This window comes from Euphorbia lathyris, chromosome 6 (assembly GCF_963576675.1).
Source record: "Euphorbia lathyris chromosome 6, ddEupLath1.1, whole genome shotgun sequence".
In the NCBI taxonomy this organism is placed as follows: domain Eukaryota; kingdom Viridiplantae; phylum Streptophyta; class Magnoliopsida; order Malpighiales; family Euphorbiaceae; genus Euphorbia; species Euphorbia lathyris.
In genome coordinates this window covers 47265182-47337270 of record NC_088915.1, presented here as the reverse complement: position 1 = coordinate 47337270, position 72089 = coordinate 47265182, and the positions used below count along the sequence as shown (strand labels likewise).

Sequence of the window (72089 nt, the reverse complement as noted above, 5' to 3'; positions counted from 1 at the left end):
TTTTGAACGATGATGCTTTTGGGAAGAAGCTGTTCACTCATAGTAATGGGTGAGTAGTTCTTCAGCAGGCCTAGCCAGCTATTTAAACGGCGACTGTAAGTATCCTTATCTAAATGAATGAAGTGTTTTATCCATGATTGAGTGTTATTAACTTGCTTTAAGAATAGATTATGATCGAGTCTATTTGATAGTTATTGAGGATGACACGAGAGTGCTCCGATATGATGGAAACAGTTAATCGGCATATGTTGTGGTGGACGGATACGAAAACCACCACATATTGGGGTTTCTTTACGAATGTTCCCCTAGGCCTAATGCTTGTTTATGAATTAGCACAAGGATACTTGGTTAATATCATTAACTTAGGAACTTTGGAAATGGGATACCTGACCTTAGTGACCAATGAGGGAAAGACCCAACTCAGGAATATTGATTCACTTCTTCATATAAAAAGGATAGGCACAGTTGTTCGTTAGGCGCATGGTTAGGCCTGTGTTTGTTTATTTTGATTGCACACTTTACTTGCCTGTTTGACATTTGTTTATGTTAAAGTCACTATCATTAACACTCTTCAGAATTTGCATCTAACACTTAAGGTAACTTATTCTTCCTATTTAAGTTCAATCCCTGTGGAATACGACACTTGGTCTTGCCACACTACACACGACCTAGTACACTTGCTAGCGTCCCTATATTAAACACCATGAAGTGATTGAGCTTTTTATTCATATATTTTTGTTCTGAGACGTTCTAATTTTAAGAACTGGGAGATAGAGTTCTCCTTCTTTTGTTCGTCTCTTTTCTTTTCCTTTTCTGTTTTTCTTTCTCTTTTTTTTCTTTTGGGTAGTAACGGTCATTCACTTCTTAGCCTTTTGGCTTGCTACTATGATGCCATAAACAAAGATAAAGCGCTAGAAGAAAACAAAGGCTCAATGTGAGCTTTGCAAAAACTCGGGTTAAGTAACAAACCAAGTGATGCTTTGCAAAAATTGGGTTAGAACGAAAGAAAAATCTACAAGATACAAAATACAGCCTCAAAGGGGCTTCCTAAAGTGGATGAAAAAAGAGAAAATAAGGTAAAGAAAAGGTTTAATTCTAGTGAGGCTGATTCATCGTTTAACATCTCAAATCAGTGCATGTAGGTTCAACTCAGTATTAGGTGCAAAATCTATAATCTTTCCACAAGTCAAAGCATTCACACAAAAATGTCAAGAAAAAGAGCTTTTTGATGTTCGCTTTTGGGCTCAAATTCAACTCACAATTCTTGGGTTTCAATTTTGTGCTTACTAGTTCTCCCGAAACTCAAGTTTAATATCACATGCCTTCGATTCCAAAAACTTGTTGTCCTCGGATTATACTCTAGCAAGTGCACTAGATACAAGTAATAAAATGATAAGTCCAGTATCGTATCCACAGGGATTGAGGACCAAAGCTTACAAGAAATACCTTGTAGAACAGGGTGTGTGGTGTGTGTCAATTCTTTAATTTGAGAGGTGTTGTTAAAACATAAGCAAGATCGAATATTTAGTTGATTTCAAATGTACTTAATGATGGTAAAAGGGCAGAACAGGTTAAGCATAGCGGAACAGGTTACTTTCAGTCTCTAAACATCCTATTTATTCATGAATGACGTAAAGTGATGCCAAGGTCTCTGTTTTAATGCTCACTTAAGTCAACTCTCGTGTGTTCTTAAGATTCTAAGACGTACTGCAACCTTAAGCGTCCCTAAAGTTGGTTCTTTCTTGCATTATGAACGAAACAACATTTCAAAGAAGAAAACCCTTGGTGCAACCTCCTAACATCTCTGCTTCGGGGTTGAATGCATGACAAATAGCTCCGTGAAGATGAAAGCAGTGTCCTATCATGCATCTAACACTAACATACATGCATTTAGCAATAGAGTTAAGGATTTGTCAAGCACATCATAATGTATCAACATTCATTCATAAATAAGATAAAAGAGGACTTACATAACCGGCCCTAACTGGCCAAACCCATTCAAAATGACTACTCACTCATAGTGTAGAGTGAATAGCCAAACTTAATTCCACAGACCTCCATTGTTGGAGTCATCGTCCTAAGAGAGCTTCGTCTCTCTCCCCAAAAGTTCTAACTAAAACTGATTGTCTAAAAATAAAGGTTCTCCTTTTCCTTCCTCTGCTACATCTATAAATAGGAAGAAAAACGAACCATACCACCAAATATTACAAAATAAGATTGTTTTTCCTACCGCTACCTAATACTAGGGAATGATTAACATTAAGTTGACCCTCGAACACTCAAGGGGTGATCTGTCTTATCATCATGTTGGTTTCCTGCCTTTCCTGCAACAGCTGCCACGCCGCTCCTGTCACTTGTCTAATCGTTATCCGTCATCAGGTACACAGCGGAAATCCACTGGATCAAAGAGTGCTCAACTCCTTACGGTTTGTTGCAAAACAGGCTATGGTATAACCCATTTCAACTTAATCAATACACATCTGCATAAAACACTTATAAGCCCATATGTTTCGGAATATTTTTGCCTGAAATGCACATAAATTGTTATTAAAATGCTGTTTAATTATAGTCATATTCATGCCTAACAAATACCCCCAAATAAAATCCTTACTTGTCCTCAAGTAAGCAAAAAATGATAACACATCACAAAGGATTAGGTATGAATAATGGAAGAATATTGATAGAGCAAAGAATATGAAAAATGATTTAGATAGAAAGAATTTACGACAGAAAACTTTTTGAGCAAATCATGATTGCGAATGAGGTTTGTTCGCTAAAGTTTAAAATTTTTATCCCTTTCTTATGAAGTTCCTCAAAGCTTCAAATTGAACCTCAATCATCATTTAAACCACCTGCAATGCTCCAAGCCTCACTACGTTCAGGATGTTCACACACTCTCAAATGGCCTTTGTTGCCATAGGGGAAAGTATTATCACCCCTCAGCTTAGTACTACAATTGTTAAGCTATGACATTGCTTGTTGGCCCTATCTTGATGGATCAAAATTTTCTGATCATAGTCAAAAGGTCTTAAACATAGGTTGTAAAGTTAGGTTAGGGCAAAGGTATAGAAGTGAATGGCTATTTAAGTGTAAGTATTTTTGTCTACACGCCATGCAATTCAACACACTCAACACTCAACACTGATCTCTTCTGTCTCAACCTACTCACTTTACACAGCTTGTTTCACAACATAAGCCAAACTATTCTTCAAACACACAAAATACAATTTAACCAAGCATTTTATTTCAGGCTCAAGATATGAACATGCGTCCTGAAATTGAACAGACTTTATTCGGATATTTTTCTGTTATCTTCTACCATTCCTATTTGAGATTTTTATTTTTCTTTCAACCTTATTCGAAAAGTGGCCCTCACTCCATCATCATCCCTCAAATGTCATTATTTTAACAATTTGATCATTATACACTCAGATTTTCTCAAGAATTTGCATTTTCTTTAACTAGAGCAGGCACGAGACAAATTCAAGGTATTTTGGGATTTCAGTGAAGGGAATTGGTTCCTTTAAGTAGTGTTTAAGAAGAAACAGGTTAAGGCTCAAGTTGGATAATCCTAAAAATGTGAGTGCAAAGCACAGGTAGTCCTTTTGTGGAGTGAATTTGGGATCTAAATGCCTTTTTCCTCCTATGTTCGTCCAAAATTTAACCATACTGACTAGGCAACCAAAGCAATGCCTACCTAAAGACAATATGCACCAGCCCTCTCATGAAGTATAGGTGCATTTTCATGCTAATGCAGGCTCAAGTTCTCACATTTTAGGGCTTTTGCATTGGAGCAGGAGATTCTTTAAGTGAAGATTGAGTTAAAACTTAAAAATTTTCAGAACTTCTCGATTTGGGAGTTCAAATATTTACACAAAGCTATTACCTCAAATTGCAATCATAAAATCACAATCAGTTAGGAATTAGATCAGAGATTGAGATATTTATAAGAAAACTGCTACAGGACGCGATTTTGCTTAAAGAGGACGCCTAGATTTATTAGAAGGGATTTGTTAAACATATCATTCTATAACAATCAGCATGTTTCAACTTTTTATCATGTTATGCTCACATAGTTTGCAGTTTAAAGCATGCATCCCACCCCCAAATAAAAATTAACATTGTCCTCAATCTTACTCTAACAACAGGATAAAAGAATAATAACATGATAATATGGGAGTGTAACAATAAAACAAGGAAGGGTTATAAGTGTTAACGGATGCTTGGATAGCGACAAGTTTGAAGTTTAGAAAAGTGGGGAAGGAGAGGAATCAACCTCTCGTTCCATAGTAGGAGCAGCACCATCCCCTTTCGAGGAGGCAGCGGCATGTGTTTCAGGGGCAGCAGATTTCGCTCTTACCGGACTTTTGATGGAGACACCCAAAGGGCTTTCCCTCCCATGCTCTTCTACACAAAGTCGCTTCAGCATATCTACTTCTCCTTGAAGAACATCATTTTTATGCTCAAGGGCATGGATCATGTCTCGGTTAGCCACATTTTGCGCAAACAGTGCATTGAACTTGCAAACAATATCATCATTGGTGAGCTTTGCACATTTCTTGTAAAAGGCAAGGTCTTTTTCGTGCTCAATTTACTCGGACTCGGAGGAGACACAGACAGCAGGTTCACTCTTCCTCTTTTGGCTTTCGACTCTCTTGGCTTCGTTGAAGTCTGCCATCCAGACCCACTTCCCATTCACCAGTTTCCCAAACAACATGCTCTGTAGGCTCCTTAAATCAATCTGGTCAGGGTGGTTCACAACAGTGAGCCGGGTGCGGTCCTCAGGCTTAAAAACTCCAATTTCTGCTGCAATCCGAGCCACGATGCTCCCACAGTAAATGACCGAGGAATTCTTCTTTCCAAAGTTGGCAATGTACTCCCCAAACCAATAGCCTAAATTCATTCTGGGCCCGGTTGTCATACTCCACAGAGCCGTGAGATCGGCATGGGGAATAGTGGCCTGGTTTTCGCGGGCAAAGATTGTTCCCAAAACCAGTTTATGTAGGTAACGAATGGCATAGTCATCAATACTCGAAGCTTTGGAGGCGCTACCGTCATACTTCGGCTGGTCCGAAATGGTTTGCTAGAAAGCCTGTGGGTCAAACACATCAGGGGTTTGAGTGAACGCCTCCTTGTAACTCTCCGACTCCACGTCATCGTCATCCGTGGCTCCCAATAAACTGTTGAACATATTCAGTGAAGGCCTCTGGGTGTGATTCATGAGCCTGAAGCTAAACTTTCCCTTTTCCTCTGGGTCAGTGATCTCGGCATGGTGCTTAAACGTAGCCAGAAATTCCAATGTGAGTTCTTTTAGGTCGGCTCCGTTATTTCAAAGAAACAGCCGAAATGGCCTGCCTCTATGAGTTTTTGCACCCGCTCGGCAAGTTTGAGCTTCTTCAAGGTCTCCCAGCAACTGTTCTTATAGGCCCGAACTCTAGTTGAGAAAGTTCTTCATAGTATGTCTGCACGGCCGCATCTTTGAACTGAGACAGCTTTTTCACTAATTTCTCGTCAGGAATGAACGCGACGGTGCTCGTTCCCGTCATTTTGCCTTTAGCTTTTTCTTTCTTCGTTGAACCTTCGATTTTTACCTGCTTGCCTGATCCTCGAGTTCTCATGTTGTGCTCAAGTCTAAATAGGGTTTCCCAATGATAAAGAGCACAGAGCATGTGGTGAATAGTGAAGCAAAAGTGTGAAAACAATAATAAAAGTCGAATCGATGGGTCGTTTCTTTGGTCAGTCTCCTTAAGTAGGGAGAGGAGAGAAACGTCATGTTGCCAACCCATCTTTATGAGAGCGGCCCAAAGGACGCCACCTGGACAAGTAGTTGGCAAAAGGCGCGTTTCTCCGAAGAGACCCTGGGGCGACGAACGGTCACGCTTCAAAATTTTCAATTATGACTCCCCTATCCGTTGGATGTTATCGAGGAAAAGAGAGTATGTGAAATAAGTACTTAGTGACATATGATGAGACACTTCACTTTTTCAGACGTTTGTTCGTCTTCCGGTTCCCAAGGATATCTTTTTTTTTTACAGAAAAGTAAATCAACTCCCTATTTGAACAGGTAAAAACGTAAAACTTAAACTTTGTGGAAAGGTGTAAGTTTTACATCTTTGCTTGCTTCGGAAAAACCCAAAACGACCCATTTCTCGACACAAAATTTATCTAAACTACTTTTAACTTAATTGAACAAAATTTGAAATGCAAACTAATTTAAATGCGATGTTACTTGTGCTACAATTGGTGTTTGTAGCGAACACCCTGTTTGTGCTTCTAGTGGCTTGGGGGATCTTGGAAATGCACTGTATCGATCTTCCTTGTGTGATCATTTTCTAGATAAGGTTTCAGTCTTTGCCCATTAACCTTAAAAGGTTCCTGACCCTCCTTGCCAATTTCAACTGCACCATTTGTTCACCAGATAGGGTCCCGTCCATCGTGATTTCAGCTTTCCAGGAAACAACCTGAGTCTCGAATTGTACAAGAGAACTCTTTGTCCTTCGTGAAACGTCTTTAGCTGGATTTTTCTATCGTGCCGCATCTTGGTCTTGTCCTTGTAATTTACTGCATTCTCATATGAAAACAGCCTGAACTCCTCCATGTCACAAAGTTGAAGTCTGCGTTGGTCTCCCACAGCCTGTTGCTCAAAATTCAAGAAAGTTAACGCTCAAAAAGCCCTATGTTCCATTTCAACCAGCAAGTGACAAGGCTTGCCATACAGTAGTCTAAACGGAGACATCCCAATGGGTGTTTTTATAAGCTGTTCTATACGCCCAAAGAGCATCGTCAAGCTTGTTTGCCCAGTCCTTCCTAGAATTGCCAACAATTTTCTCTAAAATCCTTTTGATTTCTCGATTCGAAATCTCAACCTGTCCACTTGTTTGTGGATGGTAAGGTGTGACAATTCTATGAGAGACTCCAAGCTTGCCCATCAGCTTTTCAAATTTTGCGTTGCAAAAATGGGTTCCTTGATCACTAATGATCGCTCGTGGGACTCCGAATCTGGCAAACAGCCTTTTCAGGAATTTTACAACCACACGAGCATCATTGATGGGACTGGCCATTGCTTCAACCCACTTACTAACGTAACCTACAGCTACTAAGATAAATTTATTCCCAAACGATGTGGGGAATGGTCCCATAAAATCTATTCCCCATATGTCAAAAATTTCACAAACAACTATGTTATTTAGGGGCATGACATTTCTTGCTGAGATATTTCCTGTTCGTTGGCACTCATTACAAGTACGAACGAACAGATTTGCATCTTTAAAAAGTGTCGGCCAGAAAAAACCTGATTAGAGTACTTTGGCTGCAGTTCTGCTAGCGCTATGGTGTCCTCCAGCTTCTCTATCGTGACAATGGCTTAGAACAACTTGTCCCTCTTCTTGAGATATACATCTTCGAATAATTTGATCGGCGCACAACCTGAAAAGATAGGGTTCTTCCCAAAAATAATATTTGATTTCAGCATAGAACTTCCTTCTTTGATTTGTGGACAGGTTGCGAGGTTTAAGAGAACTGGCTAGGTAATTGGCAATGTCAGCAAACCAGGGCGCAGGTTGTACGGTGTATAAACGCTCGTCTGGAAAACTCTCCAAAATCTCTAGTCGTTCCTGGCTGCTTTGGTGAGGAATTCTTGATAAATGATCAGCTGCCACATTTTCCGTTCCCTTCTTATCCTTAATCTCGAGATCGAACTCTTGAAGCAATAATAACCAACGGATCAACCTAGGCTTAGCATCCTTTTTTGCGAACAAGTAGCGTAGTGCGGCATGGTCTGTGTGAACAATGGCCTTTAACAACACCAAGTATGGGCGAAATTTTTCGAAAGCATACACAATTGCCAGAAGCTCCTTCTCTGTCGTGGTGTAGTTCTGCTGGGCCTCGTTTAATGTTTTGCTTGCATAATAAATAGGCCTAAACTTCTTCTCGATTCTTTGTCCCAAAACAGCTCCCACACATGTATCACTTACGTCACACATCATCTCAAAAGGTTGTTCCCAGTCGGGTCCTGCCAGTATAGGTGAGTTGATCAGCTTGCCTTTCAACAGTTCGAAAGCCTTTAGACAACTTGCGTCAAAAGAAAATTCCACATCCTTATGAAGTAATGCAGATAAGGGCAGCGCAATCTTCGAAAAATCTTTGATAAACCGGCGGTAGAACCCTGCGTGCCCCAGAAAACTTCTCACATCTTTTACATTAGTTGGAACAACCAGCTTCTCTATTACTTCCACCTTAGCCTTGTCTACTTCCATCCTTTTTCTGAAATCTTGTGCCCGAGAACAATTCCACCTGTAACCATGAAGTGGCATTTCTCCTAATTCAAGACCAAGTGGGTCTCCTTGCATCGTACAAGCACGGCCTCGAGGTTGTTTAGACAGCTTTCAAAAGAGTTTCCATAAACAGAGAAGTCGTCCATGAATATTTCTACAGTTCGCTCCACCATATCATGAAATATAGACATCATGCATCTTTGAAATGTGGCTGGCGCGTTGCACAGTCTGAATGGCATACGCCTGTAGGCATATGTCCCATATGGACATGTGAATGTTGTCTTTTCCTGATCTTCACAGTGAATTGCAATCTGATTGTACCCCGAGTAACCGTCAAGGAAACAGTAGAAAGCATACCCAGCTAACCGTTCTAACATCTGGTCAATGAAGGGCAAAGGGAAATGATCCTTCCTTGTGGCTTCATTGAGCTTCTGGTAATCCACACAAACTTGCCATCCTGTTATGGTTCTTGTGGGAACCAACTCGTCTTTCTCATTCAGTACTACTATTGTTCCCCCCTTCTTTGGTACAATGTGAACAGGGCTGGTCCATATGCTATCAGAAATTGGGTAAATAATTCCAGCATCCAGCAGCTTGATCACTTCTTTTCGCACAACCTCCTTCATGTGGGGGTTCAATCTGCGATGTGGCTGGACAGACGGCTTGTGATCCTTCTCCATCAAAATTCTGTGGACATAGACTGTTGGACTGATCCCTTTAATGTCATCAATTTTCCATGCGATGGCCTCCTTGTTCCTTCGTAGTACCTCCATGAGTTGAGCTTTCTGATCAGGAGTTAACTTTGAAGATATAATAACTGGACTGCCGCTGGGTGGTTCCAGGAAAGCATACTCGAGGTGTGCAGGTAACGGTTTCAAGTCTGGTTTAGATAATGGCACAGTTGGTATCTCTGGTGGCTCTTGATGAGTAGGAACAGTAGGGTCGAAAGGAGGTGTTGGTAAGTTGGATTCAATTGAACAGCTTGTTCCTTCACACAAGTTCACCTCTTCTCCCAACAGAGTTTCCAGAGTGTCCTGTTCCTACAAAGTAGAAAGACTTTGAAACTCATCCAAGAAACATCATGTATCATCATTATTGTTAGCTCGTCTCATCGCCTCATTCATTTTGAAAATGACTTCCTCCCCATTAATCCTCAAGAAAAGTTGTCCCTCTCCCACATCTATCAATGCATTACCTGTAGCTAAAAACGGTCTTCCTAGGATAATGGGAACATGCAGGTCTTCATCTATGTCCATTATGATAAAATCAACAGGCAATATGAATTTTCCTACTTTGACCAACACATCTTCCACAACTCCCCTAGGATAACATACTGAGCGATCAGCCAATTGAATAGACATTCTAGTTGGTTGTGGCTCTCCTAGGCCTAGCTTAGCATATACAGAATATGGCATTAGGTTTATGCTAGCTCCTAGGTCACATAGCGCATTTTCAATATTTAACCTTCCAATTGAACAAGGAATAGAAAAACTCCCTGGATCTTTTAGCTTTTTCGGTAGCTGTTGCTTGTTTTGGAGTATTGAGGAACAATCCCGGTTGAGTTGGATCATTGATATGTTCTCCAACTTTTTCTTGTTTGACAGGATATCTTTCAAGAATTTTTCATATGACGACATCTGTGCAAGTGCTTCTACGAACGGAATGTTGATGTGCAACTTCCTTAAGGTGTCTAACACCTTAGAATTCTGTTCTTCTAGCTTTTTATTTATCAACCGCGTTGGGTATGGCACATGCGGGACATACGGTGGTGGTGGCTTGTACATCTTTCCGCACTCCTCTTGATCCTGCTCATTGGTAGACTTTGTCTGCTTGGTTTCTTCTCGACTAGGAACAGTTTGTTCCTCCTCTCCTTTAGCTCCTTCGGATGTTTCTGCGCATTCAGCATTTTCATCAGTAGATACAATGGGTTGAGTTTGCTTACCAGATCTCAGGGTTATTGCCATGACATCGCCTTTTGGGTTTGGCTCTGTATTGCTTGGCATGATTCCCTTCCCTTTTGATGTAGATGCAACTAACTAATAGACTTGTGTTTCCAGATTTTTAATCGAAGCTTGTGTCTGTTTCATGAGCTGCATCATCATTGTCTTCATATCTGGCTCTACGTCCTCCTTGGGTGGAACAGGTTGTTTATAATGCTGTTGAGGTTGTCTCTGGTAATGTCCTCCTTGTTGTTGTTGATATCGCGGTTGTTCCTGATACCTGGGTTGTTCCTGCTGGTTCGGCTGGCCTGCCCATCCAAAGTTCGGATGGTTTCTTGTGGCAGGGTTGTATGTGTTAGAATATGGGTTCGGTGGATTCCTCTGATTATACCCTGCATAGTCACATTCTGCATGTGCCCCCTTTCCCTGCTTAACTCCGGGACAGTTGATGTTGAAATGAAGCCCTCCACAAAAATCACAAATGTCATTGAATGGTGGTTCGTTGTGGATCGAGGACACATTTATCTTGCCGAGCTGTCTGGCAAGTTGTTCTACCTGGCTGGTCAATTTTGACACAAATCTTCATTTCCCGCTCTTTTTCCTTCACTTCTGGCGGAGTGCCAGTTATAACTTGTGCTCACTACTTTCTCAATAAGGTCGTACAAGGCTTGAGGTTCTAGATCTTCGGGGTTTCCATTGGAAATGGATTCGATCTGTATCTTATAAATGTTGGTCACCCCATTGTAAAAGTTTTGCATCTGCATCCACATAGGGATGCCATGATTGGGTACTCTCCTTGGCAGTTCCGTGTACCTTTCCCATGCCTCGGCTAATGATTCATCTTCTTCTTGCACGAAATGGGAAACCTCGTTTCTGAGCTTAATGGCTTGTCGTGGTGGAAAATATTTCATTAAGAATGCACTGGCCATTTCTTCCCAAGTGGTGATCGTTCCTGGTTGCAAGTTTTTCAACCAATTCTTCGCTTTATCTCTTAGGGTAAAAGGAAACAGCTTTAGTCTGATTATGTCGTCAGAAACGCCCCTGTTTGATCTGAAAGTGTTGCACAGCGTGATAAATTCGAGGATATGGCCATTTGGATCTTCCGACTGATATCCATAACTGTACTGCTGCCTGCAACATTTAGATCATAGATGCTTTCACCTCGAACATGTTGTTTCCTTCGTTGGGCAACACGATGCATGATGAATGACCTTCTGTGGTTGGCCTTGAATAGTCTCTAATTCGCATGACAGGAGGGTTGTTATTCTCTCTCTCTTCTTCTTGGTTTGGTTGAACTGGTTGTTCGGGTGGTACCCTTCCAGCCATTCTTCTCTCTCTTTGTCGTTCTCTTTGTCGTGCACGTCGAGCTCCCGCTCTGTTTCGTCTACACGTTCTCTCTAATTCGAGATCGATAGGGAAAACAGGAGGTCCAGCTCTGCGCATAAACCAATAACTATTCTTTCTGACTGCACTAATGAACAAACGGATTAAAAACACCTTGTTTCACAGAAAAGTTCGAATAAACTTTGTTGCTTTCAATCCCCGGCAACGGTGCTAAAAACTTGTTGTCCTCAGATTAGACTCTAGCAAGTGCACTAGATACAAGTAATAAAATGATAAGTCCAGTATCGTATCCACGAGGATTGAGAACCAAAGCTTACAAGAAATACCTTGTAGAACAGGGTGTGTGGTGTGTGTCAATTCTTTAATTTGAGAGGTGTTGTTCAAACATAAGCAAGATCGAATATTTAGTTGATTTCAAATGTACTTAATGATGGTAAAAGGGCAGAACAGGTTAAGCACAGCGGAACAGGTTACTTTCAGTCTCTAAACATCCTATTTATTCATGAATGACGTAAAGTGATGCCAAGGTCTCTGTTTTAATGCTCACTTAAGTCAACTCTCGTGTGTTCTTAAGATTCTAAGACGTACTACAACCTTAAGCGTCCCTAAAGTTGGTTCTTTCTTGCATTATGAATGAAACATCATTTCAAAGAAGAAAACCCTTGGTGCAACCTCCTAACATCTCTGCTTCGGGGTTGAATGCGTGACAAATAGCTCCGTGAAGATGAAAGCAGTGTCCTATCATGCATCTAACACTAACATACATGCATTTAGCAATAGAGTTAAGGATTTGTCAAGCACATCATAATGTATCAACATTCATTCATAAATAAGATAAAAGAGGACTTACATAACCGGCCCTAACTGGCCAAACCCATTCAAAACGACTACTCACTCATAGTGTAGAGTGAATAGCCAAACTTAATTCCACAGACCTCCATTGTTGGAGTCATCGTCCTAAGAGAGCTTCGTCTCTCTCCCCAAAAGTTCTAACTAAAACTGATTGTCTAAAAATAAAGGTTCTCCTTTTCCTTCCTCTGCTACATCTATAAATAGGAAGAAAAACGAACCATACCACAAAATATTACAAAATAAGATTGTTTTTCCTACCGCTACCTAACACTAGGGAATGATTAACATTAAGTTGACCCTCGAACACTCAAGGGGTGATCTGTCTTATCATCATGTTGCTTTCCTGCCTTTCCTGCAACAGCTGCCACGCCGCTCCTGTCACTTGTCTAATCGCTATCCGTCATCAGGTACACAGCGGAAATCCGCTGGATCGAAGGGTGCTCAACTCCTTACGGTTTGTTGCAAAACAGGCTGTGGTATAGCCTATTTCGACTTAATCAATACACATCTGCATAAAACACTTATAAGCCCATATGTTTCAGAATATTTTTGCCTGAAATGCACATAAATTGTTATTAAAATGCTGTTTAATTATAGTCATATTCATGCCTAACAGTTATCTACCTAAGTAATGATTTTAGCATTTCTTCAAAAGTAGGGTCTAAATGCAAACTTTAGCTCATGCTTTTATAGATACAAGGATTGTGTCCTACACCTAAACTAGTTGTCATGCAATCTTAGATTCGGTTTTCAGCCCTCAAAAACAAATAACGAAGTTTAGATTCGAAGGAGGTTCAGGGTTTTAGGTCCTAAACATGCAAAAACATAAACAAAGCATAAATAAAACCCGAAAACAATAACCTAAACTAGACACGACGCAACAAAAATTTAAAAATTATACAAATTTTTGTAAGTTTGTCTACCCCTCCTCCTCACACTTAAATCGTGCAATAAGTTCCAATATTGCATATAAAACCATAAAACACATGTGCAAGAAGTTAGGGTAGAGAAGACAACTTACTGATTTCATTGCAATCGCCAAAAACTTGATGATTGGCACTGCCATATTTTTTTTTAAACATGAACACTGAAAGGAAAGAAAAAGAAAAAACGGAAAAGAAAACTAATGAACTAAACTAAAAACATAAATTTATAATCTAAATTAAATACCTGAATTTTTTTATTAAAACTTGGGTTGCCTCCCAAGAAGCGCTACGTTATAGTCGGTGAGCTCGACATAGAATTCACTCTTAGGTGTATGCTGACATTCGCGTTAGGAATTCAAATTCCTGAATAAATAATCCGTACCTGCAAAACCGATTATCTGTTTCAAAGAATTTTAATAAAAACAAAGGACAAAATTTAAATAAGTTATGAAAAAGTTTGGTTTTCTCCCTTTTGATTCCCTTGGTAAATCAAAGAGAATGAAAATTTATGGACTTGGAGCAAAACTGAACTCTTCTATCGTTGGATTCTTCTCTAGAGGCTCAATTTCAACTGATTCCTCAATTAATATTGAAACTTTTGGTTTCTCATAATTAGGGATCAGTTCTTCATTGTTAATGGGAAAAGATATTACCTTATCAACCTGACCTACCAAATTGGGTTCTTTAATTGATTCGTCCACGGTTGAATCAACTAGGATCCCTTTTATATGCATAAATTTTTAATTGAGGCATACAAATCGTCAGTTTGACTTCGTGAGTAGATAGGAAGTTAAGCAAATGCGTAACAGACTCCTTATTTCCATTGTTTCTAGCCATTTTCTCAAAAAAGAAGAATGATTAGAAATAACAATAAAAATTAAAAGCAAATATTCACACAAAAATAGGCTTAAAGTATTTTTTGGCCCATGGCCTATCCAAAATTTGTGCATTTGGCCCCTGACCTATTATTTGGTCATATTTGGCCCCTGACCTATCAAATTAGATAAAATTCAACCCATATTGAATGGAAAATTAACTTTGTTGGAAAATTAACAGCAGTCACCAATACAAAAACGACACATGATACATAAATAAAATTAATTTTCAACTAGAGATGGCAACAATAGCTATTTTACATAGTAAAAAAATCCTAAAAACTTTTTCTAGTGTTCCGATAGAGTGAAAATTAATTTTATTTATGTGTCATGTATCATTTTTGTATTGGTTACTGCCGTTAATTTTCCAACAGAGTTAACTTTCAATATGGGTTGGATTTTATCTAATTTGATAGGTTAGGGGCCAAATATGACCAAATAATAGGTCAGGGGCCAAATGCACAAATTTTGGATAGGTCAGGGGCCAAAAAGTGGTTTAAGCCCACAAAAATATTCACAAAAAGAAAAGTATAAAGGATTATATATAAACAAGTATAAACAATTATAAACAAGTATAGATAAACAAGTATAGATGATATTAACAAAGATATTCACAAAAGAATGCCTAAACTAACAAATCGACCTTGGGTTCGATATTGCAGAAGAAATAAATCCCCGGCAACGACACCAAAAACTTGATTATTGGCGGTTGTCGGGTATTTATAGAATTGTTAAGCCCAAAATATACCTAAAATATCATATATAAATACGTTAAATTTACATTAAAATCATGCTAATTATATTCATTTGGAATACTTTTACGTCTTTATTTACTTCTTTGATGCAAGGTACCTACATATTTGGTAAAATCCAAATATGAGCAAAAACGGAGCTAAAACGGAGCTAAAATGGAGGAAAAACCTTAAAAACGTAACGAGAATGCATATCAGTCAGAAGAACGCTCGAGGAGGACGAAAAGCAGTCGAACGCCATGGAGGAAAACTATCTGTCGCGACTGAGATTCTCAAAATCTCAGTCGCGACTTACGGAGGCCAGACCGGGGGAAAACAACGTATTCAAGCTCGCCCCTATACCCCCTATCGCGACTGAGATTTTCAGAATCTCAGTCACGACAGCAAGTCTTCCTGCACACAAAACACATGTTTAATTCAGAAAAACGCGTCTGTTCGTTCGGATAAAAGCAACCCTTCACCAGCAGACACGACCCGTCATTTACAACCCTTCACCAACTATAAATAAGTGATCCATTTCAGAAATCAAGGTTGGGTAAAGTTGGAAAAGTTAGAGAAATTAGAGAAGAAAGTTGTTATGTTGAGTTTCTGATTCAGAAAAGAATCAGAAAGTTAGATTTCATTTCTGTAAGCAATCGTGTTGTACACGAATTGTATTTAGATTAGTTATAAACACAGTATTAGTTTAGTTTTCATTCTGATAGTGGACGGGACCAATCTCTATTCCAAAGATCCAGCGAGAAGAATTGACGGCTGAAGCGCATATGGTTTGACGAGCCTACGAAGTTTGAGAGAAAGATTGACGACCCGGATCTCAAAGTCTTCGTTATAATGCTATCCAAGTTTCTACTTCTCTGTTAACTTGTGAAAATTCACATTTCAATTAATGATATACTTATTTATTCAATATATTCTTACTGTTGTTATTTTGATATTGTTCTGACAAAATGATTTTCAAAATGATATATTGGTGTTTTTATTAAAACGTTCCATTCCATCTTATTCTTATAAGAACTTTGTTGAACACTTAACAAATTTAGTTTTTATGGATGACATGATCGCTGATCGCGGCTTATCAGAAGTAAAACACTAGTTTGATTAAGGTAGGAATCGTCTCTACGCTAGAGGGATTTCTATGGTTCGAATCCATTTAATTGAGTAAATTATTATATTGTTACATGTCCATAATCTCACAAAGTTAAAGTTGTTTACTTTGCTTTATGAAAATAAGATCTATTTCATTCCGATTACGGAAGTATCTGTTTTGTAATCAAAATTCCAAACGGAATTGTACTCTAAACTCGATATAATCTTTCTATCTAATCCTAATTTACCAAAACCTATTCCATCAACTAAACGTATTTCTTTTATTAAACCTAAACACGTGATTAAGCCGAATTAAATAAAGTTTTAGTTAAAAAGCGTTCCCTGTGGGTTCGATATCTTTTATTACTACAAGCGTATACCGTGCACTTGCGGAAATCGCTCAATAAGTTTTTGGCGTCGTTGCCGGGGAACGCCAAAATTTTTGACAAAATTTTAAATTTTTCGAGTTTTATTTCGAATCTAGGTTTAAACATATTTATTCTAACTTTTATAATTTAAAAAGTTTTCCTATACTAATTTATTTATTTTTCAAAATTCTGTTTTGTAGGTAGTTTCGGTTCGTGCAAGATTTCAGGTTCATGCGCAGTTCTCGAAATTCAGGCATTGCACCAGACCCTATAGACCTAGAAATTGAGAAAACCATTAGGAAGAACAAGAAAAATAAGAAAAACAAAAATAAGACCCCAGTAAAAACACATACCGAGCCAGAAAAAATGGCAGACCCACCAACACTTATGGAATACGCTAGGCCAGGTGTGGCCGGTGTAACCAATAGTATCGTTAGACCCAGAATCACCGCAAACCAATTTGAAATTAAGCCAGCTTTGCTTAATATGTTGCAAAATAATGTAACATTTTATGGGTTACCTAACGAAAATCCTAACACCCATTTAACAAATTTCCTAGAAATTTGTGACACGTTTAAAATTCCAGATGTGACTGCAGAAGCAATCAAACTTCGCCTCTTTCCTTTCACTTTGAAGGATAGAGCCAAAGAATGGTTAACTTCTATGCCAGCCGCAACTTTTTCCACTTGGGAACAATTAGCCCAAGCGTTTTTATCTAAATATTTTCCTTTAGCAAAAACCGCAAGAGTCATAAAGGAGTTAACATCTTTTTCTCAAAATGATAATGAGACCCTTTATGAAACTTGGGAACGTTTTAAAGAACTTCAACGTTTATGCCCACACCACCAATTACCCGCTGAACTTTTAATGCAAACATTTTACGATGGACTGAATCCTACAACTAGGGGTTCATTAGATGCTATGTCGGGAGGGCTATTTATGAAGAAAACATCAGCCCAAGCGAGAGAACTTTTGGAGGAAATGGCAATCAACAGCAGTATGTGGCCCACGGAACGTGGACATATGCCGGTGGAAAAACCATCATCCTCAACCTCATCGTCAGTTAAAGGTATAGTTGAACTTGATCCAGTCGCGATGCTACAAGCCCAATTTTCTGCTTTATCGCATAAAATTGACAAATTTATGGCACCACGCGATACCAATGGTAATCCAATCCAAACGGATGTGGATTACGAAAATATGAGTGAGATTGAACAGGTAAATTTTGTCCAAGGGCAAAACCAAACTAATAATCCTTATTCTAATACTTATAATTCTGGATGGAGGAATCATCCTAACTTTAATTGGAAAGATAACAGTAACAATAATATTAGTGCTAATCAAAATCGTACCACTAATTATCAAAATCAGTCAAGAGATACGATTAGCACTTTATCTTCTAAAATCGACAAGTTTATAGATGCTATCAGTGGAAAAATAAGTAATCACGACGATGGTTTTAAACGGATCGAAAATAAATTCGATCAGCTTATTAAAAACCACTCATCTAGCATCCATAATTTGGAGGTTCAAATTGGTCAACTTGCTAAATCAATTCCATCCCGAAAAGAGGGAAGTCTTCCCAGCCATACGGAAGAAAATCCGAAAGAGCAGGTGAAGGCTATTACTCTTCATTCAGGAAAAAATTATCAAGGGCCTGAAATGCCCAAAGATGCAACATTATCAGGAAATGATTTACCGAAGTCCAAAGAAGATATCTTAAACACAAATAGTTCACCATTTGACGTAGGTACCAAAACTTTTGTACCCAAACCACCTTTTCCACACAAAGTCCGAAATAAGGACTATGATAAACAACTTCTAACGTTTTTGGATAAACTCAAAAATTTGCACATCAATTTGACATTTATGGATGCAATCACACAAATTCCTAACTATGGTAAGTTTTTAAAGGATTTGATTTCAAAGAAAATCAGTTGGGAAGGAATTTCATCCATTTCGTTAACTGAAGACTGTAGTTCAATAGTATCAAGTAATTTGCCCACTAAACTCAAGGATCCCGGATGTTTTACTATTCCGTGTAAGTTGGGAGATATTAAATTCCCAAGTTGTCTTTGTGATTTAGGAGCAAGTATAAACTTAATGCCATTGTCTATTTTTAACAAGTTAGGTTTAGAAGAAGATATCAAACGTACCAATATGGTTTTGCAATTAGCGGATCAAACCACTAAAAGGCCGTATGGTATAATTGAAGATGTTTTAGTCAAAGTCGATAAATTTATTTTTCCTACCGATTTTGTTATCTTAGACTTTGCATATGATGTAAATTGTCCTTTAATTTTTGGCAGACCGTTTATGAACACGGGACGCGCTCTAGTAGATGTGTCGGAAGGGAAGGTAGTTTTAAGGATAGGAGAAGATAAGGTCGAGTTTAACATGAACAAAGCGATGAAATACCCTATGGAGGAATTCACTTGTATGAAACTTGATTTAGTCGAGGAATGTGTCAATGATGTAATTCAAAGTGAAGAAATAATTGAACCTATATTAGACGAGGAATTAGATGATAAGGACCCAGAGCCTTTGATTCGAGAAGATGGACCAGTTCCGCCTTCAATTGTAACACCCCCTAAATTAGAACTTAAAGAGTTACCCAGTCATTTGAGGTACGCTTTCTTAGGCGAAGGCGATTCTCTACCTATAATTATTTCTAACAAATTAACAAGCGATCAAGAAGAAAAATTGAAAGATGTTGTTAGAAATAGGATAGGAAGTATGGGATGGCAAATTTCAGACTTAAAAGGAATTAATCCTAGTATAGTAATGCATAGAATTCACTTAGAAGAGGATAAGCCACCTAAAGCGGATAGGCAAAGACGCTTAAATCCGAACATGAAGGAAGTAGTCAAAAATGAGATTACTAAACTTTTAGACAATGGAATCATTTATCCGATCTCGGATAGTGAATGGGTTAGTCCAATCCATTGTGTACCTAAAAAGGGAGGCATAACTGTTGTAAGAAATGATGAAGGTGAACTTATACCTACACGAACCACCACCGGTTGGAGGGTTTGTATAGACTATAGGAACCTAAACAAAGCAACCAGGAAAGATCATTTTCCTCTACCTTTCATTGATCAAATGATCGAAAGGATAGCCGGTCATGCATTTTACTGTTTTTTAGACGGTTATTCCGGATTCTTTCAAATTTACATTTACCCGGATGACCAAGATAAAACAACCTTCACGTGTCCTTACGGAACATTTGCATATAGGAGAATGCCTTTTGGTCTATGTAATGCACCAGCAACTTTTCAACGATGTATGACAGCAATATTTAATGACTTCATTGAAGACATAATGGAAGTTTTCATGGATGATTTTTCAGTTTATGGAGATTCTTTCAATGCATGTTTACAGAACTTAGATAAAGTATTGTCTAGATGTGAGGAAACGAATTTAGTTTTAAATTGGGAAAAATGTCATTTCATGGTAGATGAAGGAATTGTTTTAGGTCATAAAATTTCTGAAAAAGGTTTAGAAGTGGACAGAGCGAAGACTTCAGTTATAGAAAAATTACCCCCACCAACCACTGTTAAGGGAGTAAGATCATTTTTAGGTCATGCAGGTTTTTACAGACGGTTTATAAAGAACTTTTCTGTAATTTCCAAACCACTTACTAATTTGCTTATGAAGGATTCAACTTTTGATTTTAATAAATATTGTTTACAAGCTTTCAATACTTTGAAAACGGCTTTAGTCAGTACACCAATAATATCAAAACCCGATTGGAATCTACCTTTTCGAAATTATGTGTGATGCGAGTGACTTAGCTGTAGGATGTGTATTAGGTCAAAGGAAGGATAAGAAACTTCATGTTATATATTATGCGAGTCACACATTGTCCGGTGCACAACTAAATTACACCACAACTGAAAAAGAAATGTTAGCAGTAGTTTTTGCATGCGATAAGTTCCGATCTTATTTGTTAGGATCTAAAGTTATTATTTATACTGATCATGCAGCTTTACGATATTTATTTGCTAAGAAAGATGCAAAACCACGTCTTATTAGATGGGTTTTACTATTGCAAGAATTTGACATTGAGATTAAAGACAAAAAAGGGAGTTGAAAACCTGGTCGCCGATCATCTGTCAAGACTTGAGGATGAAAACGGTCCCATCGGTGAAACATCAGATATTCGAGATGATTTCCCCGATGAACATCTCATGCAATTACAAAGTGTCATAACTCCATGGTATGCGGATATAGCCAATTACTTAGCTGCACATGTTGTGCCAGATCGATTGACTTACCAGCAAAAGAAGAAATTCTTTTCAGAAGTTAAGAAATATTTTTGGGAAGATCCATTCTTGTTCAAAACATGCGGCGATGGAATATTTAGGAGATGTGTTAGTGAGTTTGAACATGAATCTATAATGATAGAATGTCATGCTAGCGCTTACGGAGGTCATAATAGCGTAAGCAAAACAGCAGCTAGAATACTTGAATGCGGATTCTTTTGGCCTACTCTGTTTAAAGATGTCCGTTCATTTATTCTCCGCTGTGATAAATGTCAAAGAACGGGGAATATAGGAAGGAGAGATGAGATGCCTCTTACGAACATATTGGAAGTTGAAATCTTTGACGTATGGGGAATTGATTTCATGGGTCCTTTTCCTCTTTCTTTTGGCAAAAATTATATATTAGTATCCGTAGGTTATGTTTCAAAGTGGGTTGAAGCAATTGCAACCCCGACAAATGATTCTAAAGTAGTTGTTAAGTTTTTAAATTCAATATTCTGTCAATTTGGAGTTCCTAGGGTTATGGTAAGCGACGGTGGTACCCATTTCGTAAATAGAGCTTTTGAGTCACTTATGAAAAAATATAGAGTACACCATCGTATCTCTACACCGTACCATCCTCAAACGAATGGTCAAGCAGAAATTTCAAATAGAGAACTCAAATGGATACTTGAGAAAACAGTTTCGTCTTCTAGAAGAGACTGGGCACATAAACTTGACGATGCACTATGGGCATACCGTACTGCATTTAAAACACCTATCGGGATGACACCTTATAGATTAGTCTATGGTAAAGCTTGTCATTTGCCGGTTGAATTAGAACATAAAGCATATTAGGCTATAAAAACCCTTAATTATGATTTGCAAAGCGCAGGGAAAAAGCGTTTGTTTGACTTAAACGAGTTGGATGAATTACGCTATTTGTCCTACGAAAATGCAAGAATTTATAAGGAGAAAATTAAAAAGTGGCATGATGCCAAAATCAAAATTAAAAACTTTAATGTTGGAGATAAGGTCTTACTTTTTAATTCTAGATTAAAATTATTTCCAGGTAAGCTAAAATCTAGATGGGCTGGACCATTTTTTGTTGTTCGAATATTTGATTACGGAACATTGGAGCTAGAAAAATCTAATGGCGACCGATTTAAGGTCAATGGTAATCGTTGCAAAATTTATTTCGACGGAGCTCCTATTCAAGCAATTGAATCCGTGGATAAATTTTATAAAAATTAATTTCTTTGATTTTTATGTTTTTAATTTATAGCTTTTCTTATTTTTCATTCTTTTTCTTTTTAATTTATTGTTTTCTTTTTAATTTATTTACTTTAATTTTTTTTTATATATATTTATCATTAAGTACAAATGAGTTTTGTTCACATTAAAATTTTAATTTAGTCATGTTATGAAATTTTCATTAAGTGTTAAGTGTTATTTAGAAATTATATATGCAGAAATCTCAGTTGAGATTTTCTATGTTCCAGGATTTGAAAATCTCAGTTGAGATTCCGAAAATCTCAGTTGAGAAATTTTCTGTCTTTTTACATTTGAAATAACTGTAAGTGATTACAGTCTTCTTTCTTTAAAATTTTCTGTCAGTTAAATCGAAGAGGTATCACTTTGACACCTATTTCTTTCTAACAGACATAACCTTTCACTTATAGTTCTTATATATTCCTGTAGGATCAAACTTCTTCCATTTCACTTCATCTTTCTAAATTTCTTTCTCAAATTCTCAAATCCTACAGACTTCATTTTTCTTTTCTATCACAAACATGACTAAGTCTTTGAAGAACATTCAAAAACAAAATTCTTCTCGAAAGGAGAAAGTTGATATCTCCGATAGATATGGAGCATGGTTTCCCATTTATAACCATGACGAAGGGAAACGTTTTATGCAATTCAGATATGCTCAGTTCTTTGGCATGATGTATCTGGACGAGTTTCTGAACGAGGAACTCGGGATAAGCGAAGACATTGATCGCTATCTGACTAATTTGAGTTGGTCAAAATTTGTTCATATGAAATTTCCTATTATTGGAAATTGGGTTCTGGAATTTTTCTCCACAGTTAGGTTCGTCAACAAGAGACGTGTTCGTCTCAGTTTTTGTTGTGAGGGTAAGGCATTTACTTTTGGCTATCCAGAACTTCACAATTGGTTTGGATTTCCACCCCGAGACACAACTCAACACCATCCTGGAAGGGATATGACTTATACAGATATATGGAGGATGCTAGCAGGATTTTGGCGATTCAATCCACGTCTTGCCTTCAACAAATCCATTAATTCTAATTCCATGTTGTATCTGCACAAATTCCTCTGTCATAGCCTTTTTGGTCGAGTCAGTAGCAATATTGTGAAAGATACTGATCTTTATGTGTTGGGCAACATTTTCCAAGACAACTCAGTTAACTCCTCAAAGATTTTGATGGAGGGGTTAGTTGCTGCTTCCCGTTCGAAGAAACGGAAGATTGGGTTCGCCAACATCATATGTGGAATAATTTTAGGAGCCAAGGGAACCATTTCTGTTCCTTGGACTGATACAGAACCATACCCGATTTTAGACTACAAGTTCTTGGAGAACGAGGGACTTGTCAAACGAGTTTTCTGTTCTGGTCCAACATTCCTTTCTGCACTAGAGAGGCAAGTCTTCGTTCAAACGAAGATTAAAAGGGCCAATTCACGTCGTCTGTCATTTAGTTAGGGATATATATATTTTATGTGTTTCTGTTTGTTGTTTTTAATATATATATGAGTGCTTGATTGTAACTTATGTTTTTATAATGTTTCTATGTAGATGTATATTATGGTATTGTTTACAAATGATAAATAAAAGTGCATTAATTCTTTAGTTTATTTCTTTTATTTTAAGGAACAACCTTTGGGTTTCCTTTAATTTAATGTTTTAGTTTTGTTTATCTCAGTTTCAGGGATTAATATTTACATTAATGTCACTTACTTCACGGAAGAATTGGTTTTGAAGTATTAAAATCATCAAAAACAGTCCCACTTTTACCCAGATTTTTCAAAATCTCAGTTGAGACATCAGAGGAAAAATTTTTCAGCAAAAATTCGCCCCTTCCCTACTTGCTGTCGCGACTGAGATTTTGAAAATCTCAGTCGCGACCTGCGACATGTAGGTGCGGGATTGGGCGAAATTTTCACCATCTTTTCCTATTCCTACTCTATTTACTACCCTATTCAACTATCCTAATCAATACCTATTACTTACACCTATATATATCACCTATTTTTACACCAATCAATCATCTTTTCTCTTCCCAATAACAAGATTCACTCATCTTCCCCATAAATTTTTACCCTATTCATCTTCTTCCCCAATTCACCACCATTCTCTTTCATTCTAACTTTCATCCTTTCATATTATTTTCACCTATTTCACCCAAATTTCATCTATTTTCACCCCAAATTTCACAAACCAAAACAATATGCCTAGATAAAAGACCGTTGCAAATAAAGCCAAGGCCACCGAGATCAATAGATTACGGGTTCAATATGACGTACCGTTCGATATCACGTCGGAAGCCGAAGGACGCAAATATCGCCGATTCTCTAATGTCCTAGTAGAGTTCGTGGATATGCCTTTTCTTGACACCGATACGGTACATACACTTTCTTTTACCGAGCGTATTGATGAATTTCTTACCGTTCTTGGTTGGAAACGATTTGCTAGTATGCGTTTTCCTAGTCTTAAAACGCATATTATTGAGTTTTTGGTTACTCTAACCTATGACAAGAAGAAAGGAGTTATCTCTTTTCGGAGTGATGGAGTTCGTTATGATGTTAATTATGCGGCCATGAACCGTTGGTTTGGTTTTCCTACTCGGAATTTTTATTCAAAGCCAAAGCCTTTTGATTCACACACGGTTTGGAATTCTTTAACCGGTTTAGATGTTTTTAGTCCAAAGAATACATCTAGTAAGCTAATTAAGGATGATTGTGTATTCTTCTTTCACAAGTTTTTATCATTCTCCTTATTTGGTCGGGTTGAAAGTTCAAAAGTGCAAGTTCGTGATTTGGTTGTGTTTGATGCTATTTTTAAGGGTTTGACAATTGATAGTATTGCGATGATATTTACTAATTTAGTTCGAGCTTCCAAGTCCCGCAATAAACAAGTGCCTATGGGTAGTTTAATTACCGGCATTGTTTTGGGCGCTCGAGGTGAATTAGCGGATTATCAAAATATGCCTCATGTTGGTTTACCTTCATTGGATCTCACGGCACTTCAAAGGGCCAATTTATTGAAGAAGTTGGGACCACCCGCTTTTATATCTTATGCGGATCGCACGAGACGTGTTTTTGCTACCATGAGTAGTGAAGCCTCGGGTTCTCAAGGTTTAGGTGCCCAAGATGATAATGAGGAGGATGAAGAGGAATTTGATGAAGAAGAAGAAGAGGAGAATGTTGATGTTAATGCCACCGAGCAAGCAAATATGGAACCAAATGAAGAAGAACAAGTTGGATGGCAACGTGTTTTGACACAAATGAACGAGCATAACCGTCACATGAATTTGCGGTTAGATGAAGTCGTTGCCAATAATGCCGAAATGAGTTCAAGGATCACTACGTTGAGTCGTGAGCACAAGTCTACTCGTCGCCGGATGCTCTCTTTCTTCCGACGCCAAGGAGTTGAGACTACGCCTTCTCCACCACCATCACCTTGATAGGTTTTATCGTTTCTCTCTTTAACTCATTTTCGTTATTTTTATTATGTTTTATTCGGTTTGGTACAATATTTTTACTTATGTTTGGTACAATTATCTTTATTATTAATGTTTGAATGTTATGGTATTCTATTTTTCATTTCTAATTCGTATGATTTATTTCGTACTATTTTTCGTGTTTTATCGCTTTTTGCACCAATGAGGACATGGTCCAAATTAAGTGTGGGAGGAGGTATTTCATATCCATTTTATTTATTTTTAAGTACGAATGAATGCAACGAATGAGAATGAATGCTATTTATTTTTAAATGCATGTTGTTATTCAATTTTAAGTAAAGTATAATATGCAACAATTTTTCAAAAACAAATGCAACATTTTTTGCAACACTTTTTCTCTTGCAACACTTTTTCACAAATAATAGCAATTTTTCATAAAGGATAAATTTATATGTTTTCAAACACTTTAACTTTCAAAATAATGTTAAGCATATTTTAAGGTTATCATTATTGATAGAAATAATATTTCTATACGGGCTATATTTTACAAATATTTTTACAAATCTCCGATACGATTTTATCAAAAACGTCTCGAGTAAATGTATATAAGTAAAATTTCTTTAGTTTCAAATCTCTACTTTATATTATGAATTCATGATAAATATAAATCTTATTTTCAATTTTCAATTAGGTTTATAGGCATAAATCGAACTAACAACTTTAGCTTTTTAGCTCGATATTATTTTTCGTCTTACATTAAAAACCAATTGAAGTTTTTAAGGAAACTTTAGCCATAATACATGTTGAATTTCAAGTCAATATAGGATGAATGTGCTATTTTTCTTTCCCAATTTTATTTTCATATTAAATCAAGTAGTCGTATTCTTAACTTTTGGCCACGATTGAGACCAACCTTATCACAATCGAGGTATGAAAGGGAAGGAAATTAAGTATCGTTTACTTTTGGCCACGATTGCGACCACCCTTATCACGGTCGAGGTATGAAAGGAACGTTAGAAATTAAATCAAAATTAAACGTGTTTAAAGTTTGAAGTAACGATTGCGTCCACCCATGGCATGGTCGGTACCTCTTAAACGAACACGAAAGCAAATAAAATGCGTATAAAGTTACGATCGAGACCACCCTTATCTTGGGCGTAACTAAGCAAATATATTAAACCTAAGTCCTTAAATCCATATTTGTAATAGTTTAGGTTTGGGAAAGGAAATTTTGTGCTTAGAAATGCCTTGAGACGAAAGATTCAAAAACATGCGTGCTTACACCGTCCCGAATACTTCAATATAAAAATTGAAATACAAGACGAGTAATATATCTCTTTTATTAGCTAGTTTGATACCTTGCGTATAAATATACCATGAAAAGTTTATCTTTCGGTTTAACTAATTCAAAAAGGAATATATGGGTATATATTCTATTTATAAAGAGATTGATTAAAGAATAAATTCAGTAAAATTTTGCTTGGGACTAGCAAAAGCTTAAGTGTGGGAGTTTGTTAAGCCCAAAATATACCTAAAATATCATATATAAATACGTTAAATTTACATTAAAATCATGCTAATTATATTCATTAGGAATACTTTTACGTCTTTATTTACTTCTTTGATGCAAGGTACCTAAATATTTGGTAAAATCCAAATAGGAGCAAAAACGGAGCTAAAACGGAGCTAAAATGGAGGAAAAACCTTAAAAACGTACCGAGAATGCATATCAGTCAGAAGAACGCTCGAGGAGGACGAAAAGCAGTCGAACGCCAGGGAGGAAAACTCTCTGTCGCGACTGAGATTCTCAAAATCTCAGTCGCGACTTACGGAGGCCAGACCGGGGGAAAACAACGTATTCAAGCTCGCCCCTGTACCCCCTTTCGCGACTGAGATTTTCAGAATCTCAGTCGCGACAGCAAGTCTTCCTGCACACAAAACACATGTTTAATTCAGAAAAACGCGTCTGTTCGTTCGGATAAAAGCAACCCTTCACCAGAAGACACGACCCGTCATTTACAACCCTTCACCAACTATAAATAAGTGATCCATTTCAGAAATCAAGGTTGGGTAAAGTTGGAAAAGTTAGAGAAATTAGAGAAGAAAGTTGTTATGTTGAGTTTCTGATTCAGAAAAGAATCAGAAAGTTAGATTTCATTTCTGTAAGCAATCGTGTTGTACACGAATTGTATTTAGATTAGTTATAAACACAGTATTAGTTTAGTTTTCATTCTGATAGTGGACGGGACCAGTCTCTATTCCAAAGATCCAGCGAGAAGAATTGACGGCTGAAGCGCATATGGTTTGACGAGCCTACGAAGTTTGAGAGAAAGATTGACGACCCGGATCTCAAAGTCTTCGTTACAATGCTATCCAAGTTTCTACTTCTCTGTTAACTTGTGAAAATTCACATTTCAATTAATGATATACTTATTTATTCAATATATTCTTACTGTTGTTATTTTGATATTGTTCTAACAAAATGATTTTCAAAATGATATATTGGTGTTTTTATTAAAACGTTCCATTCCATCTTATTCTTATAAGAACTTTGTTGAACACTTAACAAATTTAGTTTTTATGGATGACATGATCGCTGATCGCGGCTTATCAGAAGTAAAACACTAGTTTGATTAAGGTAGGAATCGTCTCTACGCTAGAGGGATTTCTATGGTTCGAAGCCATTTAATTGAGTAAATTATTATATTGTTACATGTCCATAATCTCACAAAGTTAAAGTTGTTTACTTTGCTTTATGAAAATAAGATCTATTTCATTCCGATTACGGAAGTATCTGTTTTGTAATCAAAATTCCAAACGGAATTGTTCTCTAAACTCGATATAATCTTTCTATCTAATCCTAATTTACCAAAACCTATTCCATCAACTAAACGTATTTCTTTTATTAAACCTAAACACGTGATTAAACCGAATTAAATAAAGTTTTAGTTAAAAAGCGTTCCCTGTGGGTTCGATATCTTTTATTACTACAAGCGTATATCGTGCACTTGCGGAAATCGCTCAACAAGAATTAATCTATTTTCCCCGGCAACGGCGCCAAAAACTTGATGCGCCTCCCGTAAGAAGGCTCACTAAGGGATAAGTGTACCCCGTCGTTATCAAGTAATAAAATCTGGACAAGTCCAGGTACCGAATCCACAAGATTTACCAATGTAATTACCCGAAGGGTCATGAGGTGATACGATAACAATGAAAATAGATTGTTTAGACAACGGAATTAAAACCTAATCTAAGTCACTTGTGTCCGAGGTGATTAACCCTACCTATCCTCTTGAGGTCCCTAGTTCGTGATTCCCTTGTAAGACCGAAACTAGCTCTAAGGCTCAACAATTTGGGCTTAATCTTCTATAGGGTCGTCAATCCTATAGGCACTGACTAGGTCAGATTCAGCTTGCAATATGTGCCAACTTAATTTTGGGATTATCGAATGAGTTAAACCAATCAAACAAAGCGTAAGACAAAAATTTAAGCAATAAAACAATTGAATAAACAAAACTATAACATATATTAAAGATGAAAAGTATTGTCACGAAGATACAATGAGCCTAGGATTCATAACATGGATCAGAGGCTAGACAGAATATAAAAGAAGAAAAATCCCTTTCAGGGAACATGTCTACCAATGCAGGCGTCTTCCTAGGACTTAAGGATGGAACTTGAGCAATCCTCGGTGAACGGAGCTTCGGAGGTTTCTTCAATGGAGGTTGAAGGAGATGGAGGAGGTGGAGATGGAGGAGGTGCAGAGGATTTCTCAAGGTGGAAGCTTAGGTTTTTACAAAAGATAAAAGATATCTAATTTACAATTAGAAATTCCTATTTATAGACGCGGTTCGGGCCTTCTTTCTGACCTAATTCATATCCTTTTGCAGGTGGGAAGTCGTGGTGTCAATCGTGTCTTCGTAGGATCGGGAATCAGTCTTTTGACTAATTCGCGCAGGGTAGCTCATCGAGCTGGGCGAGCCAGCTCGTCGCGAGCTGGCCTCCAGCTCGCCCGAGATGGCACCTTAAAGGCCCGCTCGACGGGCTGGCGGTGCCAGCTCGCCGATTCGGCCCCAAAAAGGCCATTTCGACGAGCGGGATTGTCCAAAACGCCTTGCGCGACTGCTGGATGTCCCAAAACGCAACTTTCACCCAAACTCGTTCCTGTTTTAGCCTGCACATGCATAAAAACTCCAAATAACATTAGCTCTGAGGCTAAATTGACCCGCCAATCGCTCATTTTGAGTAAACACTCCGTTTGGTGCGACTTTTGGCGGATCAATTAGCTATAAAAGATAATTGAAATTTAACGTACATGCCAATTTGGCCATATTTGCCTAAAATAACCAGAAAACGAGCCTAAACAACGAAAAGTAGATAGAACATATCCAATTTCTAACTAGCTCTGCGACAAAGGTATGAAGATTATCTTTGACTCCTTTGGATGTCAAATTATAGGTAGTAAGATAAATACTTTAATCCTTACTGCTCCTAGGATAGATAATTTTTTTGCTCAATTTGGAAAACAAGCCTTCAAAAGAAATATGTTCAGGCTCAAAGGAAGAAAATTCCTAGCTATGGCACAGAAGACCTGGCCATGTAAGCATGGACCTTCTTGCCAAATTAGCAAGAAAGCAACTTGTTGAAGGGCTGCCAATATTAAAATTTGAAAAGGGTCATTTATGCAATGCTTAGGAAAACAAACTAGAAAATCTTTGAAAAGAAAAAATCTTATTTCAATGAAACGTCCATTAAAGCTGCCATATCTAGATCTCCTTGGCCCCGTTCACCCTCTGAGTCTGGACGGAAGAATACTTTCATTAGTTGTAGTAGATGATTATTCTTGATACACATGGGTCATCTTGCTCAGTAGCAAGGATTAAACATTCGAGACATTTTCAGCAGTTTGCAAGAGGCTTGAGAATGAGAAGGGCTTGAAAATAGCTTATATTAGAAGCGATAATGGTGGAGAATTAAAAAAACAATTGTTTGATGAATTTTGTGAAACAAGAGGCATTGGCCATAATTTTTCTGCTCCTAGAACTCCTCAATAAAATGGGGTAGTTGAAAGGAAGAACAAAACTCTAGTTGAAATTACAAGGACAATGTTGAATGAAAATGAAGTATTTTTTATGGAGAAGGTGTTAACACATCATGTTATATTCTCAATAGGGCTCTAGTCAGACCTATTCTAAAGAAAACTCCCTATGAACCATGGAAAGGGCGAAAGCCTAAGATAGGATACTTCCGAGCTTTTGGTTGTAAATGCTTTATATTGAATATTAAAGACGATCTTTCTAAATTTGATTCTAAGGCTGATGAAGCCATTTTTCTTTGTTATACTCAACAAACAACAAAGCTTATAGGATTTATAATAAACGAACTCTTATACTTGAAGAGTCAGTACATGTTGAGTTCGATGAGACTAACCCTGCAGAGAAGGCTAACAAAGATTCAGAAGAAGAACAAGCCTCGGTACCTACTGAAGGAAAATAGGCAAACGTTTGGCAACGGAAATATAAAATTTTTAACCTATTTCCTTTTCCTAAGATCTGTTAATCGTTATTTCATACAAAGAAGGATAGAAGGAAATACCTTTTAGAAGAACTATCTACTGTTGCTAGCGAAGTGCCCTCAACTCTAGTTCCGAGTTCACGAGCACAAACCAAAAGATAAGATCAAACAAGTTAGAATCTCAACCGATGAATAGCAACCAAAATAGATTGCCTCTAATAACTCAACACACGATCAAGGATAAAGAGAAAGAGATAAAGTTAATTGAATAGAAGCAAGCGGTGGAAAATCGATCCTCTACGGTAGGGGTCGAATTTCTCTCTCCTCGGGATTAAGTTGGCTTGGTTTAAATATGCAAGGGGAAGGAGTATTTATAACCTCTTGTATCTAAACCCTAGTTAGATAGAATTAGGTTTTAATTAAGAGTTGTATGCGGAATGAAACTCTTATTTATTATTATCTATAATTATATCCAAATATTAATTATAAGATAATATTAACTTATTTAATATGATAATATTTAGAAGTAATATAATCACAATAAACCTTCTAATTAAATTATCCTATAATTAATTTAATCCACAATTACAATCTAATTCAAATTGTCAAAATTAAATTAATCCCACATGTGTCTAATACATATGTATTCCCCCCCTATATTTGGGCCTTAGTGGACTTAGTTGGGCTTCCATCAATTAATTAATATCCATTCCTCTTTTTGGTTCCAAGTCTTATGTGTGACCCATTAGGTTCTTATTACTACTAGCCGTATACAACCATTAAATTAATTTCCCAAAATTACATTTAATCTTTGTATAACGGAATGAGTGTGAGGACTGTGATAGGCAAAACTGTAAACATTCCCCTAGAGTTATAAGAAGATAGTTGATTCCGTCGTTGACCTTTCCATATTAGTTACAGTATAATTGGATCTTTTATCAACTACATCCTTGAACTGAATCTTATGACTATGGATAATGTCAAGTCACATATAGCAAGACGTTCGTTTTACTTGTACATGCCGAGTTAACTCCAAATAGATAGGTTAAATGAAATCTCTATTTCAAGTCTTAAGCTATCACCTTGCAAGGATTTAGAGTCAAGTCTTCCACAAGCGATCCTTGGACGTATCTCCCATTTATCAGGAGTGACAAATGCTCAATCCAATGTTAACTATCTTGCTATTACTTCCTGATACCCAATGCCTGCCCACACACACCCCAGAATCATCTCTGTTATGGATCGTGTTTGAACAAAGTCAAAGCATCACATTTCATAATCCAGAATCACTAATTGACATTCCTTTGAGTCTGAGGATTACTTATACCTATTAATACCAATGTGATGAATAGGTGACAAGGATAAATCCATCCATCCTGTTATCTCAAGCCGGGTCCCCGATCCTAATGAACTCTTTCACTAGATCCATGTAACTGGCCAGATATCTGCATATCCGAAACTTGTGAGATCAGCTCTGTCTTGACAGAAAAAATTGTTACATGCAAGTCTCTACAGTATTATGTCAATCCCTATTCAAAACATATTACTTGACTTGGGGTGGTTTTAAGTTTATTAGTTTATTATAATGTTTTGTCTCACTTCATGCTTGTATGAACACTTTATAACCACTTTAAATAAACTTGGGGATTTCCTTTTATTAGACTTATTTAGTTCTTAAAAGTAATTGTCTTTATACAGTTTGAAAACCATATCTTATTAAAACAAATGACATAAAGAACAATTCATTTACAGCTGGTTTATATCCTAGAACAATTGACTATAGGACACTAAACCCCAACATACTCCCATTTGTACTAAATCCAATTGTTTTTACAACTTATCCCAGTAGACCATGCTCTTTTGAACATCCATTAGAAATACACTCACGCTCTTGCCGATACTTCCGTCTGAAATGCCAAATCATTTCAGCTAATTCTAAGCGAAATGAGTCACAATGGATATTTCTCTTTTGAAGGCATAAATATGAGTAGGGAAATCTATGATGGCTTAAATAAAAGCATTGAGCGTCTAAGGAACTATAATGAATAGCTAAATGCCAGAGCTGTTTCTGGATACACCAACAAACCTTCTTCCTCAGTTGACAAAAAAGGGGAGAAAGAATAAGAGAAGAACACACACCAAGAAGCCTCCCTTCTAACCAAACCTAGGAACCCAAATCCTCTTAGACTTAACATTAAAAAGTAGGTCCTATGTCTGTGTAATAGGAAGGCTGATAGGTTGTTTAGCTTTATATTTTTTGTTTGCTTCTATTGTACACCTTCCTTACTTAATATAATGTTTTGTTCAAATTACATGCTTCCAATTCTGAACTATTATTACTTACTCGTGTCCAATGTTTTATTCTTTCTGAAATGTCTTACATTAACGTTGACATGCTCTAATAAATTAACTAAGGACTTTTAAAAAACATTTAAACACTAACTTACATCAAACTCTGATAATAACTTTCATATCTGATGTATGTTTGCCTTTGATAGTAATTCACTTTTTTAAACTCTGAACTAATTTTTGCTATTGAACGTTTTAACCCTTTTGAGTGTTTTTAAGTTAGCAAAATTCAGTAGCGCAACCCTTATGGGGGAGTATCTAGAAGCAAGAGTAAGTTCATCAATTCTGGGGGAGTAAGTGAAATCTATTCCTTCTCTGAAATTTTTGTCACCTTCAAAAAGGGGGAGATTGTTGAAACACAATTTTCGTGAGTTTTTTATTATGACAAAAATAACTACTAAGGAAATTAGATCCCCAAAATATTTAATATTCAGAATTGAATTAAGTTGTTTTATGCTAATGTGTTTGTTAAGTGTTGATTTAAATTAAAGCGTAAATTCAAAGATAACTTAAAAGGCCTTGAGAGCATTAAAGACCTAAAGCTTAAGTCTGGCCCAGACCCCAGAAGATAGATCCGGAACCAAAAGCCCATTGATAGACAAGTCAACTCAAGCATTTCAAAAGAAGCAAAATGACAGAAGACAGAAGACCCTATCATATAAATGTCTCCATCCATCACCCATTTAAGGAAAAACTCGGACTAGAAGTGTGCAACACCAAAAGTCAGAAGACAATCATTGACACGCTGCTCACTGATTGATGGAAGACTAACTTTGACAATGACAACTTTCCTCTTATGGATAAAATGGCATAGTGGTTAGAAGCACATCAAAAGATAGAAGACAAAAGAGAATTTTCCTTCCAACATTTAGTTTGAATTTCAAATGGTCTTCTCCAAAGTGCTCCACTGTAAATACCAAGCCAAGAGTTCATTTTCACATAAGAGAATCTTCACGCGAAAAAAGAGATAAAATTTTCAAGTGAAAAACTAGCGCAATATTGAAATACACATCCATTTTCATATTGGTGTAAATCTAATAAAGAGAGAGTACTTCAACTGTTATATCAGAACCAATTTTCTATTATAAATCAGAAGCTCTGTTATTTATTTCGGTTATAAGCGGATAACTGGAGAGATATATAGCCCAATGTGAGTGTAAAGAAATGTACTTTACAGATGCTCTATCTATTGTATAAAAGTTTGTGTTATACACGTTAAAAAGTGCTTTACTGGATTAAAACTCAAAAGAAGATATTTCGAGGACTGGATGTAGGCGAGAGGCCGAACCAGAAGAAAGTTGTCGAGTAACATATTTCTTAACTCCGCCTTTATTACCTCTGATTATATTGCTTGCTCTAACTTATTTATCTCACACATAAGCTCTGAGGACTGTGCGCCAATTAATCTATTAATGTTGAAATGAGTCAAAAGCTCTACTAAACGAGTTCTCCTCTGAGCGCATTCATCAGAAGAGGAATCAAGCTCAATAGGCTTATTAACTCAGTAAACTGAACTTGTCTCTGACTCTGAAGCTTGCCTCTGTGCTAGAGCCATTGAACGTTAAATGAGAAATTTATAAAAGGTTAAAATTAACCAATAGTTCCATTCACCCCTTTAGAACTAATCTAACCTCACAAGGGACTAATACTCTTTTCTTCTCCTTCATTCTCTTATAGGGGTTCGAAAATTATTTTGAACCAAATTATGATGGTTAAACGAAACTCCATCCCCTTTAGTTTTTCCAATGATATGGGCTGGAAATACCCCTCTTTATCATATTATGATACATGATGCAAAAAGAATGGACACTCAAATAGAAAAGAGACACTTGTATTGAAATCCATGACTATAGTAAAGAATATTGGCTTAATGCTTCTCCAGCCCCCTTAACTTGTCCAAATTGGTCATTTTACCCCTCCAACTCATCGAATGTCCTATTTACCCCTTTAACTCTATAAAAATGGTATTTCTCACCCCCTTCTTAACTTGTCCAAATTTGTCATTTTACCCCTTCTTAACTCATCGAATATCCTATTTACCCCCTTAACTCCATAAAAGTGTTATTTCTCACCACTTATGATCCTATTTACCCTCTTAATTCTATAAAAAATGGTATTTCTTATCCCTTTATAGTAGTAAAAAAAGTTGAAAGAGAAAGAACGAATAAAAAATACAAATAACAAGAAAATTAATATAAACAAGTTAAATACATTATATGTAGGGATAATGTACCAAAATAGGCCTATGAATTTTCGGGAAGTATCAATTTAGGTTCCACTTACAAAATAGCATAAATATAGGTTTAACGTTTAAAAAAAGTTATCAATTTAGGCTTCGATAACGGATTGTAAGGGGTGAAAAATACCAATTTTATGGAGTTAAGGGGGGTAAATAGAACATTCTATGAGTTGGGGGGATAAATGGACAAGTTGAGGGGTGAGAAATACCACTTTTATAGAGTTAAGAGGGTAAATAGGACATTCGATGAGTTGATGGGGTAAAATGACTAATTTGGACAAGTTAAGGAGGCTGGGGAAGCATTAGGCCAAAGAATATTTCTTCAAAGTTATGATAAAAGAAAACCTTTTCAATAGACATGAATCGCTAAATGAGCGTCCCTCGTTTATGTGAGTCTAAACTTTGAAAAAATAAATAAAAAGATAGTGAAAACAAAAATATTTATTCATTCTTTTCTTTTGAAAATGTTTAGTTAAAGTTGGAAAAGGAAAAGAGGAGTTATAATTCATTTTTTATTATTATTATTTTTAAATCTATGCAGAAAAGGCAAGGAATATAATAGATAACAACTCTCCTAATTGGTGGAGTATTATAAAAAGCAAGAACAGAAGAGAGGGATACCAATTTGTTTAGAGCAAAAGCATACCATGGATACAATATTGGTTATGGTTATTGGTTTGCTGCCCATTATCTCAACTGTTATTATTTTTGCAAGTAATTCTTCAAAAACAAAAAACAATATTAATCTACCGAATGGAAATATGGGTTGGCCTATTATTGGTCAAACTCTTTCGTTTCTGAAGGCTCATAGATCAACCTCCATGGCCAACTTCTTGGAAGATCAGTGCTCTAGGTATGATAAAGTATTCAAGTGCCATCTATTTGGTTCAGCTACTATTGTTTCTTGTGATTATGAGTTGAACCTGTTTATCCTTCAAAATGAAGAAAAGGTATTCCCAGCCAGTTACCCAAAAGCCATGGAAGGCATTCTTGGAACCTCATCCTTACTCATAACCTCCGGTGAGCTTCAGAGGAAGCTAAGCCGTATAGTTGTCAGCTTCAGTGCAATGTCTAAATCCAATCCAAGCTTCCTTCACTCTCTCTAAAACATTGCTCTTTCAATGATGGACTCATGGAAAAATTACAAGGAAATTGCATTTCATAAACAAGTTAAAAAGGTATGTACATATATATATATATATATATATATATATATATATATATATATATTGTCATTCTATTAAAATATAATTTGAATTTAATTATTATAAGTTGAATAATTTAAAACAGTTCGCACTTGATCTGATGCTGAAAACGCTTTTGAGCATTGAGCCTGAAGAGCCATTAGCGTTGAAGATATTACAAGATTTTCTAACATACATGAAATGATTTGTGTCTTTGCCAGTAGAATTCCCTCGATCTCACTATTCAAAAGCAGTCAAGGTATGCATATATGTAGTTTGATTATAATATGTAGGGATAAAAGGTATTAAATAATACAAAACAAACAACATGCAAGAGCAAGACTTTCAATCATAGTTGGAGAGATAATAAAAGGAAGAGAAGAAGAGAAAAGGAGAAAAGGAGATTTCTTAGAAGTGATATTATCAAAAGGAGGAGTAAGTGATGAAGAGAAAGTAAGCATTGTGTTAGACATATTGCTTACTGGTTATGAGACATCATCCACTCTCATTTCTTTGATTGTCTACTTTCTTGGACATTCACCTCTTGCTTTTCAATCATTCAAGAAAGAACATCAATCCATAAGAAAAAGCAAAGCCCAACAACACAAATATTTGGACTTCCAGGATTATCAAAAGATGGAGTTCACCCAAAATGTAAGTAATTATATTACTTTGATTTCATTTCATTTCATATCATATATTAAACTTATTACAAATCCTTGAAAGTTAAATATAGGTTATAAATGAAGCAATGAGATGTGGGAATATCGTGAAGTTTGTCCATTGTAAAGCTACTCAAGATGTCAAATACAAAGGTAATTATATAGATGTCAGATGATATGGTTATCGGGGGTGATATGGTATGGGCCTAATAAGTGCATTGCATTGCAGAGTATGTGATTCCTTCATGATGGAAAGTTCTGCCGATTTTGGCAGCTGCACATTTTGATACATCCCTTCATCAAAACCCTTTCGACTTTGATCCCTGGAGATGGACTGTAAGTTAATCATTTCCACTCCCTACTTACTGGAGTATTATGTATAAATTTATGGGAAAAGGTACCAAAATAGGCTTAAGGTTTTTGGGGAAGTACGAATTCAGGCTCAACGTTCAAAATAGCACCAATATAGGCTTAACGTTTACAACATAATATCAATTTAGGCTTAACGTTTACAATATAGCATCAATTTAGGCTTCACGTACAAAATAGCACCAATATAGGCTTAACATTTACAAAATAATACAAATTTAAGCTTAACGTTTACAAAATATATCAAATTTAAGCTAAACGTCACAATTAAATTAACCATATTATATTCTTTTCCTATTAACTTTATACGTTATTTTTTTATTTAGTTCTATTAAATTAACCATATTATATTCTTTTTCATATTATATCATGAACCTGTGCTGAATGACCTTGATAAAATTAACCGTGGGGGGAGTCTGAGGAGGGAAAAAAATTCACCTAGTTCCTTGGGATGAAGTCTGTCAACCTAAAGTTAAAGGGGCTCTGGGGATTAGGAAAGCTAGAGAGAACAATAAGGTGTTATTGACGAAACTTTTGTGGAGGTGTTGGCAGCTTCCTTCAGCTCTTTGGGTTCAGCTGTTATGTGGAAAGTATAGAAAAGATAGGATCTTTGGGGGTCCTAAGGAGAGAGTTAGTAACTGCTCTGGGATCGGATGGGATGTGGGCAATGGAAAGTCCATTAGCTTTTGGAATGATATTTGGGTTGGTGAGAAACCTTTATTAGAGGTTTGTGATTCCATTCCACCTATAAATATTCGTAATTGGAGGATTGCGGAGGTTTGAGTCTTTTCTCAATCTGGAATCACTCCTGAAAATTAGAGGGATCAAAGTGAGTAGTGAGGAGGGGGATAAAGATGGGCACAGTTGGTCTTTGACTAACAATGGGGCTTACTCCTACAAATCCGCATTTGAAGCCTTTAATCAAAGCTTGGAGACTCCAAACCCAGAGCTGTGGAAAATTATTTGGGACCTGAAAGTTCCTTACCGTATTAGGAGCTTCTTGTGGCTGGGGTGAAGAATAGGCTGCTTACTAATACGGATAGGAGAATGAGGCATTTGGTGGATTCAGGAGATTGTAGTAGTTGCATTGGGTTTGAAGAAACCATTTGCCATGCTCTTAGAGACTGTGCTAAGAGCAAAGAGGTGTGGAGAAAAGTTATCCCTTGTTGCCTGCTTTCTTATCCCATTCGGATCTCGACTGGTTTGTGGATGGTATTAGTGGGAACCATTTTTGCAGTAGTTTGTCACCAGATATGGAAGTGGAGAAATGAAGAGATTTTTAGAGGAGGATCTGTTGTCACTCCCAATCGATTTAATTTTTTCTCCAGAAAGATTTGGACTATTGTGGAGAGCTTCAAAGAGGACACTGTAGCTGGGTCTATTCAGAGGAGGGAGGTTCATCTCTTTGGCTGGAGTAGGTCTAGTGAAGATTTGGTGAAATTGAATACTTACGGCTCATGCCTAAGAGATGGTAAGATTTCTACTGGTGGGGTGTTAAGAAATGCAGGAGGCGGCTGGATGTATGGGTTTACTCAAAATTTAGGTAAAGGGTCTTCCTTTTCGGTGGAGCTCTGGGGGATTTATTCTGGTCTCAGATTAGCTATTAATCTGGGTTTAAAAAAGCTGATCGTTGAATCTGACAATATAGAACCTATCAGAATGATCTCTGATTTGAATTCTACTTGTCTAAGTAGCAAGAACTTAATCAAAGGGATAAGAAGGTTTTGTTCTTCTTTCGAGTCCATCAATTTCTGTAGAGCAAAACAGGGTGGTGGACCGTCTTGCAGAAGAAGGCCACATCAGGAGTCTGGGAGTTTCTACCTTCTCTTTTCCTCCTAACTTCCTTTCTTCTCTTCTGATGGATGATATGGTTGGGGTCGGGTTTCCTAGACTGATCCCAGACTAAGTCTTTGTTTTTATGCTGTTTTGTTTTTCCTTTCCTATCCTACCAAAAAAAAAAACAACCTTATATTTGTTCTCTACCAAAAAAAACCTTATATTTATTTTTCATTAACCATTCCACGACTCTTAAATTCCATGGCTCATGTAATATATGCAACCTAAAAGTAATTGAATATCCACAATATTTTCAAACACTAGTTAAAATAATATTGATATATGTCAGTCTTCGAAATATTGTGGATATTCAATTACTTTTAGTTTGCACATATTACATGAGCAATGAAATTCAGTAGTCATGGAATGGTTAATGAAAAACAAATATAAGATCTTATTTGGGCAAGAATACTAATTAATTGTATTATAATAAATAAGAATATAAAACTAAATAAAAAGATAACATATAAAGTTAATATGGAAAAGAATATAATATGGTTAATTTAATTATGATGTTTAGCTTAAATTGTATGTATTTTGTAAACGTTAAGCTTAAATTCGTATTATTTTGTAAACGTTAAGCCTATATTGGTGCTATTTTGTACGTGAGGCCTAAATTGATATTGTATTGTAAACGTTAAGCCTAAATTGATATTATGTTGTAAACGTTAAGCCTATATTGGTGTTATTTTGAACGTTGAGCATAAATTAGTACTTCCCCAAAAACCTAAGACCTATTTTGATACCTTATCTTTAAATTTATTTGATTAAATTAAATTAAATTGACAGAATAGCAAAAAGGTGATAATGTCATTTGGTGGAGGACCACGACTGTGTCCGGGGGCCGAGCTAGCTAAAGTTGAAACTGCATTTTTTCTTCATCATCTTGTCCTTAATTATAGGTAATGTTTTATTAGCAATTAACATTATATATGTCTCTCTAAGTCACATCAATTGCTGCAATCACACTCTTGGCTATTAGATTTTTAATTTTTTTTAAATTACAGGTGGAAAATAAAACCAGATGATTTTTCAATGGCTTATCCATACGTGTAATTCCAGCGAGGCTTACTGCTGGAAATTGAAGCGGAACATCTTCTCTAAAAGACGAGTTCGAGTTCATGAACAAGAAAATGAAGACACATTAATTCTCATTTTATTTTACAGTATGAAATATATCATTTCTATATCCTTTTAATGAATTAAAAAAACTATGTTTGTTATCTTTTGTTTTAATTGATAATATTCTGGTTTAGGGGTGGCGTTTTTCATTAAGAATGTAAACCTATCCTCTATTTCACCTCTTTCATATTAAAAATAAATAAATAGCAATATTATAATATGTGTGGTAAATAATTTCATAGTCCATGAAACGGATTCATCCTGCCACTGGTTTTCTCAAATGTTGGAATAACTTTTCTCATCTTCAGAGCACCTCTAACACAACTATTAAACCTTTGTTTTTGGCCAACCTACCTAAAAGTATAAACATAAATAACACCTCAATATAATCCTTTACTATTTTTATATTTTGTAGCATTCATTTATCATAAAACATTACATATTTACTCCATTAATATTTTGAACACTAGTTAAAATAATATTGATACATGTCGGTGTTCGAAATTTTGTGGATATTCAATTACTTTTAGTTTGCATATATTACACGAGCAATGAAATTTAGTAGTCATGGAATGGTTGATGAAAAACGAATATAAGATTTTAATGGACAATAATACTAATTAATTGTATTATAATAAATAAGAATATAGAACTAAATAAAAAGATAACATATAAAGTTAATAGGGAAAGAATATAATATGATTAATTTAATTCTGACGTTTAGCTTAAATTGTATATATTTTGTAAAACCTTAAGTTTAAATTCGTATTATTTTGTAAACGTTAAGCCTATATTGGTGCTATTTTGTACGTGAGGCCTAAATTGATGCTATATTGTAAACGTTAAGCCTAAATTGATATTATGTTGTAAACGTTAAGCTTATATTGGCTCTATTTTGAACGTTGAGCCTAAATTGGTAATTTTCAAAAACCTTAGGCCTATTTTGGTACCTTATCCCTAAATAAAAAGACAGTGAAAACAAAAATATTTGTTTATTCCTTTCTTTTGAGAATATTTAGTTAAAGTTGGAAAAGGAAAAGAGGAGTTATAATTCATTTTTTATTATTATTTTTAAATCTAGGCAGAAAAGGCAATGAATATAATAGATAACAACTCTCCTAATTGGTGGAGTAATATAAAACGCAAGAACAGAAGAGAGGGATACCAATTTGTTCAGAGCAAAAGCATACCATGGATACAATATTGGTTATGGTTATTGGTTTGCTGCCCATTGTCTCGGCTGTTATTGTTTTTGCAAGTAATTCTTCAAAAACAAAAAACAATATTAATCTACCGAATGGAAATATGGGTTGGCCTATTATTGGTCAAACTCTTTCATTTCTAAAGGCTCATAGATCAACCTCCATGGCCAACTTCTTGGAAGATCAGTGCTCTAGGTATGGTAAAGTATTCAAGTGCCATCTATTTGGTTCAGCTACTATTGTTTCTTGTGATTATGAGTTGAACCTGTTTATCCTTCAAAATAAAGAAAAGTTATTTCCAGCCAGTTACCCAAAAGCCATGGAAGGCATTCTTGGAACCTCATCCTTACTCATGACCTTCGGTGAGCTTTACAGGAAGCTAAGAGATATAGTTGTCAGCTTCAGTGCAATGTCTAAATCCAATCCAAGCTTCCTTCACTCTCTCCAAAACATTGCTCTTTCAATGATGGACTCATGGAAAGATTACAAGGAAATTGCATTTCGTAAACAAGTTAAAAAGGTATGTATATATATATATATATATATATATATATATATTTATATATATATATTGTCATTCTATTAAAATATAATTTGAATTTAATTATTATGAGTTGAATAATTTTAAACAGTTCGCACTTGATCTGATGCTGAAAACACTTTTGAGCATTGAGCCTGAAGAGCCATTAGCGTTGAAGATATTACAAGATTTTCTAACATACATGAAAGGATTTGTGTCTTTGCCAGTAGAATTCTTTAATATGTAGGGATAAAAGGTATTAAATAATACAAAACAAACAACAGGCAAGAGCAAGACTTTCAAGCACAGTTGGAGAGATAATAAAAGGAAGAGAAGAAGAGAAAAGAAGAAAAGGAGATTTCTTAGAAGTGATATTATCAAAAGGAGGAGTAAGTGATGAAGAGAAAGTAAGCACTGTGTTAGACATATTGCTTGCTGGTTATGAGACATCATCCACTCTCATTTCTTTGATTGTCTACTTTCTTGGACATTCACCTCTTGCTTTTCAATCATTCAAGAAAGAACATCAATCCATAAGAAAAAGCAAAGCCCAACAAGACAAATATTTGGACTTCAAGGATTATCAAAAGATGGAGTTCACCCAAAATGTAAGTAATTATATTACTTTGATTTCATTTCATTTCATATCATATATTAAACTTATTACAAATCCTTGAAATTTAAATATAGGTTTGATAACATCGAGATATTATCCACGGGACTGAAAGGGATATTAACCAAAATGACCGCGTATTCGGACGACCGAGAAAGCTATGGCGTATCGAGCAAGCCATCAAAGTGGCGGATCACATAGATTCCTCCATACGCTATCCGTAGTCAAACCTACGGGAGACTCGCCATCATGCCTCGATCCGCCCGTCGAACGGTTGAGCCGATCCTCAATAAAGGCAACTAATAACCCATTAATGAGCTAACGGTCATACTTGAATAAGATCAGTAACCGCCATTAATGAGGCATTAATGGAGACTTTCTAGTTACCAATGGTTACGACTATACGACTATAAATAGCTTGCATCCCAAGCTATTGAGGTACATATTCACGCTCTCTTAAACCCTACTTTGTCATTACAGTTTATTCCTATTTACTATATACTGACTTTGGCATCGGAGCTTCCCCCCGCCGATCCAAACGGCGCCCCCCGCAAGGAAGGAATCCGATCAAGAGTTCTTCACCAGTTATCAATTGGTGCGGTGATCGTGGAAGTTCTAATCCAAAAATGACTTAGTTCACAACCCAAATATGGCAAGTGGGGGGTCTAATCCCTCAACCGGTACTACAATACCATCCGTACCACCATCAATTAATCCCTCTATAAACGCTGGTCGCGTTGATCCCGATGCACCAATCGTTCATGACGAAAGGGACATGTCACCAAGATCCTTCTGGGAGATTTGCGCACGTGTCGTAGGGATGGAACATAGACCCATTATGGAGGGCCAAATGAGAGCCTATCTAGAGAACCAGGATGTAGGTGGACCCACGATAGGGACTATTCCCTCACTAAATCGTCGTCGCCCGCCAAGACCGACCGTATCATAATGGCAAAACGCCTATATTAGACCCGGTGCTTACCGTGATTCGTCATTTTTGCTCTCTCAACCTGTGGATTCAACAATCGTTAATCTGGAGCTCGCTAGTGATATACCAATAAACCGAAGGTTATTTTCTGATATACCAGAGGGAAGTTGTAGGAATGATCAAGCTCCCTTGAGGAACACAACAAACCCAGGAATTACAATTGGCGGACCTCGAGCTCCTCTAGTACAAACTGGAACGCTGGCGGATCAAAATAACACAGTGACGGATCAACTAGAAGGCGGACGTGATGGTCACAGACACAAGAGACCAACCAGGTCACATAGGAAATGACGATCCAAATCCCGTTCTCACCATAGACGTCGAACTAGATCCTCCCGGCGTGGAAGATCGCCCACACCTCCCGAGCGAAGGGAGGACGAACGCCGAGATGGATCACCTCACCAGGTCATGCAACACCCGCCACCAAATCGAGGAGATGGTGGACGGTCTCCACCAAGGGGGCATGGCGGCGGAGGAAGAAGGTCACCATCAGAGCCTTCATCAGAATCTAGCTCCTCTTCCTCATAACGAAGCAGGTCACATAGTAGGAGACGCCCAAGAAGGAATTAAGGTTCTATGGCGGATCAGATCAGAGATACGCAGACAGAACAAGGAGAATGCTAGGCACAATCCGTTCGCCAACCGAGAATCACCCTTCACTGCGTGGATTAAAGCCGAGGAAACTGATAGGCAGTTTAAGATCCTGAACATACCAGCCTACTCCGGTGAGGATAATCCTGAAGCTCATGCAAGGAAGTATCGCATGTTGCTTGGACTTAACCGTGCAAGTGAAGCAGTGTTGTGCCGGATGTTTATCACCACGCTAAAAGGTCCAACGTATGACTGGTTCCAGTTTCTCCCCCGGGATTGATAGATAGCTAGGATCAGTTGAGTAGGGAATTTTGCACAAAGTTTGCAGGATGCATCCCGCCAGTGATTAAATCGCGAAAGCTCTTCGAGCTAAAGCAAAAAGAAAATGAGTCTCTTCGGGAGTATATCGACAACTTCAATAAATTGTGCATCTGCGTGGTGGATGTGGATCTCTCCATGGCAGTTGAAGCAGTGGTAAAAAATACAACTTGTAAGAGCTTGCAGGTGGATCTAATCAGAAACAAACCAAAAACTATGGCGGAGTTGATGGAAAGATGTAAGGATTTCATAGAAGTTGATGATATCCGAAGAGAGTCGGTGTCTCCACCTAAAAGAGGGAAAGGCGAATCCCGAAGGCGGGATAAGGAAAAAGAAAAGCTCCCTGACTCATCCTCCCGAAATAGGCGAAGAGGCTCTAGGAACAAATCAGCATATACGCCATTGTTTGCGCTGTTAAACGCCTCCAAAAGTGAAGTGCTAATGTGGATAGAGAACAGCCAACACAAACGGAGCATTTCATACCCCGAACCAAAAGGGGGAGAGTACACCAATACGAGGAGAAACCCTAAGAATTATTGCAAGTATCACAGGAGGAACGGCCACAAAACAGATGCATGCTGGGAGCTGGCTAGGGAAATTGAAAGGCTTATTGAGAGAGGAAAACTGGACAGGTTCGTCCACAATGACAAGAAAGGAGATGGCGATAAACCAAGAGATGAGCCGAAGAAGAAGGCTAGGGGGGTCATTAATGTCATCGCGGCGGACCAGGGTACCAGCCTATGGTAAAGAAGGCGAAAACTATCGCTCTAGATAGAGCATCACTCAATCGCCCCTTTGCAGATGTTGGTCCAGCGATCCCCCCATATGCAGACGCTCTCGTCATCACCATGACGGTGGAAGGATGGGAAATGAAGAGAGTAATGATAGATACTGGCAGTTCATACAATGTCATCACTAGGGGAGCATTCGCCAAGCTCAAGGTTGATCCTATTCAAGTAGAAACCACCATCGTAGATATCCTGGGAGTAACAGGTCACACAATCCAGACAAAGGGACAAGTGACGATGGAATGTGAATTAGCAGATGAAGATCAGGTGTGGATGGGAGATCTGGAGTTCTCCATCATGGACGGTCAGTTGGCATACAATATCATCTTGGGGCGGCCTTTTATCTCAGAGGTGGCGGCTCTCATATTGATACGCCATTTGACAATGTACATCCCTACTGCCAAGGGAGGTGTGATGATCAAGGGGAACCAGAAGGTTGCTCAGGAGATATATTCGGCATCCTTATCGATTCGCCCGCAGTCTAAGAATGATGAAGAGGATGAGCTTGTTCCGACGGCCCTAGGAGATACAGAAATGTTCCTCATGGTGGATGGTAAGCAGGTGCGGATCGCCAGAGGACTAAAAGAAGAGGTTAAGAAGGATGTTACAAAGGTTCTTCTCGAATCAGAAGATGTGTTTGCATGGAAAGATGAGATCCTCACAGGGGTCAGTCCAGATGTGATCACTCATAAACTCAATATTGCCAAGGATGCGGTCCCGGTAGCTCAAAAGCGAAGGAATCATGGTCCAGAGAGACAGAAAGTGATCGAGGAGGAGATATCTAAATTGAGGAAGGTAGACGCCATTGAAGAAGTTATTTATACGCAATGGCTGGCGAATGTGGTCCTAGTTAAGAAGGCAGGCGGATCATACCGCATGTGTATTGATTTCACGGATCTTAATAAGGCTTGTCCCAAAGACAACTACCCTCTGCCTTGCATTGATACCCTAGTTGATGGAACTGCATAGCACGCAATGTATTCCTTCACAGATGTGAAGTCGAGCTATCACCAGATCCCTATGGAACCGTCGGACAGGATCAAGACTTCCTTCGTAACTCACCAGGCGACCTATTACTTTAAGGTCATGCCCTTCGGGCTCAAAAACACTGGAGCAACTTACATGCGGATGATGAACAAGATATTCGAAGGAAGAAAAGGTGACAACTTCTCAATTTATGTGGATGACATGATCATTAAGAGCACCACCATGGAGAGGCATGTAGATGAAATAAGAGAGGTCTTAGGAGTCTTTCGCCATCACAACATTAAGCTGAATCCTGAGAAGTGTACTTTTGGAGCAACTTATGGAAAATTCCTGGGATACATGATCAGCCAGGAAGGAGTAGGTCCTAACCCAGATAAAATCAAAGCAGTACTGGACATGAAGGCGCCGCAAAACGTCAGAGAAGTGCAACGTCTTAATGGACGTATCATAGCACTTGGCAGGTTCATTTCGTGCTCTGCTCGTAGATCAAAAAACAGAAAGCATTCGAGTGGAATGAGGATTGCGAGCAAGCCTTCGAAGGGATCAAACACTTCCTCTTGGAAACACCTCTAATGAGTAGACCTTTGGAAGGTGAGAATCTTTACATGTATGTTTCTGTCACTGATAAAGCAGTTTGTACTATCATGATAAGGGAAGAAGATGGCCAACAATATCCAATCTATTATGTGAGCAAAGTCTTGAAAGATGCCGAAACTCGGTATTCAAGATTGGATAAAATGGCACTAGCTATGGTCACCACCTCGATCCTCCTTAGACCCTATTTCCAGGCTCATACAGTCATCGTCCGCACCAACATACCTATGAGAAAGGTATTACAAAAGCTAGAAACTTCAGGGAGGTTGATGGAGTGGGCAATCCACCTGGGCAAGTTTGATGTTCGTTATGAAGGCAGATCCACCTTGAAGAGCCAAGTCTTGGAAGACTTTGTAAACAAATTCACCGAAGAGGGCGTGAACCTTCCCAAACCAAAAGTGGAGGAATGGACGATGTACACGGACGATGCTTCTTCAGCGGAAGGTGCAGGAATAGGCCTAGTAATCAAGGGACCTCACTACATCAAGTTACATTATGCTGCGAAGTTAGAGTTCTCTGCAACAAATAATGCCGCAGAATATGAAGCCTTGATATTGGGGCTACGCCTGCTGAAGGAGATTACGCCAGAGCGAGTTATGATCTATAGCGACTCTAAACTAATGGTCAACCAGGTGATCAAAAACTTTGATGTGAAAGATGAAACTCTGGTCAAATATATAGAGGAGGTCAAAAAGCTATTAAACTACCTTGAGATCAAAGAAACCAAATGGGAGCTAGTCCATGTGCTTCGAGGATCAAACACAAAAGCGGACCACCTGGCTAAACTGGCTTTTAGCAAGGTCAGTGGGCGGACCTACAATGCCCATTCGAGGTAAAAACTAGACCGACATTTGCCCCAGAAATTGTAGCTCTTCTTACATCCGCTATTGGAGATTGGAGATCGCCGATCCAGCAGTATCTTGCAGACGGAACTTTGCCTCAAGACAAAGAAGAAGCCATGCGGATGGTAAGCAAGGCAGCATACTTCTCCATAATAAATGATAGCCTGTACAGAAAATCTTTTGGACAGCCTTGGTTGAAGTGTGTTACGACAGAAGAGGGACAAGAGATCCTCAAAGAGTTACATGAAGGTGCTTGCGGAGCCCATGAAGCATCTGCTTCCATTCTGAAAAATCTAGGTTGGCGAGATTTTATTGGCCCACAGCGGAACTTGATGCTCAGAAGCTAGTAGAGTCCTATCATAATTTCCAGGTTCATGCAAATGAATCTCACACGGCTAAGCACCTACAAAAACCCATCATCGAGGGACGACCTTTCGCCATTTGGGGTATTGACATTGTCTGTCCTTTTCCTCCTACTAAGAGACAAAGGAAATACGTGGTGGTAGCTGTTGATCACTTTACGAAGTGGGTAGAGGCCGAAGCTGTCTCCTCCATAAACGCATAGCGAATGGTCGATTTTGTAAAGGATAATATCGTCGGAGTCTCTCGCACAATTATCACTGACAATGGGACACAATTCAATTGTGGGGAGTTTAGAGCATTTTGTGAAAGTCAAGGCATTCAGAACAAGTTCGCCTCAGTTTACTACCCCCAATCCAACGGGATGACTGAAGTCACAAATCGAACAATCGTCAAAGGCATAAAAAAGAGATTGGGGGAGCATAACAAAAAGTGGGCGGATCAGCTGATGAATGTCCTATGGGCTCGGACAGCAACAGGTGAATCACCGTTCGCCCTCTCCTATGGCGTAGAAGCTGTGATCCCCATAGAGATTCAGGTCCCTAGCGACAGAATTTTATTCTATTGCGAAGATAAGAATGATCAAAGGTTGAGGGAAAGTCTCGATCAACTGGAAGCAAAAAGGGAAAAAGCGTATGCACGAATGGTCGCCTACAAACAGCGGATTACAGCCTATCATGACAGACACGTCAAGCTCGTGGATCTGAACCCGAGAGACCTAGTGCTCCGAAAGGCGGACAAAATTCAATCCACGGAAGGCAAAGGAAAGTTGGGAATCACCTGGACGGGGCCATACAAGATACTCACCAAAATTGGACCCGCCACCTTCAAGATCCAAGATATGGAGGGGAACACACTACCACAGACGTGGAATATTCAGAACCTCCGCAAGTATTTCGCCAGAGAGTAAAATGTAACCAAGGTCTTGAGTACTCTTTTTCCTTTAGTAAGGTTTAATCCCATGTGGTTTTTTTATTAAAGGTTTTAATGAGGCTCACACATAAGACCAATTTGCTGTAATAAGGCGAATCGCCATTCAATAAAGAGAAATTTTCATCTTGTAAATTCTTTCTTAAGTAATTTCTTGCAGCAATATAAATATTCCAGATTCAAAAAAAGGGGGAGGCAACAAAAGCATTCCCATGGTAGAACAATGTCGTCATGGCATGACTACCTTCTCCTCAAAGATAGGAGAACAATAATCTCCGCGGTGGATCAATTTACCTCAAAGATAGGAAATAATTGATCACTGTCAAAGGCAGGGTGAAAACATTTCTCAGACGTGAGATCTTTACATCCTCAAATATTCTTCCCAAAGAAGAGTGACAAGACCTAGTGGCGGATCGATTCACCTCAAAGATAGGAAGCAAATCGATCGCCTAAGGCAGCTTAACTTCCTCAAAAGGAATAAAAAGCTTCAAATCCTTCAAAAAAGGCTCACATTTCAAGGTACGGCTGGCCACCTACCTTCAACTAGCAAAATAAAGTCCTAAATATAAGAAATTTACTTGCTAAACGATATAAAGCATATAAGGTTGAAATTAAAGGCCAAAAGGCTTGCAAAAATTGTACTTAGTTACAACAAAATTAAATGTTCACAACATTATCCTCTTGGGATCCTTTCTCAAGAGACACATCCTCCAAAGGGACCTCCTTCTCCATATCAAGGATCCCCCACTAGTACAGAAATGCTCACTGGTGTCGCACTTCTTGTGTCGCGCTTGAAGATAAAGCGACACAACAGAGTAACTAGTGTCGCGCATTCTGTAAACGTGACACAACTAAGTAGTCTGTGTCATCACTTGTGTCATGCTTTAAGAGCGCGCGTCACAAATGAGTTACTTCTTGTATCGCATGTTTTATAGTGCGACACATGAGCAAACTTGTGACGCGCCATTACCAAAACAACACAAAAAGTGTGTTATTTTTGTGACGCACTTATGTAAAAGCGACACAAGAAGTCTGTTATCTTTGTGTCGCTCCTTTTTAGAAGTGCGACACAACTAATATAAACTACTATTTGAATATAATTATTTTTTCGTTATACATTTCTTAAAATACTAAAAAAAATTAAAAAAAAAAGGATGAAAATCAAATTCTTTGTTTTCACTCTCTCTCTCTTCATTCTACGGTTGTCTCCTCTCTTTTGGCCCGCCGACCTCTCTTCCATCTTTATTTCCTTTCCCTTTCCAGTGAAGACCTAATTTTTCCTTCAACCGATGTTATGCTTCCCTCTGCTAATGGTGACTGTTGCCCGTCTTGGTTTGAGGACTCCTTATCTTCACTTCCTTCCGAGAATCCCTCTGGTAAAGATAAAAAGGGTAAAATTTCAGCTTTCACGAGAGGGAGCTCGCCTCTGTTCCTGATTGGATCCATACAAAATCTCTTTGTCTCGACTTGCTCAGAGAGAGAGAGTGCCAATTTGGGATTTTGAAGTTTTGAGAAAGTTTAGAGCTGCTGATTTTGGATTCTCGCTAATTCTTTGGGGATTCCTTTCCTTTCGCTATCTAATTGCATCTATTACTTTGGTTTTTCTATTGTTCTTCCCATTAATTAAGGTAGTGTGTTTATTATTTATTGCTTTTTCTAATTTTATCTTTATTTCTAGATTTGGATTAGATTGTAAATTGTAAATGGGTTTGTTCCTATCTTTACGTAAAGAGATGTTATTTGGGTTTCTAATGTTAAGATTACTGCACAAGAAGTACTTTCTTCTGGTAGTCTCACCAAGAGGTGAGCAGTTTTTCTCCGCCAAATAACTCGAGCTTTTATTTTCCCAAATGGTTTTTAATTTGTCCTTTGATTTTGATTTCCAGAATGATGATGTTGGATGAAGAGCAGATTTCGTTTCGTTCAGCCAACATATTTGATGGTGTTGAAGATTATGCACATCAAATTGCTGAAATGATTGGACTTAGGAATGAATCTAGCTTCATACAAGCTGGAGTAAGTGGTTTCTTACAATCTCTTTCTATGTAGGCCGTGTAATTCGTACACCCACTAGCTTAGCCAGCTCGTTTTAGTCCCTATGCTTTCTTAATTTGTGTTGATGGCAATGTTAGAATCTTGTTCTTGACACATAAATTCCATCAAATGATAAGGAAAACCTAAAACTTTTTGAGTAAAATATCAGTGAATGTTTCGTATTTTTCACTTTCTCTGAAATATGTACTTGGACAACATCTTACATATTCATTACCGAAACTCTAATTGGAAATTCTTCGTCTGTAATGGGATCAGGATATAATTCTTTCAATGTTGTCGAGTTGTGCACATCTTTACTTATCTAGGATTGGCAAATTATCTACAAGGAGGTCATGATTATTTGGATGCAGATTCCAGTATAATATGCTACATTGTTTTATGATATCACCAAAAGGGTACTGAGATAAATTCTCTGTGTCCTGCCAAGGTATATCCTATAAAAAATGAAGTTAGGAGGGCCGGTAACCGGCTCCTGCACTTTGATGATGATTACGTTAGCAAAAGGTTTAAATGGAGAAAATTGAGAATAAGCTTGTTTTCATGTTTCTTCTTCTTCATGTCCTTGATTTTTCTAATTTTGGGTTTGGTTTTGCTGGATTTCTCTTGAACTCTGGGTCAGGTTGCTTATAGGACTGTTTGTGTTGCTTCAACTGAGGGGTTATCTTTAGATTTCGAGGTCGCCATCCAACTGAGGGGTTATCTTTACATATTCAAAAATTGGATTTGGGGTTTTCGTATGATTAGTCCCTGATTATGGGGTTTTTGTATGATTAGTCCCTGATTATGGGTTTTTAATTTCTTGATGCACAAAGGGCTAATTGAAATGGAAGAGATCATTGACCCATTTCGTTTCTCATTTTTTGTCTGATTGATGAAATGATGAAGTGTTAGGTTGGCGTTTTCTCACTCTATTTCTGCTTCCTCTTTTTTATGATTATTGTCTATGTGGTTTTAGTATTAGATATTTGAGTTGTTACCGTTATTTCAATTTTGAGTTAGTGGGAGATGATTTCTGGATTCTTAATGTACGGTGGTTTACTCGGTTAAGTCATTTGTTGATGATTAGGGGTATCAATTCGGGTTATGGTGTTATGTTATCTATATGTTTCATAAGGTTATATATGATATAAATGCAAGGAAAATGATAATTGTGTTAATCATGCCAGGTCAGTCGGATTGCTGGTGTAAAGTGGTGTTTTGATTTGTGTATTTCACCTAATGGCTTGTTTTCAATCCTGCTTTCTGCTCTAGGAACTGAGTTTGCTGTTTTTGGCAATAAGAAGGTGGACTGTTATACATCATGGCTCCTAAACCATTAGACTACGAATCGTTGAATGAAAATGTGAAGAAGGTTCAGTATGCTGTTAGAGGGGAGTTGTATCTTCGAGCTTCTGAGCTTCAGAAGGAAGGGAAAAAGGTATATCTAATTCATTTGATCTTGTTGGCTTTTCTTTATGACTATCTTTTTGAGGCCTCTGTCTTGCACCTTATTTAAACTGTTTAAAAATGGTCCTGCCGTTGTTCATAAGCTTACTTAAGTTTTTGAACTATGATACACTTTAACACGCTTATTACGCTTTTTCATCTTTTCGTTAAGCCAAAACTTTGCATATAGTGATAGTTTGCAATTTGCATATAATGACTTGATGGCTTGATTATGCAAAATATATAATTTGATCATACAAGTAGTTCTTATCAAGTATTTTGTGTTATAGTTGTGCTTTTCGCTGGTGTTCTTACTAAAATACAACACCAGTACATCGAACATGTAGCTCGATAAACGTTTAGCAGTCAGTCTAAGGAAATTAATCACAATTACGTATAAATGGTAATGATTCTTTTTAGCCAAGATTATGATTTCACTTTAGTGCTATATAATTTTACTTCATATATCATTTGGTTCCTCATAAAGACATGAGAAGGCATTGTTTGAAGTTTACTTCTTTCAAAAAAATTGATTATTTCATGGTAAAAAATTTCATCGTATTGACATTCTTAGATTATAGATTATCTTTACAAATGTTGGCAATCCTCATGCTCTAGGATAGAAGCCACTAACTTTTCCCCGTCAGGTATAGTGGCCGTATCTTTCTTTGCTTCACTTCGTATTTTGTTATTGTATATTTCGTTTCACTTGAACTAAGGAATGTTCTATAATTGTAGGTGATTGCTCTCTGCCAAGCTCCATTTCTGCTTGATGATCCTAATGTAGGACTGATGTTTCCTGCAGATGCAATTGCAAAAGCTAAACATTATCTTTCATTGACTTCTGGTGGTCTAGGTATCGTATTTTCTAGCATTTTGCTTACTCAATTATAGGAAATGTAAGATGGTCCGGATTAACTCTATCAATGATTATAGTGCATCATGTGCATATGGAGATGGACCTTTCTTAAACAAACCAGTTAACCATTGAGAAAATTGAACAAATTTTGATTTTGGATAATGAAATTTTGGATTTTGCTTTAGTGAGCCGCATCCTATCTTTATCTTAATGATCTTGCACTTCTAGTCTTAATTATCTCTTTATCGAATTCATGAAGCAATTCTATTTTCTAGCTTATATTACATAGAATTCAACTATTTAAATGTTAATTTCACCTTTGACCCAAAACGATATAATTTTGTCATAATGGCTTGTTTTGACTCCAACTTCTCTATTTGATGTCTTGAGAAAAATTATATAAGAGAAGATCATAATGGGGGGTTTTATGTTACAAAAAAAATAATTAGGAAAATAGGTATACTTATTTGCTGTTATCATTTCAATCTATTTCTTGTAATTAAACTTTTTATTTTATTTGGTTATATGATCTAATGATTTTGTTTTCTTTAAAATTGCAGACATATTAACTATGGAGGACGATGATATCATTAAGCGGGAGAGCTCACAACCTGTTGAGACAAATTCAAAAAAGAGGAAGAGAGCATGAGGTCGTTCAAAAGGTATAAAACCGGGTGTTGTGAAGGCACTGGAGTGGGATGACTACCGCCACCCAATTGGAAAATTTGAAAAAACAAAGTGTAGAATCTAGTAGTTTTGATTATGTGGTACTTGTAGTTTTATGTGTATGTTCTATAATATCATGTAGAATCCAGTAAATTTTGATTATAAAATTTTATGTTAGATGCTGGAAAATTTTATAATTTTTTTTTTAAAAAATATCAATATTTTGCATCGCGCGTGTGGAAGGAGCGATACAAAGTGTACCAGATTAATCGGGAAGCTTGTGTCGCGCACCCTGGGAGCGCGTCACAAAAATTATCATATGTTGTGTCGCGCACTTTAGAAGCGCGTCACAAGAGTTATCGCTTTATTGTATCGCGCGCGTGACAAGTGCGACACAACAGATGAGTAGCTTGTGTCGCTCTCAAGAGCGATGCAAAGTTCTTGTGTCGCACCCCTGTTGTGTCGCACAAAAGTGCGACACAACTACCTGAAAAAGTGCGACACAAGTAAGCATTTCTGTACTAGTGCCCGCTTGAGGAGCCGCGTCATTGATCTCTGCAGCATCCGCCTTATCCCCTGCTTCCTTAGATGTCTCATCAAGGTCATCCGCTTCAAGGTTGACGATGGGCTTGACATCCTCATCTGATCCTTTTAGCTCTTTTCGGACCTGGTCACGGATGAAGTCACGGGTATTTGGCACTCTGTCATATCTAAGGGCATCCTCAACCTCGGGGATCACGTACTCCGGATCCACAAAGTCAATCTCAGGGTAGGCGACTCTAACGTAAGCCATGATCTTCTCACCATAGTAGTACGCCCGACTACCCGCCATAAGTTCTGTGTTCATCAACACCGCTTTGTGATCCTCAGCATCCTTCTCCATCTTCTCTTTCAGCTGGCGGATCTCGTCATCCTTCTTCTGATTAAGTGCAATGGCAGCAGCTGCATTGGCATTGGCCACTGCTACCTCATTCTCCAGCCTCTGGATAGTAGCCTTATCCGCGACTCCCTGGAGAAGATTCGCCTCCATTGCACGCATATGAGCATATGCCTGACAAGATAAAAAAGACTGTTTAAGAAACAAAGTCTCCTTCACGGAGATCACTCTTTCATCCAAAAATGTAAAACAAAAAGAGAAAAGCTTACTGAAGGAGATCCCTTTTCCCCATCTTGGCATGATCAGACCCACAAAACTTAGTCTGGTTCTCATGAACCTCTCCAAGCTGTCCAATGGCTTCATCCAAGTCATTCACGACCGCCTCGTTAGGGACCCCTTGGCACCATACTTGGAGAGCCAGTATTTCCCCAAGTCAGGTTTGATCACCTACCCAAGCAAAAGATCAGGATCTATAAAACCCAAGGAACAAGAAAAGTAAGGCGATCGTACCTGCTCCTGGTTGGAACTCAACTAGTCCATCCTAGGCTTCCCAGCCTTCGAGGCATTCGCCAGCAACTTCTCTCCACTCGCAGCGGCTGATCTCGTCTTCTTACTAGGGGGATTCGCGGCACCCTCCAGAGGGCGTTTCTCATCCCTCTTACTGGGATTCGCCACCTGCGCATTCTTTTAGGCCTCCAGCTCCTTCTGTTTTTTACGCTTCTCTACAAGGGCGTGACTGGCTTCAGACAAATCCCTGACAAGGGAACAAAAAAATAATCAAGGTTCAAGGAAGGAACAAAGTTACCTTCATCAAGTTGCGTAAACTTCATGTAAGTAATCACATCCCCCACACGACGGACGAGGGGAATGTCATTCATCATGAACTCTAGAGCATCGGCGTACGTCCAAGCATCTGTTTTGATGCTCTTCATGAGATCCGCCACTTTTTCATCGCTATCAGTCCGTATACGCAAGTCCCCGACCATATGTTGAGGTTTAGCGTTCTAATTTAACGGGAATCCAAGAGATTCACCCTTTTCCATTTTGACAAAGAAAAATTTTTCTTCCCAGAGATGGACGTTTGACATCTTATCACAAAAAGGCGAATAACCTTTGAATTTGACAAAGGTGAAGAAAGATTCGGTTTGATGCTTTGACGGTTTGTGAAGAGATCGGAAGACACGGGGAGTACAGACTACCCCCAAATTCGAAGCTAAAAAACAATCTAGAGCTATGTCCAACCAGCCATTTGGATGCAGTTGGCAGATAGTGATCCCGAAGAACTCCAGAATATCCCCCATCATCTGGGGAAGAGGGAGGCGGAATCCTCTCTCCACATGACTCCTATATACGGACAAGTATCCCATAGGGGTGTTGGTCCCTTGTAAGGTTGCAAATATAGTTCCAAGGGGGGGTTAGGAACTATTTTACCTTTTTTAAAATGATTAGGGCAGATTTCTTTCATTTGAGAAAAGATTATGTAACAGCGGCACTTAGCAATCAGCAAGACACTGGCTTAGTCAACTAGTGACTAGGTCAGCTTCGTTGCTTAGGTCAGGAAATAGCACTTAGAGTCTATTCCTGAACTAACTCGTTGGTAGCGCACAACTCAGCTTGACCTCTTTTACTTGGTCAGTTTTAGTTTGTTTTAAGCAAGCAATATATTAAGGAGTTAAGGGTTAGAAATACTTCACTCAGCGGAGTTATCTAGGTTCGGCTTCTTCTAAGCCTACGTCCTGTCCCCGGAACACGTTCCAAGATTTCCAATTCACTACTCAACTCTTTAAAGGTAGAGACTCGAAAACCCTTTACAAGTCAGAAGCTGAGTATAACAAGAGTACCTTCCTCTATACCTCTACTCACTTCTATTCTAATTCACTAAGTACTAAAACCGAGTACTTAGCTTCTCCTTTCTATTCCTAGAAATGATTAAGATTTGTCCTAAACAATAATTGCTAGAACACCTTAGATGATTGAGGATCAATCACTCTAGACTTTTACACAAATGAATAAGCTTGTAGTGTAAGAATTTGCTTTGCTTTTGATGGAGAACTTTTATACACGTTTGGTCAGCGTAACGGCTTTAGCTCAAAGTTCTCTGTTGAATGTGGATTCTGAATGCTCTATTTATAGAGAGCTGTGAGAGCTTCTGGTTATTTCGAATTTCGAAATAACCGTTGGAGGGAAACGGCTACAGGTCGTTTTCACTCAGTCTGTCAGCAGTTCTCTTGGCCAATCAGATTCCAGCATCTTCTGTTCTTCGGTCAATGTGACAGTATGTTCCTCCATTTTAGGTAACGTCAATCAGACAGCTTGCTACGTCTTCTGATCTTTACTAAAAGAGGAAATACTTTGTCTGGAAGCCGTCTTGTGGTCAGCGGCTGTCTTGTACGTTTTGTCGAGACAGCTCAGCAGCTTCTAGCCGAAGTTGTCTACGTGGATCTTCTGGATCCTTCTTTGCTCAGCATGCGTTTCATCACTTCAACTGCAGCGTTTTGAAATACGCGGGCTGAGTGATCTTGGGCTTGTTTGACTTGGGCCTTGACTTCCATATAGGGCTTGAGCCTTATGATCTTTATGTCTTATAATAAATTATAAACTCAACATTGAACAAACACATTAGTAACAATAAATCAAAGCATTTAAACTTAGTGTGTTGTAGAATATTTAATTTCACTTAATTAATTTTCTTAAATCAAAATCCTGTGGAAAGGTGTTTCAACAAACTCCCCCATTTTGATGTTGGCAAAACTAATCAGCAAGGAACTCAGCGTTGAGCTCCCCCATGATAGTTGACATTTTTGATTAAGTGAACTCCCCCGTCAGGGCTGAGCTACTGACTTAGTTTTATTCTAAACATTCTAAGGTTTAATTGAATAAGTCTAAGATCAGTTTTCAGGTATAGGTCAGCTTATGGGACATATTCTATTTTACTCAGTATTCAGCGGAAGTAATGTATAGTGACAGAGCGCTGAGTAATTTATTTGTTCAATGGTTTAGTTTAGACAGGTTCAAACATTAATTTCTACACATCATGCATTTAATAGGTATTCTACTCATTTACTGAGTTTAATTTGTACTTAGAAGATGCATTCATAATACTTAGCATGGTAGGATAAGTAACACAAGTTGGATTGATAATGCAAGTATTATATTAGATAACATAGAATAGTCAGCATACATAAGAAGAAGGAAATAACTAAGTATAGACTATGTTTAAATGAGCTATCTATTTCTTCTTCTTTTGCTGACTGCCTTCAGCTTGAGTTCTTCGCTGATCTTTCTTCTCCCCCGTTTTGCCAGCACCAGGTGGAGGCAACTTGAAGGAGTCCAAAAGAACAGCTCTGGATAGCTCAGCAGAGAAGGTCTTCAAGCGATCAGCACTTTCGTCTAACCCATCAAAAATAGGAGCACCGTTGCTTAGGACCTCAGGACTAAGACGGATGTCAGCAGCACTGAGCATACTGAGTACATAGGCTTGTCCTTTTCCCAGCCATGTAATTGTGTCTGTCAGCGCAGCAAAAGAGTTGTGGAAAGTTTTGAGAAGTGAAGTGTCGTAGTGCTCGCGTTGAAGATTCGTATGTCTGACATGGTCAAAAATTTTCTGGGAAGTGGTCAGTAGCGCATCCTGTTTGAGCTGAGCGGTGTCCATTTCCTCTTTGTGAAGGTTGAGTAGACGAACTGCTTCACTTAGTTGCTCCATTGAGCATTGAGATGTGTTTGCAAGCTGATCATTTGTCTTGTTCTGTTCAGTGTGAAGCTAAGCAAACAACATCTTTAACTCAGAAGACGTGGCGAGATTGGGATTCACAGCTGACAGGTTCTGGATCTGGGTAGATAGAGTAGTGAGGCATTGAACAGTGGTCAGCTGGATCTCAGCCAGTTTAGCTATCGAATCCTGCCTAGCATGCTGTGCTTGCGAAGATAGGAGAAAACTTAGCAGATCTTTAAGTTCCTTAACTTCATTGAGAAGGTGAGTTACTTGAGAAGGCTGAGTAGACTCAATTGGAGAAATGGCAGCAGCAGGAGGAGTTGAGTGTTGAATGTCTCGAATCAGGGCCTGCACTAAGTCAATGATTCTTTGACTGGACTCAGTGACATTTGTTGTGGCCAGAGAGATATCAGTTTGACCAGGTAAAGAAGAGGTTGCTGGGTCAGGGACTGGAGTTAGTGTTGGGTTCTGCTCAAGTGTTTGTTGTCCAGATATTTGGTGAGCAGGGTCAGCTTCAGTGGAATGGTCAGGTTGGATAGGTTCAGAGCTGACGGGTGCTATGTTTTCTTCTTGAGTTTGCTCGGTGTGGATTGTTGGATTTACAGGGTTAGGTTGTTCGGCATGTTCCTGGGTAGAAACAAAGGCTTGTTTTTCTAAGGCCTGGGAAGGCTGAGGAGTTGGTGCAGAAGGAACTGGCTTCCTAAAGAAGGTCATCTTTACCTTGGAAGGATCATGTACCGGTGCGCTGACTGGTTGGTCTAAGATGCTGGCCTTTACCAGTCTTCTTCTTCTGGGCTTTTGTACTTGGGGAAGATCAGCTTGATTCTCATCAGCTTGAGATGGAGAGCCTTGTATGTTCTGATCGGCAGGTTGCTGGTTAGTTTGTTCTTGATGTTGTTCAACTCCATCGACTGACTCAGTAGTAGCTTGATCAGCTTGAGCATTTTCACTGGTTGTCCTTTCAGAGTCAGCTTCCTCCGCTTGCTCCTGTGCATTCCCTTCATCCTCAGTATCGTCGTTTTCAAGCTCTTCCTCGAGCTGAGCGACGAAGTGTTCGTCCAGGTCTACCTCATCCTCTTGTTGCTTAGTTTCTTCAACATGATGCTGAGCATAGTGTGAATCCGAAGTGACTACAAAGTCAAGTGGAAGGGCGTTGATGGGTGAAAGAGTAGAAGTTTTCTGCTTCTTCTGAGGAGGATCAGTTGTATCCTCAGGTGCAGGCTCATCTTGCCGGCAGTGCTGTTCAGCTGACTGAGTTTTGTCTTGGTGTGACTCAGCAGCTGATTTGGTCTTTTTGGACTTTGGCTCAGCTTCTTTAGATGGAGTACCAGTAGGCTTCCTTTTTCGAGTCGCTGGAGCTTTTGTCCGTTTTCCTTTTGCTGGGATGATTACCTCAACAGGTAGCACTTCCTCAGCTTGCCCTTCTGGCTGCTCAATAAATTTCCCTTTCTTCAATGGTTGGTTGAATTTTAGGGCACGCAGTGCTGCTGCTGTGATCTCAGATCCGTTCATCCAGGTTTCTCCTTGTAGGTCAACCTGGTGGTCAACTAGGATTTTGGTAATTAGGGAGCCTAGCCTTAGATTGTTTGTGCTGTGCAGGAATCCACCTATTAGAAACACTGGCATGTTGATCGGTTTGTAGGTCAGCATGTGCCATATAAAGCACATCTCGAAGTGAGACGCTGAGCTGGTGCAGTGGATCTTCTGGTAGATCAGTTGAACCAGCAGGAAGTGGGCCATCTTCTGATGCTGACCCATGGATGAACTGGATACTTCTCCAATGTACCCAGCAGGCTTACAGAAGGTTTCATCATAGTAGATGTCCTCCTGGTCACCAGTTTTTCTTAACTCAGCACCTTCAGTTTAGAGACTGAGTAGGGATCCCAAGTACGTTGGGTTGATGAAGATGGTTTTTCCTCTGACTTCGGTGACTAAGTAGTCATGGTCTTTTACGTCAGCTTTGAGGTTATGGTAGAATTCCATAACCAAGTCAGGGTAGGTGGGAAAACGCAGGGAGAACAGCTTGGTCCAGCCGTTGTTCTTTATCCAATCACATAACGGTTGTTCTGAGTCGATGAAGGTCTGAAAAACCCATCGTGAAGGTTCTACTTTCCATTCTCGTACATTCTCGAATACGCGAATGTACTGCCTAGGTTTAGCTGGTTTTCCCTGAGGTTGAGTGGCTTGTTCTTTACCAACAGCTTTGGATGGTGAAGGCTGAGTTGATGGATTACTATTAGATGGTTCATCGGTGGTGTTCTTGGAACGACCGGCACCGGAGACGTTGAAAGAGGGTTTTGTCATCTTGGGAGGTTCTGAAGTTCGTAAGTGCTTAAGGAAAATTCTGAAGCTTTCTAAAGTTCAGTACGCGTAGAGAGAAGGTAGTGGGGAAATACCCACTATTTATAGATTTTTTAACTTAGGTTTCCGTTTGAATTTAGGTCGATTTTGCCCTTGGGTTGTCCAATCGGCAGAAACCCTGACATTTATGACACTTTAAGACGTATTCGGTGCATGCGCAGTACATGTGTCATTACACGTGTGGTGGCATTAAATGCTAATAATTACTTTTACTCAGCGTGTGTTGTTATAAACATTTCATATTCTGAGTAGTCAGTTTTGTTCAACGGATAGCTATAGAGATTAGTTACTCGGTATGAGATAACTCACTCAGTGTGCATTTATTTCTAGGCATGTGATTTTGAATGAAAATCTTTAGGCACTCAGCATGGCATCACTCATTCAGCATGCATCATATCACATTTTTACTTAGGAATTTTAAGACAGTGGATTAAACATACCAATGGCTTCTCTCAGTATGCTGAATTGCTCTCGTGCTAGAGGCTTTGTAAAGATATCAGCAAGCTGCTCATCTGTTGGCACATAAGTCAGCTTAATTTCTTTCTTGAGTACATGATCTCTGATGAAGTGATGTCTTATGCTGACATGCTTCATCCTGCTGTGCTGAATTGGGTTCTTTGAGAGGTCAATTGCACTTTTGTTGTCGCATTTGACTTCAATTGTCTTTGTTTGAACACCATAATCTTCAAGCTGTTGTTTAATCCATAGGACTTGAGCAACACAGCTTCCAGCAGCAATGTACTCAGCTTCAGTTGTGGACAGGGCTACTGACGCCTGCTTCTTGCTGAACCAAGATACAAGACAGCTTCCTAGGAAATGGCATCCTCCAGAGGTGCTTTTTCTTTCGAGCTTGTCCCATCCATAGTCAGCGTCAGTGTATCCAATGAGTGTAAAGTCATGAGTATTTGGATACCACAAACCTGCATTTACTGGGCTTTGCAAATATCTAAGGATCCTTTTTACAGCTATGTAATGGGATTCCTTAGGGTTAGCCTGATATCTAGCACAATAACATACTGAGAACTGAATGTCCGGCCTACTTGCTGTTAAGTAAAGTAAAGAGCCAATCATACCTCGGTACAACTTGCTGTCTACTGACTTACCATTCTCATCAGCACAGAGGACAGTGTCAGTGTCCATAGGAGTGGATATTGGCTTACAATGTTCTAGTTCATATTTCTTCAATATCTCCTTGGCATATTTAGCTTGACTGATGAATATGCCATTCTTTCCTTGTTTAATTTGAAGTCCAAGGAAGAAGTTGAGTTCTCCCATCATTGACATTTCGAATTCAGTCTGCATTTGCTTGCTAAATTCCTTGCACATAGATTCATTAGTAGCACCAAATATGATGTCATCTACATATATTTGTGCCAGCAGGGTATCTTTACCCTTTCTCTTAATGAATAAGGTTGTATCAGCTTGACCTCTGACATAATTTCTAGTCAGTAAGAAGTTGGTCAGCCTCTCATACCAAGCACGTGGTGCTTGCTTGAGACCATACAGAGCCTTTTTGAGTTTGTAAACGTGGTTTGGGAACTTAGAATCCTCAAACCCTGGAGGCTGATTGACATAGACCTCCTCGTTTATTACTCCATTAAGAAATGCACTTTTAACATCCATTTGAAACAGTTTAAAATTCATATAAGATGCATATGCACATAAAATCCTAATTGCTTCTAGCCTTGCCACTGGGGCAAAGGTCTCACCGTAGTCAATACCTTCTCGCTGACTGTAGCCCTGAGCTACAAGTCTTGCCTTGTTTCTGACTACGTTTCCTTATTCATCCAGCTTGTTCCTGAAGACCCATCTCGTTCCAATGGTCTTTTGGCTCCTTGGATGTGGCACTAGCTCCCATACATTATTCCTCCTGAATTGGTTGAGTTCCTCTTGCATGGCATTCATCCAGAATTCGTCATGCTCAGCTTCGGCAAAGTTCTTCGGCTCCTGAACTGAGACGAAAGCTACATTGCCGAGATACTTTCTTAGTTGATTCCTTGTCATCAGCGTATTTCCAGCTGAGTCAAGAATTGCATTTTCTGAATGCCCTCTTGGGACTCTTATCTCCTTGGGTAGATTCGTGTCTTGTTCTATTTGTGTTTCAACATTCTCTGCAGAAGTAGATGGGTTAGTGAAAGTAATTTTAGGTTCACTCTTACTCTTGGTCAGCCGTTTTGTGAAGGACTCAGTAGCTGGTTCTTGATCAGCAGGTGCTGAGTTTGGTTCATCTTCTATCAGCGGCTGGTATCTTCCCGCAGGGTCAGTTTCATCGAATTGCACATGTATAGATTCTTCTAATACTTGAGTTCTCTTATTAAAAACTCTGTATGCTTTGCTGTTTGTTGAGTAGCCTAGAAAGATAGCCTCATCGGCTTTTGAATCAAATTTGGCTAAGCTATCTTTAGTATTTAAAATAAAACATCTACAGCCAAAGGCACGAAAGTATCCAATGTTGGGCTTTCGTCCTTTCCAAAGTTCATAGGGGGTTTTCTTAAGTATAGGTCTAACTAGAGCCCTATTCAGAATATAGCATGCTGTGTTAACAGCTTCTCCCCAAAAATACTTTGGAAGCCTATGCTCATCCAGCATTGTCCTGGCAATCTCAACCAGAGTTCTGTTCTTCCTTTCAACAACCCCATTTTGCTGAGGCGTTCTAGGAGCAGAGAAGTTGTGGTCAATGCCGCTGGCTTCACAGAATTCAACAAACTTTTGGTTTTTGAATTCTCCACCGTTATCACTACGGATATGAGCTAATTTTAGGTCTTTCTCATTTTCAATTTTTCTAACCAAGTTTGAAAATGTCTCAAAGGTCTCATCCTTGCTGGTCAGCAAGATAACCCACGTATACCGAGAGAAATCATCTACAATGACCAAGGAAAATCTTCTTCCACCCAGACTCAGCGGCTGGACTGAACCAAAGAGATCCAAGTGTAGTAATTCTAACGGACGTTTAGTTGAGACAATGTTTTTACTGTGAAAAGATTGTTTGGTTTGTTTTCTAGCTTGGCAAGCGTGGCATAATTGATCTTTTTGAAATTTAAGTTCAGGCAGTCCCTCAACCAATTGCTTTCTTGCTAGTTTGGCCAGGAGGTCCATGCTTACATGACCAAGTCTCCTGTGCCATAGCCAGGAATTTTCTTCCTTTGTTACTAAGCACACAGTTTTTGAAAACTTTTTCTCTAAGTCTAGCATAAAGACATTATCTATCCGAGGGGCAGTTAAAATTAACTCATTAGTTTTACCCTCGTATATTTTACATCTAGTAGCATCAAATACAACTTTTCTCCCATTGTCACATAGCTGAGCTACGCTGAGTAAGTTATATTTGAGTCCGCTGACTAGGGAGACAGATTCAATAGTAGGATTACCTCCGATGGTTCCTGAGCCTACTATCTTACCCTTCTTGTTGTCTCCAAAACTTACACTCCCTCCTCGTTTACGTTCAAACGTGATGAGCTGAGTTTCATCACCCGTCATATGCCTTGAGCATGCGCTGTCAATATACCACATCTTTGACTTCTCGGCACATCTCAGGCTTACCTGCATTGTAACTAGTTACTTTTAGGTACCCAATTCTTTTTGGGTCCTGACTTGTTAGGTGCAACAGGTATAGCATCATATTTTATTTTATGGCGACATATATGGACAGTATGGCCATTCTTTCCACAGAAGTCACAACTGACCTTCTGTTTAGGATTTTTTACTGACTTGTCAGCACCCCAGTGCTGAGCGTGCCAACACACTTTAGTAGTGTGTCCTAACTTCCCACAAAAGTCACACTGGACTTTTCGCTGGGGATTTCGACTCTGTTGAGTACCTTGGTACTGAGTACCTTGATACTGAGTTCTCAGAGGAAAATTGTTTTTGTTTGGAACCTTTAATTGGTTCTGAATGGTTGTGACATCCTTCCTCAGTTTCTTGGAAACCGACTGGACTTCAGAGACAGACTCATGAATGGTTTTCATATTTTCATGTAAAACTGAGTTGTCTTGAAGAAGGTATCTGAGGTCACTCAGTTTGACCTCTTCCACCTCATCACAGCGCCGGCTGAGTGACTTAATCTTCTTGTTACACTTTTTGACAAGTGTATAAAGATCACTCAGGGCATTACCCATTTCATTTCTGAGTTGAGAGAGTGAGATTACCTCATTAGATTGCTTTTCATTATCTGACTCATCAGATTGGTCAGCATGCTCAGAAATACATGGTTCAGCAAGTTCGTCAGCCATGAAACATATCTTTGCTGACTTTGTGGCCTCAGCTTCAGTTGATGAAGAATCATCACTGTCACTCCATGTTGCCACCATTGCCTTCTTCCCATTCTTTTTGTCATTCCTCAGAGTTGGGCAGCTTGACTTGATGTGTCCGGTTTGATGGCACTCAAAGCATGTAATGGGCTTTGAGCTATCCTTCTTGAATTTGCTGTCACTTGAGTCAGCCTTATACTTGTCAAATTTTCTATAAGGCTTTTTGGAGTATTTGTCATTTCTTTTGAACAGCCTCTTCATTTTCCTCGTGAACATAGCCATCTCCTCATCGTCAGTTGAGCCATCATCAGTTGAGTCAGCTTTCATGACAAGTGATTTTTGCTTCTTGTCTTCGGATTTTTCCTTCACCTCGAAATTCTTCATGGATATCTCATGGGTCAGCAGTGAGCCTATGAGTTCATCATATTTATAGGTGGTTAAATCCTGAGCTTTTTCAACGGCTGTCTTCTTGGCTTGCCAGTCCTTAGGAAGACTTCTGAGTATCTTCTTGACTTGTTCTTCCTGAGTGAAGATTTTTCCAAGTCTTTTGAGCTCATTTATGATGTTGGTGAATCTTGCATTCATCTCAGAAATCCCCTCATCATTGTTCATTTCGAACAGCTCATACAATCTCATTTGCTGGTTGACCTTGGACTCCTTCACCTTGTTGGTTCCTTCGTAGGTCACCTCCAGCTTCTTCCAGATCTCCTGTGCTGACTCACAACCTGATATTTTGTTGTACTCTGCAGCATCCAGCGCACAGTGAAGCATATTTATAGCCGAAGCATGATTTTGTAGCTTCTTGAGATCATCCTCTGTCCATTCAATCTCAGCTTTGACAACTGACTGGCCAGCAACAACTTTCACAGGTACAAACGGGCCTTGGACTATAGATAGCCAGGCACTTATGTTTGTAGCTTGAATGAAGTTCTTCATCCTATTCTTCCAAAAGGTATAGTTTGACCCGAAGAATAGGGGACGCCTAATAATGGACAGCCCCTCAGGTAATATCTGAGTTGTCTGGTTTCCAGGGAGAAACCGAGTGCTGTTTTCACCCATGGTATGGATCAACTCAAGGTTGTTAGACCTTTAGTAATGAGCTTTTAAGCTCTGATACCACTTGTTGGTCCCTTATAAGGTTGCAAATATAGTTCCAAGGGGGGGTTAGGAACTATTTTACCTTTTTTAAAATGATTAGGGCAGATTTCTTTCCTTTGAGAAAAGATTATGTAACAGCGGCACTTAGCAATCAGCAAGACACTGGCTTAGTCAACTAGTGACTAGGTCAGCTTCGTTGCTTAGGTCAGGAAATAGCACTTAGAGTCTATTCCTGAACTAACTCGTTGGTAGCGCACAACTCGGCTTGACCTCTTTTACTTGGTCAGTTTTAGTTTGTTTTAAGCAAGCAATATATTAAGGAGTTAATGGTTAGAAATACTTCACTCAGCGGAGTTATCCAGGTTCGGCTTCTTCTAAGCCTACGTCCTGTCCCCGGAACACGTTCCGAGATTTCCAATTCACTACTGAGCTCTTTAAAGGTAGAGACTCGAAAACCCTTTACAAGTCAGAAGCTGAGTATAACAAAAGTACCTTCCTCTATACCTCTACTCACTTCTATTCTAATTCACTAAGTACTAAAACCGAGTACTTAGCTTCTCCTTTCTATTCCTAGAAATGATTAAGATTTGTCCTAAACAACAATTGCTAGAACACCTTAGATGATTGAGGATCAATCACTCTAGACTTTTACACAAATGAATAAGCTTGTAGTGTAAGAATTTGCTTTGCTTTTGATGGAGAACTTTTATACACGTTTGGTCAGCGTAACGGCTTTAGCTCAAAGTTCTCTGTTGAATGTGGATTCTGAATGCTCTATTTATAGAGAGCTGTGAGAGCTTCTGGTTATTTTGAATTTCGAAATAACCGTTGGAGGGAAACGGCTACAGGTCGTTTTCACTCAGTCTGTCAGCAGTTCTCTTGGCCAATCAGATTCCAGCATCTTCTGTTCTTCGGTCAATGTGACAGTATGTTCCTCCATTTTAGGTAACGTCAACCAGACAGCTTGCTGCGTCTTCTGATCTTTACTAAAAGAGGAAATACTTTGTCTGGAAGCTGTCTTGTGGTCAGCGGCTGTCTTGTACGTTTTGTCAAGACAGCTCAGCAGCTTCTAGCCGAAGTTGTCTACGTGGATCTACTGGATCCTTCTTTGCTCAGCATGCGTTTCATCACTTCAACGACAGCGTTTTGAAATACGCGGGCTTAGTGATCTTGGGCTTGTTTGACTTGGGCCTTGACTTCCATATAGGGCTTGAGCCTTATGATCTTTATGTCTTATAATAAATTATAAACTCAACATTGAACAAACACATTAGTAACAATAAATCAAAGCATTTAAACTTAGTGTGTTGTAGAATATTTAATTTCACTTAATTAATTTTGTCAAATCAAAATCCTGTGGAAAGGTGTTTCAACAAGGGGGACAGGCGGGTCGCTGATGAGCAGCCGCCAATTCGGTCTCGTAATTTTTAATACACGGATAGTGATCCGCCAAATCAGCAAGATCCGCGGCACTAATGCGAGACGAAGTGATCTCCACACGAGGCTTCTTTTTTCTAATCGGAGTTGAAAGGGAAGCTTCCATTCCCGAAAAGGTCCTAGGGTTCTTTGGCCGGAGCGGTATGAGCTACAGCGGCGGAAGGGTTCTGAATTTCAATTAAACAAGGGCGACGATTCCTACTCTCCCTCACCGTATTGCGTAACTCGGATAAATCACAACTAGGGGTACTTTCAGAGGAATTAGAGCTCTCGGAAGAAGTCCAACTAAACAAAGGCTCGGAGGAAGTGGTCAAATCGAAGAGTTCAGTAGTAGAACCAAAGGAGGAACTCATAAAAACCTAGATGACAACAAGAACAGGACAAAAAGATTAACTTACATGGAAAATCGGAAGCTTCGAAGATTCTTGACGCCGAAAAAGCTCTGGAAAAACGCAAGCAAAATCAAAAGAAATGAGGAAGAAAGAGAAAGAAAGAGTCTGAAGAAGGTACCGCCACTTACCTCGAGCTGTGTGTCCAGGACATCTGTCGTGCGATGAATGGTCTGGAACAGAGCGGTAATTAATGCGACACATCATGACGGCACGCCAGGAAGTGCAAAAGCCCTAAAGAACTTTAACGTTACTTTGGGGGGCTTCTGATAACATCGAGATATTATCCATGGGACTGAAAGGGATATTAACCAAAACGACCGCGTATTCGGACGACCAGGAAAGCTATGGCGTATCGAGCAAGCCATCAAAGTGGCGGATCACATAGATTCCTCCATACGCTATCCGTAGTCAAACCTACGGGAGACTCGCCATCATGCCTCGATCCGCCCATCGAACGGTTGAGCTGATCCTCAATAAAGGCAATTAATAACCCATTAATAAGCTAACGGTCATACTTGAATAAGATCAGTAACCGCCATTAATGAGGCATTAATGGAGACTTTCTAGTTACCGAGGGTTACGACTATACGACTATAAATAGCTTGCATCCCAAGCTATTGAGGTACACATTCACGCTCTCTTAATTCCTACTTTGTTATTACAGTTTATTCCTATTTACTATATACTGACTTAGGCATCGGAGCTTCCCCCCGCCGATCCCAACGGCGCCCCCCGCGGGGAAGGAATCCGATCAAGAGTTATTCACCAGTTATCAAGGTTATAAATGAAGCAATGAGATGTGGGAATATCGTGAAGTTTGTCCATCGTAAAGCTACTCAAGATGTCAAATGCAAAGGTAATTATATAGATGTCAGATGATATGGTTATCGGGGGTGATATGGTATGGGCCTAATAATTGCATTGCATTGCAGAGTATCTTGGAGCAAGTTTCTCATTTCCAAAAAAAGATAAGGGAGGGCACACCTGCAGTAAAGTCATCAATTGCAGCACCCTATGACCCAGAAAGCTAATCAATCAGAATATGTTGGCTTAGGAGTTTGACTAGTTCAAATTTGTCCTTAATTTTTTTTTGCATTATTTCAAAAATTCTATAAAACATTCTATGTTTTCTTCCAGCCGCTTACCTACCTCTCCTCTTTTCTATGAACCTTCAATATATTGAAGAGAATTTTTTTTGACTCTGCGACCACTAGACGATGGGGGCACGTTTGCCCAACCGCCAGCGCAAATCGTACTGGGCATAAACCAAAGAGGGAAAAGATTTTTCTTTGGTCTGAAAGAATGGCCTCGCTATCGATGCCTATTCCGTACATGAGGTCACTCTTCTTCTTTTATGCAATTCTTCAGTCACTAGCCCTACCTTCAGCATCCCCCTCCTTGCGGTTCAAGAGTTTTATGTGTTTCCACACCCCTTTGCGACCCCGAAAAATGCATTACAATAGGAACTCTTAATTCCCTAGCAAATACAACCCTTTTAATCATTTCTTCACTAGCGAATTCCAGAGTGCGAAAATAAAAAAGTTTATGAGGCTGAAAGCTTGTATCGTATTATTTGGTCTACGTACCGGAACTGATAACATTCGAGAGAAAATCGAGTTATTTGGGTCCTGGAGGATTAACATGACGAACTGCTAGTTTTCGAATACGAGATATCCAATATATCGAAACTCATTGCCCATGGATATTTTTGTTACTGCATCGACTATAGACCAATTCCCTTCCCATGGCATATAAGCTACTAATACGTTTTCCCCAAGGTGTGATTCCTTCAGGATGGAAAGCTCTGCCGATTTTGGCAGCTGCACATTTTGATACATCCCTTCCTCAAAACCCTTTCGACTTTGATCCCTGGAGATGGACTGTAAGTTAATCATTTCCACTCCCTACTTACTGGAGTATTATGTATAAATTTATGGGATAAGGTACCAAAATAGGCTAAAGGTTTTTGGGGAAGTACGAATTCAGGCTCAACGTTCAAAATAGCACCAATATAGGCTTAACGTTTACAACATAATATCAATTTAGGTTTAACGTTTACAATATAACATCAATTTAGGCTTCACGTACAAAATAGCACCAATATAGGCTTAACGTTTACAAAATAATACGAATTTAAGCTTAACGTTTACAAAATATATAAAATTTAAGCTAAACGTCACAATTAAATTAACCATGTTATATTATTTTCCTATTAACTATATACGTTATTTTTTTATTTAGTTCTATTTTCTTATTTATTATAATACAATTAATTAGTATTCTTGCATATTAAAACCTTATATTCGTTCTCTACCAACAAAAAAAAAAAACTTATATTTGTTTTTCATTAACCATTCCATGACTCCTAAATTCCATGGCTCATGTAATATATGCAAACTAAAAGTAATTGAATATCCACAATATTTTCAAACACTAGTTAAAATAATATTGATATATGTCAGTGTTCGAAATATTGTTGATATTCAATTACTTTTAGTTTGCACAAATTACATGAGCAATGAAATTCAGTAGTCATGGAATGGTTAATGAAAAACAAATATAAGATCTTATTTGGGCAAGAATACTAATTAATTGTATTACAATAAATAAGAATATAGAACTAAATAAAAAGATAACATATAAAGTTAATATGGAAAAGAATATAATATGGTTAATTTAATTATAACGTTTAGCTTAAATTGTATATATTTTGTAAACGTTAAGCTTAAATTCGTATTATTTTGTAAACGTTAAGCCTATATTGGTACTATTTTGTACATGAGGCCTAAATTGATACTATATTGTAAACGTTAAGCCTAAATTCATATTATGTTGTAAACGTTAAGCCTATATTGGTGCTATTTTGAACGTTGAGCCTAAATTAGTACTTCTCCAAAAACCTTAGACCTGTTTTGATATCTTATCCTTAAATTTATTTGATTAAATTAAATTAAATTGACAGAATAGCAAAAAGGTGATAATACCATTTGGTGGAGGACCACGACTGTGTCCGGGGGCCGAGCTAGCTAAAGTTGAAACTGCATTTTTTCTTCATCATATTGTCCTTAATTATAGGTAATGTTTTATTAGCAATTAACATTATATATGTCTCTCTAAGTCACATCAATTGCTGCAATCACACTCTTGGATATTAGATTTTTAAATTTTTTTTTTAAATTACAGGTGCAAAGTAAAACCAGATGATTTTCCAATGGCTTATCCATACGTGGAATTCCAGCAAGGCTTATGCTGGAAATTGAAGTGGAACATCTTCTCTATTTCACCTCTTCCATTTTAAAAATAAATAAATAGCAATATTATAATATGTGTGGTAAATAATTTCATAGTCCATGAAACGGATTCATCCTGTCACTAGTTTTTGTCACTAGTTTTCTCAAATGCTGGAATAACTTTTCTCATCTTCAAAGCACCTCTAACACAACTACTAAACATTTGTTTTTGGCCAACCTCAAGATAATCTTTTACTATTTTTATATTTTGTAGCATTCATTTATCATAAAACATTACATATTTACTCCATTAATATTTTGAACACTAGTTAAAATAATATTGATACATGTCAGTGTTCGA

The 72089-nt window shown here is 38.2% G+C and overlaps 2 protein-coding genes, 2 non-coding genes and 1 pseudogene across 5 annotated transcripts; 4 read left to right on the top strand and 1 right to left on the bottom strand.

Annotated features, from left to right (window-relative positions):
- The first annotated feature begins 10987 nt into the window (after nucleotides 1-10987).
- Nucleotides 10988-11094, top strand: LOC136234449 (small nucleolar RNA R71). The gene has a single exon (XR_010691332.1). It is a non-coding gene; the product is annotated as a small nucleolar RNA R71 (small nucleolar RNA).
- A 6066-nt stretch (nucleotides 11095-17160) lies between these two features.
- Nucleotides 17161-17267, bottom strand: LOC136234557 (small nucleolar RNA R71). The gene has a single exon (XR_010691427.1). It is a non-coding gene; the product is annotated as a small nucleolar RNA R71 (small nucleolar RNA).
- Nucleotides 17268-36110: 18843 nt separating this feature from the next.
- Nucleotides 36111-40618, top strand: LOC136233676 (cytochrome P450 724B1-like; annotated as a pseudogene).
- Nucleotides 40619-41827: 1209 nt separating this feature from the next.
- Nucleotides 41828-71796, top strand: LOC136233675 (cytochrome P450 724B1-like). The gene is made up of 7 exons (XM_066023390.1): nucleotides 41828-42358; nucleotides 42471-42597; nucleotides 42629-42966; nucleotides 69276-69354; nucleotides 70277-70380; nucleotides 71461-71573; nucleotides 71682-71796. Exons 1-7 carry the CDS (start codon nucleotides 41828-41830, stop codon nucleotides 71794-71796), a joined length of 1407 nt encoding a protein of 468 aa, XP_065879462.1.
- Nucleotides 50530-54557, top strand: LOC136233242 (glutamate--glyoxylate aminotransferase 1-like). Of its 2 annotated transcripts, none has more exons than XM_066022860.1 (5): nucleotides 50530-50997; nucleotides 51256-51385; nucleotides 52676-52841; nucleotides 53588-53705; nucleotides 54269-54557. In XM_066022860.1, the coding sequence occupies exons 3-5, from the start codon at nucleotides 52725-52727 to the stop codon at nucleotides 54355-54357; spliced, it is 324 nt and encodes a 107-aa protein (XP_065878932.1). In that variant the 5' UTR covers nucleotides 50530-50997; nucleotides 51256-51385; nucleotides 52676-52724; the 3' UTR covers nucleotides 54358-54557. The 2 variants fall into 2 exon arrangements, with proteins under 2 accessions (XP_065878932.1, XP_065878933.1); XM_066022861.1 differs by having other exon boundaries at nucleotides 50530-51172.
- Nucleotides 71797-72089: the final 293 nt, after the last annotated feature.

Bases quoted from the DNA above. Each gene is read 5' to 3' on its own strand.
- LOC136233242 (XM_066022860.1), top strand. From the start codon at position 52,725: ATGGCTCCTAAACCATTAGACTACGAATCGTTGAATGAAAATGTGAAG. The intron at 52,842-53,587 runs GTATATCTAATT...CTATAATTGTAG, and splicing joins TTCAGAAGGAAGGGAAAAAG to GTGATTGCTCTCTGCCAAGC. The intron at 53,706-54,268 runs GTATCGTATTTT...TTAAAATTGCAG, and splicing joins ATTGACTTCTGGTGGTCTAG to ACATATTAACTATGGAGGAC.
- LOC136233675 (XM_066023390.1), top strand. From the start codon at position 41,828: ATGGATACAATATTGGTTATGGTTATTGGTTTGCTGCCCATTGTCTCG. The intron at 42,598-42,628 runs ATATGTAGGGAT...ATTAAATAATAC, and splicing joins TTTGCCAGTAGAATTCTTTA to AAAACAAACAACAGGCAAGA. The intron at 42,967-69,275 runs GTAAGTAATTAT...CCAGTTATCAAG, and splicing joins AGATGGAGTTCACCCAAAAT to GTTATAAATGAAGCAATGAG.